General features: G+C 40.5%; 1 protein-coding gene across 1 annotated transcript; it reads right to left on the reverse strand.

Moving 5' to 3' along the window:
* Positions 1 to 4,256: 4,256 nt before the first annotated feature.
* Positions 4,257 to 52,386, reverse strand: LOC128739772 (transcription factor mef2A). Its single transcript, XM_053835276.1, has 4 exons — positions 52,267 to 52,386; positions 47,160 to 47,398; positions 25,205 to 25,388; positions 4,257 to 5,795 (listed from the first exon to the last, which is right to left on the reverse strand). The coding sequence occupies exons 1-4, from the start codon at positions 52,384 to 52,386 to the stop codon at positions 4,257 to 4,259; spliced, it is 2,082 nt and encodes a 693-aa protein (XP_053691251.1).
* Positions 52,387 to 72,089: the final 19,703 nt, after the last annotated feature.

Genomic DNA, 72,089 nt, shown 5'->3' on the forward strand with positions numbered 1-72,089 from the left:
AAACGAATGTAACACTGATAGGCTTTAATGTGTTATAACTATTTTCATAAAAATGTAAGTAATTTGCTTAATTTTATTCAATAAACATCAAAACCATTGTTTTTCCACTAGCACGTAACCAAGCTGAAAAAACCAGCAGCAATCGCTTACGCGTATCCGCTCTTGATGATGGTTTGGAAAACACACAATTATGATCACGTTTACTTATTCTAGAAACTAAACAGCTGTGAATATGCTATCACAGAACAATTCTACTTCTTTTTATCACGGAAGAACACAAAAATTTCCCTCTGATATGAAAATATAAATCAATTTTCATTCACTAGCCATTAGCAGCATTTTGTTTTTAATTGCAGTATATGGTGCGTTATTTACACTACTACCAATATATGTGCTGACATATCTGGTATTTGAGTGACAACTGGCGCTAGTTTATATGAACGATTCAGTGATACACTAGCACCAGCAGTAAGCTGTTGTCACTGCAAAACTAATTATTTTCAATGAGCCCGGAATGTAGGCAATAGCGAGAAGTTATCCATCGGTCTCTCTTTTCCTGTCTCTTTTGATCTGTTTTTGAAAAGCATTTAATCGCTGTGCAAGCTATTTCGGCCTGTCGGATTTAAAAAACACAGACACCACTATAGAAAATGGGCTCAATTTCGCCGCAGCGACTTCATCGTTTCTCGCGACTATAACTCAAATTCAGTAGCGTTTTATTAAGACCAAAATACACGCCGATATTCAGTAAATATTATTCTATCAACTGGTATAAAAATCTTGTCTCGAATAAATATAGTTTCAACATAGTTTCTGAATATTGTTCAGGCTACCGCTTAATGGGCTGGAAATACCCACCCGTACCCTAATTTGAATTAGAGCTCAGCTACTGATGCTCTCCGTCATTTTCAAAGCGGATAGTAAAACCAAAAGGATTTTTATTTTTTTTTTAAATAGTGAAAATAGTGGTCTTCTTATATTATCTTTTGTCGATTACGAAGGGAAAATGCATAAATAGTGATGCCAAATATCAGTTTAAATGTAATTCATTCGCCTCAAAATTGGTTATAATGCTAGTTTTTCATGCCTATGTCGGGAAAGTAGACGAAGACCCGCCGTAGACGAAGCCATCCAGCATATTTAGCCTTAAAGCTTTATAAAAACTTATGAACATAGATTTTACCAAATTTTTTACTTTATTCCTCGAGGAAATATAAGCAATACTTAACTTTACATTTTGCAACTATAAATATATACTGCGTATTTTTCCTCCTCTGCATTTTATTTTGAATTTAATTTAGAAATTATATAATGGTATTACTATACTCGTCTCGTTTATTGACATACGCGCAAACCCGAGTTACTTTTTGGACCCGGTGTGATGGTCTCTAATACGGAACGTATGCTTCAAATCTGTAACATTGCGGGACGTCTGGTATAACTTTAATAAAAACTATTATTACCCTATGAATACATGTAACTCAATACATTTTAGTATGGACCTACCGGCAGCGGGCTGGGGGGAAATTAATTTTGGATTTCACTGTGGCACAGTGGGCGCATGATGTATTCCGAATAAATGGGCAACCTCGTTCGGGTGCATCGCGGTTTCCGATCGCCGGTGCTGTCCCCGCAGTTTCGCAGCTACCCACTAATAATGGTGGCCGGACGACGGACGGTTTTCGGACGGAATGTAAATTCATATTGCACATCGATAGCGGCCGATTGCGTCAAGAGTGGACACGCTTTGAGTGGCGTCGCATCTACGGTTGGAGCGACAATCGGATTGTTTCGGATAAAATTGAAATGCAATTATTGTATTGATATTGTTTCTCTGTTCGATATTTTTATTCTTCCTGCTTTTTATTGTTTTCAAACTTTTCAATAATATTAATGTACATAAATTTAATTAAAAAATTCATTTTGCTGCCCGGGTGTTGCATTTTATACAATTAAAACGGTTTTTATCAAGCTTGGATTGGTGAAAATTACATGGATCGCCGATAGCTTAAAATGGATTGAATGGGGACGATAGCATTCACTTCCCGTTACAGAATTGATCGTAATAATTAATTGGAAAATTAAATGATTCTATGGTACTACGCGGGCAGCGAGGGGACGGTGTGCAACCTGTGCGGTTGGCAAATTAAGCAGCTCGCAAAAACTCAGCAGAATGTGAAATTGAAAACCGACTAGTTCATTGAGTGTGATTCTCATTTGCCATTTGTTATCCTACTATGATATTTATTTTTTTTTGTTCTTTATTTGACAGTATCAAGAGTTTTTTTTTATTTCTATTGATCCTACTCTGTGAATCGATTAGTTTGTTGTTATTGTACTGAAAGAGTTTTATGTACAGGAATTGTAGAATGCGCTATATGTACAACAGATAAGTTATCAATTTTAGTTTTGCTCTAAGAGTTCTCTAAAACTGTATATTCGATCATAATGATATGATGGATATTTGTCTTAAGTGTAGGCGTGTGAATAATCCCTCATAGAATGCTCTCCTGATTGCACTTCCGGCAAACTGCGAAGGTCTGAATCTTGTTTTTTTTTGTGAAGAATGACAGGTACGGGTGAAAAGATAGCGGAACTGCTGTCGCAAGTCGGAGCTACTGTACCGTGGATATGCGCACAGTCTGATGATAGAATAATGAAACTTGATTGTTACGAATTGACGGGATTACTATCATTCGACATAAATATATTTATGCATAGTTTTTACAGAGGACGATTTTATACACTTTACACATTTTACAGTAAGACCATGATTGTGATTTGGTTGAACTAATTTTTATTTGATTTTCTGTCGCTAGAAGGGAAATTATTGGCTGGGAGGGCAATAGGTGTGATGATTTGACAGTCTCACTCACGTACACACACAGGTTTATGTTTGCATCATACACATTGGCTGCTAAGTTTGCATGAAGCGATGAACAAGAAGATGAACAATGCAATGAACAAAAGAAATAAACCTCGCTTCCAATATGGGAAGGCCTGGTCGAGATAATTGCTCTGTTTAGTTTTTGTGTGTTTCGCACGTCGCTCCTCCTAGAGTCCGGACGGCTCCGCGCAAACCAAAGAGGCGTAATGAAATGGTAATGAAAAAAATAAAAAAATACATCCACAAACGTTATACGTTTCTACACGCACCTGTGGGGAAACACAACATGTTGTTGGCCGAAACGAAACGAACATGATGAACGTTAACTTTTTATTACAGCCAAGCAGATGAATGGCCACAGACAGTAAACGGCAAACGTGAGGAAGAAAACGAACATTACTATATAAATAAACATGGAGAGTCTCCCGAAAATGGCTCCCAGTTTATAGCGAAATATCATTCGTGCCGGAATGTCATGGCCTACTGTGCGTAGTTGGTAGCTCCAATTGTACACACACCTGGACTTGCGTGCAATGATAACTGTCAAAAAGTAGAACAGGTTTAACCTGAGAGGTTTAACGGCTCTATATGATAGTAGTGGAGTTGGAAAATGCTGACTATGTTTTGTCCCTTTACAGTTTGGATCTTTTCCAAGTGAGTTCGTTTATAGTTTAAATTACAACCGCTAGAGTACGTTCATTTTTGACTTTAAACAGGGTTTTGGTTTTTCTTCCTATAGGAAAAAAATTCTTCGAATTAGGATTCATATTTGTGCTCTTAGATAGGTATCATTCGATCTCATCTCGATTGCTTTGCGATAAAAAAGTTAGCTTTCTGTCTACTACTTATATAGTTACTGTATTATCGAAGAAGATTGGCGCGATTTGAATAAGGGTTTTAATGTTGCTACGTACAGGGGTAATCTTAACGTTATTTGATAGCTCGATCGGGTATCTGTTTATCTTTCCATTTCGCTGAAGAGTCGGTGAAGTTAAGAGTAAAACTTAGCTTAGCAAACAGTCTTTGTCTGGGGTTCGATTGGCAAATGGTAATGAGCCAAATGGTTGATATTACGCAACACATCGCAGCTTACAAAAGACGGAAACGGCTTGCTCTGAATATGACTGTACACAGTGATTTAAATAAGTCCGAATAGGGTTGTTGTTTTTTTCTGAAAGTTTCTTTAAAATTAAAATCACAATTGTTTCTGCTTATAACCTATCCGCTCATGTATCGCACACTCACACTTTAGGTGCACAGGGAGATTTTACTTGAGCCCCTGATCTCAATGATGACGCCCGCCTTAGATAAGAATCTTGCCATAAACGAGCTGCGAAACGAGTGTTGCCGCCGGAAGGGGAATTTTTTCTCAAGAATCCGCCACCGCCTGCGGTGGTTCGCTTCGGGACGGCGGCGGTGGCGCCTGATGTATCTGCTGCTGAGGTGTCAATCGATTCCTGCACCAGCCGGTGCTGCGATTCGAGGCCTGCGTATGCTGACTGTAGCCCGAATCGGACCCGAAGCTGCTGTCTCGCGAGTAGATGGCCTGTTGGCTGGCTGCTGACCCGTTGCCGCCATGCGTGCGAAAAGTGGTGAAATGTGGCAGAACGTACGGATAGGGAGGACCGGCACTTCCGCCACTGCTGCGGTCGCTGTACGATAGACAAGCGTCATAGATGAGGCCTTCGTGGAAAACCGGCTCGTGGTAGATGTACTGCGATGGGTCCTGCGTGGATATCACGGCCAAGTTACTACCGTTGTTGTTGTTGTTATTATTGTTGTTGCTGCTACTGCTGTTGTTGTTGATGTACCGTCGGCGATCCAGCGAACGAGGATTCGTCCGCGATCGATTACTTCCGCTCGATGTGTGATGATTGTGATGGTTATTGTTGTTACCGCCAGGATACGGCGGCCGCCCGTTGCGGAAAATAGTAGACACACTCGGGCCACCGTTGTGGATTGTCGCACTCGATGCGGACAACTGAGCGTTGATTCGATTTCGTCGTTCAACGGGATCGCATTCATCGTCGATTGTACTGTAATAATTACTACGGCTACCGTTATTATTCAGACTATTGCTATTCAGAAAGCTATTATTGTTGATGTTGTTTAAGTTGTTAGGGGATCCTGTGCCGGTAGCTGCTGCTGCCGTCTGGTAGGACGGTGGAAGCGTCATCATTGCCCTTTCTTCGTAGCCTGTCGGCATTAGGCGCATTTCGCTCGGCGACTCAGCCGACGATAGGGGATTGTTAAAATGCTTATTGCCTCTACCACTTCCGAGTGTCGACGGTTGTTTTCTAGAACGAAACAGACCAGTGCCCCCGGAACAATTGGTAGCGGCGTTACCACCACCACTGCTCGTTTGATTGTTGTTCGTTTTGTTGCTGGCAGTGGCGTTATTAATGCTATTGTTGGCATTGTTCCCGCTCGCACTACTTGCGCAGTCCGTGCTGGAGTTGGAATTTCTATTGTTATTACCACTGCTGCTACCACCGGCAGCACCGCCGCCCGCTCTCAGGTTATTGTCATTGTTGGATGATGACGACGACAGCAGCGAATTTCGCTCGGTTCGATTCCGTTCCATGTACTGGTCCGTGTTGTTGCCGCTGTTTGTTCCTGCGTTGCTGCTAGCGCTACGGTCATGATAAATTGTAGCCACCGTTGTGCCACCGTCGGAGGAGGATTTATGAAATGACCTATCGCCCGGCAGGCTCAGTTCATCTTCGGCAAAATCGTCATCCGATTGGACCGGTGGCTCTGAATCGGTGTCCCGGGGATGCTCCAGCTCTTCGTACACGTTGTCGTGCGATCGGTACGGGTCCGGGCCCGGCGAGGAGCAGATGAACAGTGGCGGCGACCGGGGCATCGGGTAACCGCTAGGATAATGAATCTGCTTCGGGTGGTGGAGCTGAAAGTGGTAAAAAAGCGGAGAAATAAAGAATAATCGTTATTAGAATAATGCGTTTCCGGAGGGTTAGAGTGCTGATTCTTATCCGGCACTTAAGTACGAGAGATTTTCACACCCCTGAACAAAGCACAACACTGACTGGGTGTGGAGAGCCTAGCACTTGTGGTGGTACTGAGCCTGGGGCAAAATGTATGGGAAAGGGAAGGATTTGCTCCTCGCAGCCAGCTGAATGCTGTGCTAGAGTACATAATAAAATGATGAGATATGAGGTTGTAAAGGTGTTTTTGTGTTGCTTATAATAATGAAATGAAAGCAAACCCTACACGCAAGAGCTGTTCAAGTTTTGATCTGATTGTGTACAAAAATGACATAAGCAGAAATAATATATGGCGAAAACAATGTATTTTTGAAAACTGCAGGAAATAATCGAAATATAAATATCTGTGATAGAATTACATTTCGAAATTCACATAATAAACATTTAACACGATTTTCGAATTTGTTATTAATTGACACAAACATCCGACCAGATTTTAAAAACGCGATTTTCGTGAAAACTAATCAGGCTTCGAATGTTTATACCGAAAGTATCAAAACTTAACTAGTTTTTGTAGGGAACGATTGTATCAAAACTTAACTAGTTTTTGTAGGGAACGTACGAAGTTACTAGGGGTAAGGACGAAAATGATGATATTTTTTGTCAAAAATGATGATGAAAACGGGACAATGAGAAGGATTATAATGACCCAACCGATGATAGTGATGATGGAAATGATGATGGTTATGATAAAAATAATCGTGAAAATGGCGAAAATAATGACTATAATTACGAAAAGGATTATAAAAATGACAAAAGTGATGATAATGACGAAACTGAAGATGATGATGAAGACAAAAAATTGATGAAAATAATGTTTTATCAAGATAATTTACCAGAAGAGTAGGAAAGGGGATGAATGTAGGGAACGTACGAAGTTAGAAGAATTAACGTAAAAATAAATCTAATGAAACTAAATCATTTGTTTCAGTGTAACTGAAATTGCTTTGCATGTGTTGCGAGAATGTGTCATACGAACGGTAAGAGACAAGCAGAGCAATCTTGAATCGCTCAATATGAGACTCACGTATACTGACACATGGCATGATAAAGCTTGCTCTAAAAACAAAGAGTCAGTTTTTGGACGAACGTAGACGTTTACGGACGTTGTTCCGTGTTCCGGAGGGCTCGGTCGGAGGCAACCGAGACAGACACTACAGTTTTCATAAAAACTATGCATTTATTTAGTGAATTAACGAAATAAAGGGTGGAACGGTTAAACAAATTGGTTCAATATTCCATGTTTTGGTCGGCTATTGTTTGTAATCGAACTGAACTTTTCTATTCAGTTGTTAAATGTTATAATAAATTTTCTTACGTGTGTCTCAATTTCACCTTCACCGATTCAACGATTTTCCGGTCGAAATTATTAGGAAAGTTGATTTACAAATTTAAGCTTTCGTTGGATTAGATGCAAATAAACATGTTCTATGGGTTTTGTAGCATTGATAGAAACTTACTATGCTCAATAAGTGAATAAAATTGGGTTTTTATAACACAAATTGCCGATAAATTCGTTAGTTCAATCAGTGGAACACCGAACGACACTCCTTCCAATTTTATTGCATACGTTCTAACCCCTTTTTTCTGCAACGCGTATTTGATAGTTCACTTCACTGCGGTGTTGCTTTTTGTTTATCCGTATCGCGATTTTTGCCATTTTCACCATTTGTTGCCAGGTTCGTAATGGTTGTTAAGGTAATCCTGAAGTATATGTAAGTGATTTTGTCCACACATAAAACAACTTGGCAATTGTAGTAATGAGGAAAAGTCAAAATAAAAGCTGAAGGTTATTTCAGTGTGCAATAAAACGTATTTGATTCGGCGGTTTACGTTAGGAATTCCACACAGATGGTTATGGGAACTAATTTTATATTAGTCTATAAGCATAGTAAGCGGTTTTGCCAAAAAATTGATATTATTTGTTCAAAATCGTCAAATTACTTTAGACGAGTGCTTAGCTGTGCAACAATCGGCTTACTGTTTATTCTCCACCTCCAATTTCAAAAATACTCGGTGTCACTTCGAATAATTTCAAAAACCAGAAAACATTTCAATCACCTTCCACCACATGTGACGGCCGGCCCTATGTAACCAATATACTCTCACACATAATTTGACAGTGCCCCGATATGATGGGCGGTTCGATGCTAGGCCCCAAACAACAATGGCCGTTCTACAGAATTTCAATGAAGTGATTTCCCATCCAGTGCTTTTGACGTTTAGATTTCAGTCACAAAAAAATGGCAACAAGCCGGGGGGCCTCACTTTCTGTGGCAACCCAGAGTATCTGGCAACCAAGGAGGAGGAAATGTCAACAAAATGTTAAAAATGGAAACATGAAGCAGGAGAATACAACAAGCCAGCAACATAAACAGTGCAAAAGTTGTACGACCACACCGCATGGTTAAAATAGTGCTACATTATTAAATTATTAATGTTCGTATAGCAAGGTCATAGCAAAACATTCTATTAAAAAGACTGGGATCTGACAAATGACAAATGATTTTTCGCATCAGACATTCCTCCCTTTCCAAAAAAGAGTTTACGTTTATGATCGCGTACAGTGTCATATACAAGTAAATAAAATATAAAGTAAATAATGTTTTTTTACATTGTCTTTTTATCGATAACGATGAGACAATCCCTTAATATCAATATTGCGATTATTATCTAAAATTTTTCTTTCGTAGGTTTAGTTGTGCGCCTAACAGTTGCGCGCAGCTCTGTTCTGGTTGCTCGCAGTCAAATTATCTCTTTTACACTCACACGAAATCTCGTAAGAAACTGTCAACGCAAGAGTGATGAGAAAGGCAACAATATTTCTCTCTCGCTCATCAGCTGAATGCTAGGGTAGCTTGCTTCGTGTTTGCCCGTACAAACATGGACAAATTTTCACAAACGCAATCTGCATTTAAATTTTATCATTTTCGGTTAACGTAAGACATTGTAACTGTGTTGTTTGTAAGTCTGTACGTAATAGAACAAAACAAAAGTTATCTAAGCAAAGAATAAGAGCATAAACATAGAAAACTTACACGTGCTTACACTGTCAATAATACATGATTTACCTTTGCGCACAACTATACAAAGCTGAAAAACGAAATATTATCTCGGGAAGCACAATACCAGGTAATATGTATTGTTTGCTTTCACCACAGACTAACAGACGGGACACTCGCGTTAATTCCATCGTCCAATCAAAAACCACTCATTTTTTAAAAAAGCATGATTCGCAACATGACCACACCGCGGCGCGCGAGTGTTGTTTCGAGTTTTCAGTATAAAACCATACAAATGTAAAAAACTCTATAGCGTAAAACCCTGCAAATGCAAGCTACTCCGCAACATGCATTACAGAGGGTGCTAGTGTGCAAGCAAAATGTGTAGGACGATGGTTTTTAAAGGATTTTCTTCTATGTGTCATGTCAGTTCGTCAGTGCTTTCAAGAAACTCAAATTATACAGGTAATATGTAGTTTGAATGTAATTCGCATCAAAGATGGTTCTAATGCTGTTTGTTTCTATGTCGGGAAAGTAGACGAACTCATCCAGCCCCCTGTACGAAGGAAGTTATGTAGGGTATGTTGCTGCTTCGTCGTAATTGCCTATTCCCGTCCTATCCAACACAAATCATTAAAAATATCAGCATTTTAATGACACACAATGCAAAACTAGTTATTCTCTAATATTTTAGTTTGTTGTCTTTCATACTTATCACTAATCCACCTCCGATTTGTCAGATGTTTCAGCATGAATAGGGCATTAATGAAATTAGTTAAAGATAAGCTGTCATCTTGGATCACTGGACCACATATTTTGGCTTCACTCAAATTGTATACAGATGACAGTCTTGCCTGTACGTTGGAGAAATCAAGTATCAATATAATTGATACGTTTTCAAAACGTTTGTTTTCGCCAAATTAAAACAAGAAATTCATCGGGTGCACAACTTGAGAATATGCAAAATTGAATTGAATTATCAAAAATTAAAATTGAAAGTAAACTCGCATAATCTGAACTAGGTGTCATTCATATTACCGAGGGTGCATAGTGTTCTAATTTGGGAATCACCGCCAGCAGTCGAATAAAAAAGATTTCAAAAAAGAGAGGCTGAATTTAATTTGTTTCCTTTTCTTTACTTAGGAAAACGTGTTTCAAACAAATTTTCATTCCAAACTTCTGAAAAATTTCAAAATATGTTTATTTTGTTTGTCTGTTCGTAGTCTTTATGTGATAAAAATTATACGATTGCGTTTCCTTTGTTCCCCTTTGAAGCTTGATTTTCTTGAACATTTACTTGCTTCGAAAATTCATTCTCAGAAACCAAGCCCAGTCGGAGAGTAAATTGTTTTATGAAAATGTTAGAAAGAAATTTTCCATGAGGTGGACTTTCATTTTTTCAAGTTGCCGAAAATTTTACCAAAAAACTTTTACCAGATATTTTTTTCTGAATTGCTAACATCGTTTGTTTACATTTTCATGAAACATTTGGTTCTACGTTGCTTGGTTTAAGAGATGATAATTTTGGAAAAATTTTGTTGATATCCGAGAAAAACGGAAAATTTCGGTTGAAGCTTTATGGGAAAATGAGAGAGTTCAATCTTTTAAAATAAGCACTACTTTCGTTTAGGAGTCCATTAACGATGCTCGTATACAAAACTTCAAGAAATTCTGGAAACCATCGGTTTACATCTTTCTATAAAGTCCAATTGTTTGCAGTCCTTTAACTTGTCAAATGGATGAAGGGTACAAGTCGTAACAGAAATACCCGTATCTGTGGAGGTCGCATAAAATATAATACATAGAATTAAAAGAAATGTTTTTAAGTTTTGATTTATCCAATTGATTAGCATTCAAAAAATTTATAAATTCATATGTGAAAATACATGCTCCGCGTTAAATATTAGTCTTAAAAAAAAGATTTCCTTCACTGAAGACATGTTGAAAGTTTAATTTTAGCCAGAGACGACCAAGTTGAATCGTTTACTCAATTTCACGAGAAATTGCTCACCTGACAGCATGAAATAATAATTAAAGAATCACAAGTTCTAGTAAACTGATAAAATATGTAGTCTAATGACGACCTCTCTCATGTCCCATGTGGATGTACACCTTGAAGTTTTTAAATGATTTAAAATCACCTCTGGTACAACCCGGTGACGCACTGCAAAGGTCACATTTGTGGAAAATAAACAGATACTTATTTTAGGTTTCAATGAAAATTTCCACCCTTCTGGCAGAGAGAAACATCCCAATAATGTTAGCGAAACAACAGACAACCACTGGAGCTTATGTCTGTGTACCGTAATAGAATATGTATAGTTAATATGCAAAAGCACTATATGTACAGTGTTAGATCGGTTCTGGCCGGGTAGCAGTCGTAGTCGGTTCGCGGGAGGAGCACAAATCAACATGAAGCATAGACAATGAGTTCACTATCTTCATTCTATAGAGCGAGCGTTCGCATTTCCCGGTACGGAAGGCCAAGGAGGATACATGTAGGTTAACAATGAAGAAACAAGCACTTGATGGCCGCCACAGTGTGTGGGGGTACACCATCAGGGTTTGAACAATGGAAAAGAAAGCACAGTCAGTTGTTGGAGTGGGTACACACACACTTCAGTTTTCAGCTACAACCAGGCTTGAAAAATGGGAATAGCTCCAGACGAAACTGGCAGCCGGGCGGGTTTCGTGTAAATAGAAGAGTATACAAAAGGTAGAGCTTTAGAAAGATCATGATGATCAAACATCACTTGAGCCAACAACAACAGCCCGTTTGAATAACCAAAGTATCAAAATAACAAAATAAATACACGTAAAGAGATACACCGTACTATAAGCGCAAACAGCCGCGTCCAGGGAGGACAGACAGGTCAGTCACAACTAAGCGCGCAGGTGGCGGGGTATCAACTCTATGGGACCGAAGCGCACCCAGACGACGGCAGAAATACCACCCAAATAGTGGCCCGGACTGGACTCGACTTCCCGCGCCTTCTTTCTGGTATGTTTCTTCCCGGGTTAATACGCGAGGATGGATGTGATTCCGCGTCATGGTCTCGGTGCCGAATGGGATTTCATTTCGCTCGGCGAGGCCCCCTTCTGAACTCCGCCATCGCCACCGCGCCGCCGGTCGGTCGCTCTGGCGGCGGTCCGTGGTGCGGTGCGGCGCAAGTATGTTCACAAATGTTTCGAGTATTTACACCCCTCAACGGGGCCATTATGCGGATGGACAAAGTCAAATATTATCGCTAGCTTGACTCAGAAAGCACTAGCCATCGAGTGGTTGTAGTCTGTCGAAAGTTTAGAGTTTTTCGTGTTGCTTGGTAAATATGATTAATTCAGCTTGGTGATGAGCCGTATCCGAAGTCATCGGTGTGAATGGAAAAGGGTGTTGGAATGTAGCGAACCGACTCGTAACAACTCGACGTCAAAATGGTTATAAAACATGTTTTATTTAATACACGATTGTAGCAACTATCAGCCAGTGTAGCTGTTCAGATGTATAATAGTTTGAAGGACCCTTCTAGCTGCTTGCACGGGTGCACTCACAGCCCGACCTGGGCCGGTCATGTACAACAGGCATTGGCGGGGGTATTATGTTTAGTTAACATTAGAGCGAGAGGTTTTCCATATTGTTTGAAGCGATAATTGCTGTTCAAGCATTCCTTTCAACTGTTTTATTGTATTGCAAATAAGCCATAGTATTCCTGTTGTAGATATAACCTACTTAGGACATTAGCAATAAGACGATCGCAAAAATTTAGATCACAAGCACTACGAATTGGCTTGCAATTTACAAACACCACTCGTCGCTTCCCGACAGGGATTACATAAAGCCTGTTCGATTTATACCTGACAATGTCACTTTCGTTGAATTCATCGTATTCATGTCATGCCCAACACAACACCTGATTGTTCGTTCCGACATCTGTACGGCACTCGGTGTCTACGATTGTGTATGCATCCCTGATGCTGAGACCTGAACAAATCCCTCCATCACAGATCTGAATGAAATCGAGAGCAATTGAATGAGATTAATTTCCTGTCGCGTACCGACCGCTCACGCAGATAGTAGGTACAGTAGTCTGTTACGTAGATCGGTGTGTAAACAGGTAGAGGGGCTCATTTCCGGAATCATTCTATCCCTATGCTGGAGCATTGCTTAGTTCTACTCTTAGTATTGGAAGTAACATGGCCCAACAGAAGACAGTTATTAAAACAATTATTGCTCACATGTGCTTCAATCGAAACTTGTAACATGAACGATGGACTACGAACGATGACCATCTGTAAGATAGGCCGACAATATCGTCACTTACTCCCGGTTCGTACAAAAGGTAATCCAATTTCAACAGAAAATCTTGCACAGGATGTTGAACTGAGGTGACAACAAAAGCCGACGACACACATTCGACAGGCGGATGGCGGCTTTTTCTTCTCCGGTGTGTTTGCGTGCTCGCAACCACTCTCGGTACAGTACCACCGTAGCATAATACCGTCCGCCTGCCTCAACGTAAGCACTGTCAAAATGTTTAGACAAACGATGTCAAAACATATCATGCACCAGTGGAAGGACAATTTGATCCGCGGATGTTTTGCGGGCTGAAACCACATACGGTATTGTCTGTGCCGAGCGATATTTCCTTTTCTACATATAGATATTCATCTGGTAGGCTGGGATGCTGTGCCTACATAATAGTGTCTGGAAGACGGTATAATTTTCTTTACCCTTAAAGTTGTCCATCTGAAGTGGTATTATTTTCAGTCAGTTCAGTATCCAGAGTTCCGGAGCGAAATAATCGAAATGACTGCTGCCGAAGAAATATGCACTTTAGGGTACTTTGCTTTTAAATTCAACAATCGGCTCACATTTCGTGATAAAAATTGCAAAAACAAAAACATAGGATTTTGACCGATGTAGTGCCGAATGCAGCCTTGTAAGGAACTATACACATGTATTTTTTGGAAGTAATTTTTAATGAAACTTTTTCTTAGAGGAGCAATCCAACCAAATTATATTCTGTGTCGTGTGGTAACTTAAGACGGCGAGGCAACTTGCCAAACTTTCACGCATTTGCGTATGGCAAAGATAATTTACTGAAACACAGAAGAAGATATCAAGTGGTAAATCAACTTTTCAAAGTGCTGCTTAGTGTCCAAAGTGACCACCAATTTCAACTTCAATTTTAAATCCCATTGAGGTCCAATTTCTCGTCTCCAAAGTCTCTCGGCTAGGCGGTGTTGCTAGATGGTGTAAGTAGGATTGTTGCACTAGTCCCGTAACTATCCTGTACTTACTCTAATAGCCGGCTGTGAAGTCTGTCGATAACGAATGCTAGGTAGAGCCACTTTAAGTCCAATTCGGCGCATAATTCAACGCCAATTTCACCTTTGATTTCAAATTCAATTTAATCCAATTTCAACTCCGATTTGAAGTCCAATACCAACACTACTTTGAAGTGCAATTTCAAGCCCAATTTTAAGTTCAGTTTGAAGATCAATTACAATTGGTACAATTTCAAGCCCAATTTAATGTCCCATTTTTAAACAAAGTCGAGTTTAATTCCAGTTTCAACTCCGATTTGAAATCTAATTTCAAGTCCAATTTTATTAACGACGTCCAGTCGTCAATTTCAAGTCAAATTCAATGCAGATTTCAAGTCTGTTATCAAGTCAAAATTCAAGCCCAATTTGAGCTCAACATCTAGCAAAGCAAAGCAAATTCTAGGTGCTACATTCCGTTATCGAAACTTGACCGTCTGTTTTATACGACAAACTTCGCAACCAGCTGTTAGAGTACAGGACAGTTGTAGGGCCAGTTGCTACAATCCGCTTGACTCTAACAGCCTTTTCCAGTCGAGATTCGAACGTACGACGACTGGCTTATTAGGCCAGCATCATACCTCGAAGCCAACTGGGAGGGAAGCTTAACATGTAGTCTAATTTAAATCCAATTTATGTTCGACTCAAAATCCAGTTGCAACTTCCAATTCAGGTCCACTTTGAAGTCCTATTTTTAGTTCAATTTTGATCCAATTGCTAACAAAACTTAAAGTTCGAATTCAAATCCTAATGCAAATATAATGTCTAAACTAAAGTTCAATTTTAAGTTTGCTTTCAAATCCATTTTAAATTTCACGGGCGGGCTCGGACTGGAACACAAATCTCGTGTTCTCTGTAAAATTTACTGTAAAAAAAGTACTAGTAGTGGAACTCCGAACTTTGGAGTTATTGACCTAACCGTCTAGAATTTTTACAATAAATAAATTAATTACTTCAAAAGTTCCGATATCCTACGATAACTTGACAAATTTTTGGCCAAAACTTACTTTTGAAAGGCCGGTGCCCCATCTTCTGTTTGGTCTGGGAACGCCAGTGCGCAGTAAAATTTTGCTCGAGGATCGTGAAAATCTCAAAATCCCTTTCAAACGGAACCCTAACCTCGAGACGTCACTTAATGTCGCTTCTAATTTGTCCCATTTTAAGTCGGAATTCAAGTCTAATGTCTTACTTAAAGTCCAATTTCGTGTCTTATTTAATTTTAATTTCAAGCCCGATTCGAAATCCAATTTCAAGTCTATTTTCAAGCCCAATTTCAAATTTAATTTCCAGTGCATTGTCAGTGCAATATGATGACCGATTGAGATTTAACTTGAGGTCCAATTTAATATCTCATTTTGAAGCCAATTTGAACTCAAATTTAAGACCAAATTAATCCTCAGCTTAATACCCGACTTGAAGTTTAATTTAATTCCAATTTTATCTCCGATCACAACCACAAGTCAAATTTTTGTCCCATATAATGTCTAACTTCAAGTCCAATTCCGTGTATTATTAAATTTCAAATTCAATTCCTATTTGAAATTCAAGTTCAAGTCTATTTTCAAGTCAAATTTGATGTTCAATTTCAACTGCAATTAGAAGTTCGATTGATATTCAATTTCAAGCCGAATTTATTGTCTTATTTCAAATCCAATTTCAAGTCTATTTTAATTCCAGTTTCATCTCCGATTTTAAATTCAATTTCAAATCTGCTTTCAATTTAAAATTAAATTTAAGATCTAATTCAAGCTCAGCTTAATGTCCAAATTGAAGACTAATTCAATTCCAATTTTGTTTCTGATCTCAAGCCAAATTTGAGTCCAGTATATTGTCTTACTTCAAGACCAATTTCGTGTCCAATTTAATTCCAATTTCAACTTTGATTTGAAATTCAATTTCAAGTTTCAATCCCAATTTCAACTTCAAGTTTCAAGTTTGAAAGCCCAATTTCAACTGCAATCTGGAGTCTGATTGAGATTCAATTTCAAGTTCAATTTAATGTCCCATTTTAAGTCTATTTTAATTCCAATCTTTAATCTATAATCCAATTTAAGTTTAATTTCTAGTTCAATATAATGTCCCAATTTTGTGTCTTATTTGATTCCAATTTCAACTTGAATTTGCAGTTCAATTTCAAGTCTAATTTCAAGTCCCATTTCACGTGCAATCGGACTTCAACAATTGAGATTTAATTTCAAGTTCAATTTAATGTCCCATTTGGATGTCAATTTCAAGTCCAAGTTCAAATTGGGATATCATTGTAATATTCAATCTTAAGTTTAATTTAATTCAAATTTTATTTCTTATCTAAAGTTTAATTTTAAAGTCCGAGATCCAATTGCAAGTCTAATTTAATGTACCATTTCAAAGCCAATTTAAGGTTCAATTTTAAGTCCAAAATCAAACCGAATTTAATATCCACATTCAAGTTTTTTTTTCCTGCGACCAGTATAGTCGATTCCACCTTAACTTGATTTACCTTACCCACCTATTCCTCACTGCCAGTACTATCCCATATTATAGCCGTCCCTGGCGAGGACTCATCCGTTCCTCTGACCAGTACACTTAACTATAGGAGGGACTTTTGCACTGTCAAGAGGCTTCAGTGGGAAAATTTAGAATTTAGCGTGAAGGAAGGGTAAACATTCAAGTTGAACAAGTCCTATTTGAAATCCAGTTTCAATTTCAATTCTAAATTGAAATCCAATTTCATATATGAGTAATTCTCGTTGAAAAGGGGCCACTACTCACACGAAGTCTTCAAACATTGGAACTTTTGTACTTGATTGGTTGAAAAATTTTTAAAAATGAGAAATACACTTTTAATACCTCGAAACAGCGGATCCCTCGTTCGCCAAGGGGCCCGACAGTTTAAAAAAAATGTCGAATTTTTAGTAAACCTTGAGATCTTTATCATGTGATATTTTCTAAATTTGCAATGAAACAACTAACAAATGCCGCGGTTGTTAGTTGTAAAGAAGAACTGGGGTTTCAAATGGAATAAAAATTTCTTGGCGGTCAACTTGAATTTGGTAGCCTTATTGGATTTAATCAAAAAATCATCATTTTTACCATTAGCCCCTCAACTGATTTTCATTTTAAGACCATTATTGAAAAGCTGAGAGAAAATACTACAAGAAACATGCATAAAATTAGATGTGCATCGGCATTAACTAAATGAAACAACCAGTTATATCTGTAGCAAGGTTCACAGTTTCATATAATTTTGTGAGTTTTTGTTTGCAAAAATTTGCTATGAAATCTATACCTATAAAGAAGGATTTCTGTCTGTCTGTCCTGTGTTCCTTATAGAATCAAAAACTACTGAACCAATCGGCGTGAAAATTTGCATGTAGAGGTTTTTGGGGCCAGGAAAGGTTTTAGTGATGGTTAGAGACCCCTCCCCCCACTAAGAGGGGGGGCTCCCATACAAATGAAACACAAATTTCTGCATAACTCGAGAACTAATCAAGCAAATAGAACCAAATTTGGCATGTGGGTGTTTTCGGTGACAAGAATTTATTCTATGGTAAATTGAGACCCCTCCCTCTTTATAAGGGGAATTGTAACTCGACCCCCCTTTAAGAGGGGGGGCTTCCATACAAATTTCCTCATAACTCGAGAACTAATCAAGCAAATGCAACCAAATTTGGCATGTGAAGGTTTTCGAGAGCAAGAAAATTTTCTATGGTGAATTAGGACCCCTCCCCACTCTAAGAGGGGGGGCTCCTGTACAAATGAAATACAAATTTCCTCATAACTCGAGAACTAATCAAGCAAATAGAACAACATTTGGCATGTGGGTGTTTTTTTTGGTGACAAGAATTTATTCTATGGTGAATTGAGACCCCTCCCCTCTTTATAAGAGGAATTATAACTCCTCTCCCCTTTAAGAGGGGGGGCTTCCATACAAATTTACTCATAACTCGAGAACTAATCAAGCAAATGCAACCAAATTTGGCATGTGAAGGTTTTCGAGAGCAAGAAAATTTTCTATGGTGAATTAGGACCCCTCCCCACTTTAAGAGGAGGGGCTCCTGTACAAATGAAATACAAATTTCCTCATAACTCGAGAACTAATCAAGCGAATTGAACCAAATTTGGCATATGTATGTTTTTGGAGACAATTTTTTTTTCAATGATGAAATGGGACCCCTCCCCACTTTAGGAGGGGGGTCCTATACAAACGAAATACAAATTTCCTCATAACTCGAGAACTAATCCAGCAAATGGAACCAAATTTGGCGTGTAGGTGTTTTTGGAGGCAAGAATTTTTTCTGTGATGAATTAGGACCTCTTCCCACATTAGGAGGGGGGGCTCCAATACAAATGAAATACAAATTTCCCCATAACTCGAGAACTAATCAAGCAAATAGAACCAAATTCGGCATGTGGAGGTTTTTGGAGGCAAAAATATTTTCTACGGTGAATTAGGATCCTTCCACACTTCAAGAGGGGGGGCTTCTACACAAATGAAATACAAATTTCCTCATAATTCGAGAACTAATCAAGCAAATGGAACCATATTTGGCATGTGGGTGTTTTTGGAGGCAACCATTTTTCCCATTATGAATTAGGACTTCTTACCTTTTTAGTAGGGGGGAGGGGCTCCCATTCAAACGAAATACAAATTTGCTCATAACTTTAGAACTAATCAAGCAAATGGAACCAAATTTGGCATGTGAGAGTTTTAGATGGCAGAATTTTTTTTCCGTGGTGTATTACGACCCGTTTCCCTTTTAAGAGGGTGGGCTCCCATACAAATGAAATACAAATTTCCTTATAATTCGAGTACTAATCAAGCAAATGGAACCAAATTTAGCATGTAGGAGATTTTTAAGTCTTGAATTTATTTTATGATAGTTAGAGACCTCTCACCCCTGTGGTAGGGGGATATGGACTCTCATACAAATAAAACAGAAATTTTTGCGAAACTCAAAAACTAATCCAACTCGAGAAATTCGAGACTCTTCCATAAAACATTAATCAATAAGAAGACCACAAAAACTATCTATAGTAACACTAGATCATTCAGGACGAGCCGGTCGCGAGTGTTGCCGGTGACCCGCCGTCGGAAGCGCAGCCCACTGGGGGGCTTGCAAAACTCGAGATAGTGACAAAGATCATCCGAGATTCATGATTTATGTACAACACAGGTTAATTTGTGGCAATACGAGTTTGTCGGGTCAGCTAGTAAACTATAAACGACACGATTTTGTAAAGAGGATGGGGGAATCATGGCGAAAACGGCGATTTTTTATAGAACTCAACATGGCCTCCAACATGACCGCCGATTTTTTTTTTCACTTCATTTGAAAGCCCTACCCTTCCTCAAGTGTAATTTTAGATCAAATTCCGAATCCAATTTGAAGTGGAATTTCATGTCCGATTTATGTCGGATACAAATCCAATTTCAATTCAAATTCAATTTTGATATCAGCTCCGATTCCAGATTTAATTTCAAACCGAATTTCAAAGCCCAACTCAAGTTCACAATCCCAATCTCAACTTAAATTGAAATAAAGTCTTACAAATACAATTTGAAGTCCACGGGTGGGATCAGATTGGGGCACATTTCTCGTCTTCTGGATAAAATTTAATGTAAACAAAAGTCTTTGTGGTGCAACTTAAACGGGCAGTATTTTTTCGGATAAGTAAATGAATGGTGTAAGAAAGATCTGTCATTCTACGATTACTTGATAATTTCTGTGAAAGCTATGGAACCCTTTCGCCGTAAAGAGAACGGTTGATATTCCATGGATCGTTGCTTTATTATACCACAGACAAACAGACATAACACTCGTTTTCCATTCTTCGTACCGATTAAATCGTCATTTCAAATTTAGGCTTAGTTGGGAATGTCTCCGTTTTGGTCAAAGTGGCGCTTTTTGACGAAAGAAGGGGAATTCCCCATAAAAAATACTTGCTGCTTTTCGAAGGATACCCATGTTGCTATTTGATATTTGGGAATGTCGATCATAGATGGTGCTAGTGTTCAGGCTAAATGTGAGGTACGATAATTTTTGTAGATTTTTCTTCCAAGAGTTACGTCTGTTTGTCTGTGATTATACGTAAACATCAGCAGGTGGTCCGCCACCTAACATAAAGCACTAACTCTTCAATGAAGTTAGCAACACTCTCTCAGAATCAAATGATGCTTTGTGAGAATTTGTTTAATTAAGCAAATTGAATTTATTTTTCCAAAAGGAATGTTAAATAATTGTTAAAAGGAACCGAATTTTTCCTTTTTTTAGAAAAAAATCATTTTAAAAATAACAATACTTTTGAATACCCATAGAGTGACCTATAGAAAATAATCTGAAGTTTCATAACCAAATTATATAAGTACTATGTTTGAGCACCCTTAGTTAACTTAATCATGATCAAAAGTTTCAACACTACCTATTCAATCTCCCTTATCTAATATATAATTATGCTATCAACATCTTTTCTTTTGATAGCAAAGGCCCTTTTCTTTCAGTTTTATATGTTTTGTTGGATATGTTTTGTCTTGCTTGCTAACTATCCATACAAGTCATATACGAATGAAAATATCTAGGGGTCAGTTCCGGCGTAGTAGTTAAATGCTCATGTGAATGCTCACGCCTCTCACGCCGAGGACCCGGGTTCAAATCCCAACCCCACAGAAGTCACGAATGACCCAAGCTACTTAAAGTGACTATAATCTAACAAAAAAAAATTAAAATATCTGATAATCAAAATAAATTCTCAACCAGTGATATTTCCAAATCCGTGGTGCCCCATCTGCCCTGGCAGAAATAAAAATCTTTTTCGTCTGCACTTTTGTTTTAAAAATGCTGTATCAATATCTGTACCGTCATAAATATTAGTTGTATAGAAAAAATTGATTTGCTTGCATTAAAAATATGCACTAGTCTCAAATTACTCATTTGTTTGAGGCTGTTTGCATATATTTTTACTAAACATAGACCCAAATACGACTTCTTTTGTTTTTATTCGTGTCAAGAGTTGTTTCTCTATTGATTTCATGTAGGGTAAGACGTGGTAAGAAGGCCCGGCGGGGTAAGACGGACCACATCGATTTCGAATAGAAATCCTTAATTTTTTTTGCAATTACGCTACCGTACCTTCTTTGTTAACGTATTTGAATACTTTCGAAACACTCTGTGGTGATCGGCCACACGAAACGTTAAAATTAGAATCACAACAAACTATTCGACCGTCGTTATTTTGTGTGATCTAATTTTAGCAACAACAAAGTTAAGGGAATTTGCAAAACAACAGAGTATTTCGACGTTTCTTCGTATCGCTGACGTTTGTAAAACGATTCCTGTTTTGTGTGTGATGAAATAGGTATGTAAAATTTATGTAAATTTCACGGCTTAAGTGAAAAATGCAAAATGGTGAAGTTTGGAAACTAGGGGTAAGACGGGCCATTTTTCACGGGGTAAAATGGACATGCGTTGTAGCGCTAATAATGTTTAAAGGTTGTCCTGTGTGATGTTCGTTTTTGTTTGCGTAGATGCCTCGAAAGTATATTAGAAACACATCACGGATGCAGAAGACGGCGGATCAGATGAATCAGGCCAAATTAGCCATTGATAAAGGTATGTCCACCAGGATAGCATGTACCACATTCGGGATTCTCAAGACAACTCTTCGTCGGCAGATTAAAGTACGTAACGATACGCCAACAATTTGGCTCGGATCTTGAACTTGTTCAGCATTTGCTAGAACTGGAGGAGCGGTTCTATGGGCTCAGTATGATCAAAGAACTGACATTTGAGTTGGCTGAGCAGTACAACTTAATTTTATGTTAGTTACAAGCTAATTTTATGCTATTTTATGAAAAATCTTTACAAAATTCGTTTCTGTTGAGTAAATACTATTGAAGTTAGTTTTGCAACTCTCAAAACGCTTAAAAACTGCCCCGATTCGTCTAACTCCGTCATGGTCCGTCTTACCCCTTTGGTGGTCCTTCTTACCCCGCCTGAAAATTGACGCGTGATATTTGGGCGGTTCAAAACTTGGCGAAAAATCGTGAAATAGTAGGAAAATAAATGCTTATTCATGTGTGATACAAGAAAAAGCGAACTTTCGAATGCATTTTATGCTAGTAATTTAATTGCTAAGGGGGCCGTCTTACCCCGTCTTTCCCTAACAGCACTTAGACGAAAAAAATGAGTTTTTGACCCTCAGAAAAGTCTTTACGATAAAATTCTGTATCAACATAGTCGGAAAAATGTATGTCGCCAGATAAATCTGTACATATGGCAACACTTTTTCGAATATTATCGTTTATATAACAATGGAGAACGACTTGTGATGTAAGAGAAAAGCAGCTGTAACTCTACATAGATCTATGAAAACAAATTCTAGTGTAACTTTCGTTAATTTGAAAAGGTGCGTATTTCGTTTACACATATTTGCACACATTTCATAGATTTGCAGACATGTCATTGAAGCCATAAATATTCACAAAGTATTAAAAAACAATATTTGGAATTGATGGAATCAAAGATTAATAAAACCGCTACCAATTGGGCTCCAAAGTCAAATTAGAATGCTCAGTTTTTGCAGTCGTAAAATCTTTATAAATGTTTTATCCAATGTAATGATAAAATTTTTACATTTATCCGGTGTATATTCGACAGACAGTGCAAACAGTGTGAATTCGAATGTGAAAACCTCCAAAAAATTTAATTTACCTAACTTGTTAGGTATTTCCAGCTATCAGAAGTTAATCACGGGAATAACTATTTTTTATCGACTACATATGATGCAGGTCGGGTTAATTTGCTTCTCGGAATGTGGCGATGAGGATAAAAATAAAAAAAAAAATGTGACATTGCAAACTGCAAAGAATATTGATTTCATACAGGTGCAAGTTGTGAACATTAAAATAACAGTAAACAACATAACATAACCAGTTAAAAGTTTGTTATGTTTCCCAGGAATTGAAAAAATACGAATGTTGCTCTTTTGTCCCAACTCCATCGACAAGCGGTTTCTAGTATGTACATCACGCGGAACAATTCCCCGTCCCGTTTTCCTCTGGCTGTCTCGATTCAACATGGAATGCGATACCCGACGACTCGGGGCATTTCTCAGACAAGGAAATAATCCAACTTTTCATGGTAAACTTCCAGCTGCAAAAGATGACACAAACGCAGGCATTCGGTTACATCGCTCTTTGCGGATACACTACATCACACGCGGCGCGTCAAGACAGTTTGGGACGTTTCGGGTTTTAGGGGGAACCAAGCTTGACCACCGACAATGCCGGCCGAGTGAGGGTGAATGGGCAGGCACGGACAGTGCGCGGAGGGAATTATGATTGGCGTGTGACGATCAAATTTCGTGTAGCTGTGTAATAATGCTGTCAAACATGTTTATGGCTTGTACGGCGCGCGGATTGGTATGCCAACAGTCACGCGTGAATTCATCGCCGAAGCCGCCTGATTGGTAGCAAGACGAACGAAGGTTCAAGGTGTGTCCTGCTGCTTCCTGAGCGCGAGCGGTTCGGTTCGCTCGCCAAGCGTGCCAAAACTAATCAATGAAATGTGGATACCGCCTCGGATGCGGCCTGCGAAGACGCTTTGCGTCGATCTCCCAGACACTGCAGATGTTATATAGCGCGCTGAAATTAATACCATTCTGATTCATCAAATTAGAGGAGGGTAGGAAAAATTAACGAATGACTGGTGAGCATGCAATTCCTATCGGATTGCCTTTATGCCCGTTGGTTCGTTTCCGTACAGAGGATAATTAATGAGGCTCAAAGCATTCCGCGGGCTTGCAGCAAATTACAACAATGTATGCAGTTCTGGAAACGGCGTTGTTATTAATTCTATTTGAGCGCTTCAGTGTAATAATTTTGAGCTGTGCTAGTTAGTTAAAGTATAGTCATTCCCGACATCAAAAACTATAAAAATAGAAGATAGATGGTCAGTTGAGACCTCTAGCGCCATAACCGATCTCAGAGACATAGCAATGAATTGAAAAATTTATTGGAATAGGTGGAAGAATACATCAGCAATTGCTAGTTATGGACGGGTCGGATCTAACTGCTGAATAGCTATAGGCAAGGGCAAACAGAAACAGAACCCAAGACTATCCAACCTGCTACAATTTGTTTTGCGCTCAAACTCATATAAGAGATTTATCGCGGCCCAAGGGTTGTTATCCTTCCACTTCTGTCTGCACTAGTGTCCTTACTTTGGCTGCTGGTGGTGACATTATGATTATGTTTATTGTTATTATGATTATATCTAGAATCTTGATTTAGAGTCACTTCTTTCCTGGTTGTCGCTGCTGCTGGGTGCTGGTGCTGCTATTTACTTTTTTGTTTCTCTTCTTCAGTCCTACACAGTTTCGGTCGTCTGCATGAAATTTCAAGCGTGTTTTGTATGCATAATTTGAAACGGTTTAGATTGTTGCTGTTAAGAGTTTGTTCGCTGTTGGTTCCTGAGATTTCTCCGTTCGAGGCCGGGCCAGGCGACACGGGAAATCACGACGAATAAGAAGAACGGCATTTTTATAACTTCATACTATGTGTGGCACGCTCTGTCAGAATGTTGACGTCCGCAATCATGACGGCGTGGTTGGATTTGTTTTCTTTTTGATGGGAATACCACTCACTGCCGCGCACAAACAACCTGTGACAGCATCCCTTCCCAAAAAGTGAGCGAGGAGCAAAATATGTCATTTCGAATTATTCATTTTAATTTGATTTCATTTAATCTGACAAAGCAAATTAGTTTAAAAGAGGTTCGTGTCTTGCATCAGATCTTCAGGTGTGCGCGCGCTTGTGCGTGTGTGCTGTCAGGAAGGTAGGTACATGCGTTTGGATCGATACAAATATTGTCAATAGTGTTGGAAAAAGATAATCCAGTTAAGGCGAATTAAATTGGATAACAATTGAACAAGTATTAAGAGGCTTTCATTTGTTTCAGTTCGGAACATCTCTCGTATGGTATTTAGATAGAGCAGATAATTCTACATACCTCCATATTGTGATGGTGATGGTGGTGATGATGTCGCAACACCAGAGGATGGTGCCCTAGGTGCACGTCGGGGTCCTCGTACGTCACCGAGTGCGCCGTTGAGACACCTGTTGCGTCCAGATGATGTGGTGGTCCGCGGGTTGGCGTTTTGCAGGGTAGGAAGTTTTGAACTTTCCGTTTATGTCTGTTGAAGAAAATGGAGAAGAAAAAAAAGAAATAATATTAATTGCCTCATTGAAATATAATACACACGAGGAACGCGCGAGAAATTGAGTCGGTACTCGACTTGGCAACTAATTAATGTCGCCGTCGCCGTCGTCGTCATCGTCGTCGTTGTCACCGTCGTCGTAGGATAGACGGTTTTGCCTGGCTGGGACACGTGGTTCCCTCTTGCGCCAAAGACACTTCAAAGCAAGATTCTAATTTATCAGCAGCGCTGTCTTATGCCTGCGCTGCTGAGGAGATTTCACTGCAGGCTCGCTTTTACCGCATCCGTACAGTTCTCCGTGTTGTCTGGGTCGGCTTTCGATAGAATGTATGGTTGTCTCATGCGAGATAGATGAAATTAGAGGAGTAAATGAGTTTCATATATAGTCACTCTAAATTTAGTGCCTGTTTTGAAAAGGTTAGCGGAGGTCCCACGGGGATTACTAATCACATTTGGTTGACAGAAATCAATTACGCGGGCTTGGGTATTTGAGCTTGTCAGTCGGTTGCCGGGGATTGTGAAAATGTAAATAAATTGATAAATGTTGTAAGTTGAAGAAGTTCAATGCACGGATGGATTCAGTGTGGTTTAGGTGATGTTCGAATTGTAATTTCGGTACGATTAGTTTGTATAGGCTTCATACGTATAAGCTCAGAAGCCATCAATCACTCGGTTAAATGAAATAAGATATCTAATGATTCGCGTTTCTTCATTAAATTTTCAATCGAATAATTAGTCTATCATTACAGCGGCATTTCATGATCAACGACTAATTTAAATAATTTGATTTACTTTTATGTCACCGGAAGTTTTCTTTTATCGGAAGTTAACTTCTTTTTCCATATAAAAATCCAAAACTAAAATAAATAAAAGTTATAATGCTACATTTTATCAAGATTATAATAATCACAAGACATTTAGTACAAAGGGCTTTTCAAAATTAACGTATTTTTAACAATTATTAACGTACAACATTTGAAGGTTTGTTAGGATTAAGTGTTGTTAGTTTTGCTGAAAAGCGTAAATTAATTTGGATGCGTACTGCTTTCTTATAACTAGAGGTTGTTTTTACAGGGATGAATCTCGCTTCATTCCACCTAGAAGTGGAATCATTCTTTATCGTATTTGTTTTATAGCTATTGTTCTTGATTATATTTGAAGAAAATTAATACTGTTTTGAATCAAATCTGGTTTTGATACATTTGAGGTTTTTGCATCAATTGATCGTCAAAATTTGGGATACGGAAAGACTACCGGAGGAGTGGAAAAACGGAGTTATTAAGAAAGGTGATAAACTGGATTGTCAGAACTACCGAGCGATCATTATCCTGAACGGCATTCAGGCATGCAAAGTACTTTCCCAAGTCATCTTCCATCGACTGTCGCCAATAACCAATGGATTTGTGGAAAGTTATCAGTCCGGCTTCATGGAGGGTCGGTCTACAACGGACCAACTCTTCACCCCGCGGCAGATTCTCCAGAAGTGCCGAGAATTCCGAGTCCCCACGCAACACGTGTTCATGGATTTCAAAACCGCATATGATACCAATACCAGCCGTGACTCCACAAACACCTGCGGTCCAACAATGTGAGCCCCCGTGCAAAGTGCACGTTGTACAAAACGCTAATTAGACCGGTTGTCCTCTACGGTTACAAAACGAGGACACTGCTAGAAGAGGACCTATGAGCACTCGGAGTTTTCGAACGGCGAGTGCTAAGAACTTTGCCGGCGTACAAGGGAACGGTGAATGGAGGTGAAGAATGAACCACGAACTCGCGTGTTTTTGCGGCGAACTCATTATTTAGGAAGTCGTTAAAGATGGACGGATACGTTGGGCAGGACATATTGCTAGAATGCCGGACAACTATCCTGCAAAACTGGTTTTCGCATCGAATCCGGTAGGAGCAAGACAAAGGGGAACACAGCGAACGAGGTGGCAAGACCGGGTGAAGCGAGATTTGACGAGCCCTGGGTGCCCGTGAAACTGGATACCAATTGCCATGAACCGATTGAGATGGAAAAATTACGCTACGCAGGCCTTGTCATAAGGTGTAAGGTCAACTAAGTACATTTGAGATTTATTAAGGCCGCTTACTCTTAACTTTCGTTTTTGATCTTTCATCATTTGTCTATTTTTCCGTATTTCATCTTTCCTTTTTCGTCGTTTGATTTTATTTGTCTTTGTTTTCAATTTTGCTTCATTTTTTTATACATGTACTCAGTTACTTTTCGCTATCGTCTTCTTGTCATTTTTTGTTGATATTCAACGTTTAATAGATTCTCGTTCTTTTTAATATTTGACTTTTTAGTATCTTTACATCGTCTTTTTGTTTTTATTTCAGCGATTGGTGTTTTTTTATCATTCTTTGTGACTTTTTTGTTGTTATGTCGTCTTTTTGTCGCCATTTCTATTCTTTTTTAGCATTTCTTGCTGCTGTTTTGACATCTTTTTATCGTCCCATCGTCGCCTTTTCTGTAACTATTTGCTATCTATGACTTGAACAGTTTTTGTCGCTCCTCTGGCATTTTTACGGCGTCTTTTCTTCATATATTTGTCGCCTTTCATATTTTTTTCGTCATTTCGCGTACTCGTCATCTTTACATTGTTATTGTTGAATTTTCGATACTGTCTCGCTATCTTTTGTAATCTTTTTGTTCTTTTTTGATTAAAGCAGAGGAGTGTTTGGTGCGAATAATGTTAGCCTGAATACTGGGCAAGTTTCGATCTGCGGCTAAAAATATATTGGGTTTAGTTCGTGGCACTGGGACTGCAACCCAGAATTTCTCGATTAGTACTCGAGTGCTTTACGCATTTAAACTATACCACACCCATGTATGCGTAAAGCACTCGAGTACTAATCGAGAAATTCTGGGTTGGAGTCCCAGTGCCACGAACTAAACCCAATATATTTTTAGCCGCAGATCGAAACTTGCCCAGTATTCAGTCTAACATTTTTCGCACCAAACGCTCCTCTGCTTTAATCAAAAAAGAGTTTACGTTTGACCGCGAAAAAGTCAGTACCAGTAAAAACAAAAAAAAATTTTTTGTTGTTTTTTTTTCAGATTCATCATCCATCTGTTATTTCTCTGTCGTATTTTTGTTCTTTTTCCATCGTATTTTTGTCGTTCTCGTCGTTTCCTTTGTTTTATTAACATTTTGCTGCTTTTTTCAGGTTGTTGCGATGTTTATAATCTCTTTTGCTGGCGTCTTTTAGTCGTCATTTTGCCGTCATTACAAAAAGTTTTGTCATTTTTTCATCGTCTTTCTCGACAACAAAAATGTTGATGTTTTACTGCCTTTTCATCGTTTACGACGGAATTAACATGAAAATACGCAAAAATAGCGACTAAAATGACGACAAGAAACGAGAAAAAGTCACACAGTCTTTTTGTTGATTTTTGTAGTGATTTTTTGTCGCTGTGCTGGTGTTTTTTCGTCGTATTTGTATCGTCTGTCGTATTTTTGTAGAGTTTCGTTTTCTTTTTCTCAACTTTTCGGCATATTGTTGCCATCTTATCATCACTTTCCTATCATTTTTTTTATATCATTTTTTCTCAGCTTTCCAATGGTGGTCTTACAACGAAAATCGATTGGGGGGCTCATGGCGAAACGGCGATTTATTGATAAAATAAAATATGGGGACCAAATCCAAGATGGCCGTCAAAAATGTTTTACTCCATTTGAAAGCCCTGTTTTTCTTCTTTACAGAACCGGGCAATTTGTTAGTTGTTTCATTGCAAATTTATGAAATATCACCTGATATGGATCTCAAGGTTTGCTGAAAATTAACCTTTTTTTGAAACTGTTAGGCTCCGGCGAACGAAGGGTCCACTATTTCGAGGTATTAAAAATGTAATTCTCATTTTTTAACCATTTTTAACCAATTAAGTGCAAAAGTTCCAATATTTGTAGACTTCGTGTCAGTAGTGGCTCCGTTTCAACGAGAATTACTCATTTATAAATCATAAAGAAATCATACGGTGAACAAAGCGCCTCCATCGTTTTCGAGTCGAATGGAGACCCACGGTTATTTTTCAAATGATTAGATTTAGTGCTTTCGAGTTAGTTATTATCCTATTTTTATTGCCTCATAAAGATGTTGTCTTTTTGAAAAAGGAAATATAAAAGCATAAAAAAAAACTCACAACCATAACATAATCAGTAAATGTCTAATTAATGCTCATTTCATCGAGCTAAAGTTAAGCTAATATTGTGCGCCACAAAACACAACCACCCAATAGAGAAACCATTGTCAATCAAGTGGCTCTGCTAGTGTGGGTTATACCCTCCCCCCTCTTCCTCCTCTTTTCCCCTCCGCCCGTCAACCACCATTGTGATTTATGCTTCGCCGGATAGGCAAGCGGTTGACAGACTGCTTAACTATAACGAGCTAACTTTCATCTTATTTGCCGCTTGACAGAACTTTCCGATATATCCGCTTCCTGGCAGATCGTACCGAGCGGGGGTTGCGCCGTTTATGTATGTGCCGAGTATCGTTTATGAGGAGAACGGGAAATTGCTCAAAGAAGCGCATAAAATCAAAATCATATCAAAGCAATATCGGAAACGACGTAGATGGAACCGGTGTGCGGATGTGTCGGCGAGTGTGGCTAAAATGGCGCAGAAAAAAGGTTTAAGAGAAAGAAAGAAAAGTGATTTGATAAAAAAAAAGTAATTCGTGGAGGACGTACGGTTCAGCCTGGCTTGGAAGCCGAATGATGGACGAGGGGGGTGGGGGTGGAATCGGTTATATATATCCTGAAGCTGATTGTCAACTCATTGCAATTGGGTTCAATTCCGTCGCGAAATCCGAAAACCAGAAATGAAGGCAAAAACATTTTTTCCTCTACGTTTCGTTCCGTCGTTTATCCGGAAACGAAAGTCGCTTTGATTGGCCCTTGGCTGGAATGTACAGAATCTCACCAGTCAGTTGGACAGGAATTAGTTTCTATGATATTGGTTGAAAAAAAAAAAAAATCTGGATCCAGACCGGTGTCATTGGAAGTTGAGTGCTGTCTACGATATTTCGCTCATTTTCCAACGAGTGTCGATAAAAAGAGAATGTTTCTGACCGGTGATTGGCATCAATTTTGATGACACACGGATGGATGAGGTTGGGTTTTAGCAGGAGTAATTAATCGTTAGAGGAAACTTGTTTTTCAGCATGGGACTGACCGACTCTGGAATTGAGTTTCTAATCGTAGTGATTTTGTGGCCAATTGACCTAGTTGTACACACTAGCAGCACGATTCTTACATAAAAAACACATGTAGGGAGCAAAAACCTTACAAGTGTTGGGTGAATCTGACATTTGTTATTAATTCGCAGCACCCATCCAGTTTTTAAAAGTTAATTTGTGAAATTGGCTCAACTAATTTTTTTCTGTTAACCTAAATTGACACTAAGCACTTTAATCTCGAACATCTCGGCTAGTGTGTTGGTCAGGATAGAAGAAAGGATTCAATTAAGTAGATGAAGGCTCCTATCGCGACACACCACCGACGCCGTTAGGGTACACCAGAGAGTGTGCTTAGAGTAGTTCAGAACGACTTTCAAATAAAAATGAAATGAATTTTGAAATTTGATATTCACCTAAACACATTATTGAAAAATATAGTCCAAACACTAATTGCTAACTTCGATATGGTGCCTATAATTTATGCAAAATATCAGCAGGAGAAGTTATTATCATCATATACGATCCAAATGACGAACAAGTAGCTTTGAACCATCCTAGTCTGTGTGTATAGTGGCTGTGTACAATGTGCTGGTACATGTGTTAGCGACCGGTTTATGGGAAAAGCTGTGGAGCCACAGAGTGGTTTGTCAAGCGTATAATCCTTTTGATAAATCTAACCTCTTGGCGAAAAGTTTACCAATTTGACGGTTCGAGGGGTACCCTTTCCTTGCTGGGTGAAACGTGGGGCGGGGTTTCTTTTCTAATATTATAGGATACGAAAATAGGTCTTCTTTTTCAATTGTGAAGAGGTAGAAGAAGTTGGTTGTCCTAATTGCACGAACGAAAGAAGTTTTATATATTTAATTTGAGGTTTCTTTGCATTCTTTTTCCATTGTGAGCTGGTTATTTTTAAAAGAATGCTTTCTATTGTATGACGGTCAGGGATTTGTTTTTTTAACTTCGCCAAAGCACTTTTTATGTTAATTTTTGTACAATTCCCTATCCTGAAAAAATATGTTACAACTTAGAAAAACTTTTCGGAAAGGTCGAAAATCGATTAAATTTACATGTTTCTTGTGCTTAATTTAACCTAGCTACATTTTGTAGCAAAAAAGAAAAATAAATCCAAAGTAATACTTTATCCTCAACCAGAAGGACACAATCTTTTTGAATATTGAAGTTTTTCGTCCTTTCAGCTTTTTGCTAGGCATATAAAAGCCGGTAAAAGTTGTGAGGTTGTCAGCAAAGGTGAACCGATCCTGTTGAATGGTGTTACGTGAAAGGCAGGCATTAAACTTCCGTTAATAATCGGTACGGGGTGCTCGACGGTTCATCACCCTGTTGTAACTAAACCAGAGTAGGGGTGCTTTTCCCATTTGCTTTAATCCGTTTAGTATGGGAAAGATGAAATGGCACATTGTACGCCACCTCTGGTTTCGTATAAGTTTGCTGCTGCCAATGGCAGGAAGCGAGAGTGGTTTATCCCTTTTCGGCACCTTTGAAAGTGGGACCGAGCGAGCGTGAAAGCGGTCGCTCACAACCAACTTTAATTTTTTATGAGCTCCTAAAACCGAGAAAGGATCCTCAGCTTTTCAAATTGCTCTTCGCGCTGAAACTCCTGATGCCGGACAGGATTTAACGGCGGAAAATATGTTTATTCTGGCAGTGTCCTTTTCGCTGGGAGACAAATGAAACTTTTACGACCAGCCATCCTTGGGAGGCTAATGTTTTTGGCAGTTTTAAAGCCTTCCGGTAATGATTAATAAATGATTCCGTGTGCAAAGTCCTCCAGCGAGGGACATCCGCACTTTAGTGAACGACTGGTTAATGGCTTTCTGACTGCCGTTGACGTCGGTTTATTTTCCTTTCGTAATGGCAAAGCAAAAACACGTCCGTCACCTCAGATATAAACGGCGGATCAATCCGTATTCCGCCTGTCGGTTGCTGTTGGTCTGTTGCGCGACACAAAGAAGATTAAAGGCTTCCTGCAAGCATTCTCAATAAACATTCGTCACCGCTTTGCTCGTCCAGTTGCACCGCATCGTAGGGGGGCTGGCTGCTGCTGCACAGTCTGGCTGGCACTTGTCGTCACAAGTTTCACAGCGGGATTTTTCGAGGTAAAATTTCGAGCTAAAGCACGTGATTATGCTGTAAGACTGGAGATTATTTGGTCGCTTCAATATATACCTAATGCTATTGCAGGGCCCTGAATTATTGAACCCAGCTAGCACCAAGTCGTACATCAATGACGAAAATTATCGTAAATAACTCTTAACAAATCCTGAATCGTAACTAAAGCTGGAAAAAGTGCGCCCAAGTGGATTTTCAATCGTATGTAATGATAATAACTGACATATATACGATTTTTAGCACAGAATTGCTTAGCAGTATGGAGCGAGTTGTGCTTAATCGGATATTATCGTATATAATTACTTTATCACGTATATCGCCACCAAAATAGAGCGGGTATGCCAGTTTTGCGCATCAAATACGGTTTATTGGCATGCATATCTGTACAAAATGCTGATTTTTAACTTTGATATACATAAAAGTGCTAGCTCGGAAAGTATGTAACATGCATTTTGTCTTTCAACTATTTATATTTGAGAAACAATCTGTTCAATCAATGAGAAAATATAGTTGCGTAGTGTCGCGTAGGTAATGAACCAGAAGATATTACATTGGCGATCCATTGCCAAATTGAAATTTCTGGGTTCATTTAGAAATAGAAAATGACTTAAAGAAACGAAATACAGTTTTTAGCGTTATGTGTTAGCCATTCAGGTGGAATTTCGAATGCAAGTGCGGATTGCTTCAGCTGGCGTTTGTTTTGCGCAGCTCGTACTATTAGTTGTTAGGCAGGGCTTGTTTAAACAACGGACATCGCGCTAAGACAAGCAAGCGAGTAAGTTGCTCAAATTTAGAGGCAGCATTGTTCCGGGGCGAAATAGTGTGGAAAGGGAAAGGTAACCGTATTCGCAACAAGAAACGAAGTTGGACGAGGGGTGTGAATAAAGTAATACAAGGTAATGGAAATTACCATTAGTTAGATTCGCATGCCTATTAAGGTTGAGTCGGCAAGGAGCCATGTTAAGGTTGAGCTGGGAAACATCCATAGCCAAAGCGTATTGAAAATGAGTTAAGAAATGCCATGGCAAGCATTTGTTAGCGATGAGTCGGGAAAGGCCCAAGGCCAACACCTATGAAAACTAAGGCCAATTTTTTGACAACGTTGATCGGTACATGATGACATCATGACCTTCGAACTCAAGAAGGTAAGGTTTCTACACATACAGTATTAATGCGAAGATATGGTAGATACTGGGAAGAATATGCGTGTAAAGCTTTTAGGATAAGCAGTATTTTCTATTTTAGGTCGTCACATACCAAAACGGAGAGTGATTTCACTACAGGTTGTGTATGGAAGTTGACGAATTTCAATATAACAATCAAGAATAATTTGATGACTATACCAACAACGAATATAACCTGTAATTGACCTAAAATCATTTCATATGTTGTTCATTTTACGCAGGGGGAGGATGTGGCATCCTGGAATTTAAACCATATTAGAAGAGTTGCCTGGAATATGTAGTGTGTGTTGTTTACCAATTATTTGGGTAGTTTATAACTGGTACAGAGAGAAAGTGTTGGAGTTGGTTGACAGCCTCCCGCGTAAATGGGATCATGAGTGTATCCCGTAGATGATGAATCAGAGGATATCACAATAGGATATCACAAATGTTAAGTGAATGTGAAATTTAGTCGAAACTAAATTTATCTCATTCCAAATCGGTATTCTGCTCACCTTAAGCTTCAAACACGCATAACAGGTTTTTGGAATTTCATAGGATTTTGTGCTCTGATAGACCAGGCGTCAAGAATGAATTAAGAGTAGTTTCACGAACAGAATGTTTATTTTGAGTATAAAAGCTGCTTATGAAATTCCAAAAATCAATGATGCGTACTTGAACCTTAAAGCAGGCAGCACTCTTATCGGCCTGACTTTCGTGCATTTGAAAACCATTCGAATCAATTACCGGTTTATTCTTCCTAGCATAATTTGCAATCGTCGCCATGCATTGCCAAAGCCAAGCTAACTACCGCACGCACACTTCTTAGAGAAACTATTTACATTTTACTGCCGACTGGGATGCAACGTAGTTAGTAATATGAAAACCCCGGAGTTCTCCACCGTAGTTGAGACATTGCTGCTTGCGTTCAATAGAGTTCCCAGTATTGGCTGCTGAAGTGATGGAGAAGTTCAATTGGCTATAAATGGTAAGTTAAATTCCGACTTCGTCAGGTGTTAATCTTCTGCCATCGGGATATAAACTTAAAAGCATTTTGGAAGCCCCTGATAGTCTTGGCGCAGTCGAGTTATTCCCGCCAGTGTGCTACGACCGATCGTGGAAACACGTTTTCCAATCCGTATTCGCAAGCAAGTACTCGTAGCGTAGGAATTTCTCCAGTATACTACCTCTCCTGTGTAATCCAGGCGGCAGTCGCCCGACGCTGAGGCACAGGTAGTATACGGTTATTTGTTCTCGATTTATTATCAGAACGTGAGAGGTTTTTGCATAGAATTACTTAACTGCTGTTGTTAATGAGTAGTTGCGGCCACGACATTCTCATCTTAACGAAAATACGGCTCCTCTAATACATCTAAAGCAGTGAAATCTCTTTCAACTCTCAATTTTTTGCTGTGATGCTTGGAATCTACTGTATTGGTACCATCGGTTGCACTACGTTGCGGCCGTGTGCATTCTACCAAACTAGGCTTCCGAAATATACTCCGCGCATGTAAAAGTTACGTAGTACGATTCAAATCGATTTTCGGATGCGATGTCATATAACTAAGAAACTTATAGGGTAGACGCACCATTAGTGGTGGTAGTACCAGCAGCGGTGGAAATTCGAATTATTACATTATTGTTGCAGATTTTGGTACAAGTTTGATACTTATCAAATAATACTGTTACTGGTAGTTCGATACTTATCAAACTTGTACCAAAATCTGCAAAAATAATGGAATAATTCAAGTTTCCACCACTACTGGTACTACCACTATTACTGGTGCGTCTACCCTAGTCTTCTAGTATTATAGTCGTATGGTCTTAAAAAAACAACTGAAATCATTGTAGAAAGCGCGGAAATGTCTGATGCGAAAAATTATTAATTGGATAAACTGGAAATTTTCAATATAGACAAAAATGTACCGGAGCGATGGCAGGCGGGGTTCGCACCCCGCCGTTCGGTTGGTATCCGAATGTTTTACTAACTTAACTACTGCCATACGTTATATTCGGGAGTCTAATACCTAATTTTGTTTTGTTCTTCCAATTATATCACTCACCGTATACGTGTCATACAGTTCCCTATGTAACGATATTATTTTTGTATGACTGCTTTTTTTTCTACCACCGAGAAGATAGACTGTTATCTACTCGGTCAGTGTGATAGAAGCAAGTCAGTAGGTTGCCGACGTTTGCACAGCAAGTCTCGGATTAAAACCATCACCGGGTTAGTTTTTTCTTTTTTATTTACTGGTGCCGGTGCCTACGCGCGGTTATGGCGTTAACTATTTTGAAAAGTGAGGAAATGTCTGGCGCAAAGAATGATTAATTGGATGAACTGGAAAATTTCGATGCAGACCAAAATTATACGTACTGCGTTTCTACGTCTTTGTGTCAACGTTTTTGTTCAGAGTAACTGAAGCAAAACGACAGATGAGCTCAGTGATATCGACTTTGCAAAACCTTTCGATACTGTGCCATTAATTTTAGTTCTCGCTAAGTTGAAGCACATGGGCATTCCAGATTGAATTACAGAAATTACAGACGGAGACTCTTGAACTTTTCTTATTCCATCCGGTGTACTCAAAGGAAGCGTACTAGAACCATTGATATTCAGCAGACTTAGATGATACTTAGGTGATACTGTCACCTGTACTATCAATTGACAGTTTGAATTGTTGATTGAGGACTGCAGAAGCACTGCAACTGCACGGTATGACTCTGGATAGTATAGAATTTACAGAAGGTTTGACCTATAATATTTTGAACAAAAATATGTTTTTATATGCTGATTATATCTTCCAAATCACCTACAATATCTGTTAGACAACTTAAATTAATATCCTGTAACTGTATGTAGAAATAGGCATTCAATTAAAATAATAAAAGAAGTTATTTTTGAGCGCCTTACTAGAGTCTTGAATATGAGTAAGCAATGGTAATTTGATTAAAATCTTGCAAAAAGTTTTGTGCATATTCAAATCGGGCCCTACGTTTCGGTTTAGTTGCAAAACTCTACCCCAAGAAATGGCTGTGAAACTTTTGAAACAGATGTAATCTAGCAATTGGAATTGAATGAATAATCCGCTATTTGCACCCGTCGTCGTGTAGCAAATTTTATAACGCTTAACCCGATTTATTCCGTTTCCCATGGTGTAAGCACCGGCACCGGCACCAAAAAACTTACTTCCTCTGCTATTTGATTTGCACAAATTCCTTTTCATTCTGTTGCGGTTTGACTCCATCTGGCCTGGCCTGTCGTCGACTTAATCGAAGCCGATTGCCGTCCATTGTCTCACCGTGCGTTCGCCGTTGTTCCGTACGGGACGGAACTCTGGTATGGTATGGTGGCGTGATTTGGCGCGCACACCATTGCTTCAGCTTCAACAATTTGCACTTTTATCCGTAAGATAAACATCACATCTGCATGCGAAATCCTTTCACTTGCGCTTGAGTCATAAATGTTAAAATTTTAAGAAACACTCGCACAAGAAGTTTCTCAAATAGCTTGCGGCCATAAGACATGCAGCGAGTGGAACTCGGTGAATAACGTAGAATTTCAAAACAAATATTATTTTAAAATCAATTTCAACGGAATTTCGCCATCAATCATCAGCAGTGTTTCTCGTTTGCCGCGCAACCGTTGTTGCTGCCACCGCTCGAACCGATTGATGCACACTGTAGAACTCGCGCAGTACAGTAAATGATCTTTCGCTACCCGGTAGCTAAAAGTTGTTTCTTCTGTCTTCGAGCGTATCAAGCGTCGTCGTATGATTAGGGAAATTCTCGACGGATGTGCGGGTGGTCGGAGGAGTCCGGAGTTTGGGTGTGAACCGCACCCCACGAATAAACAAACAGTCAGCATAAAATCACATGTCGACAGTCTGCCTGTGTACGGGCCGGGGACGCAACGCAAGCATCCGCGGGCGGACCGGCGGGCGGCGGGATAAACTTTGACGATCTTGTTCCGCGGAGAAATTTTGCCAGCGTGCTGTTTTTTTGTTTTGCTTTATTTACGTTGGTTGCAGTGTGCGACGACCGTATGTACCTAGTTCTCACATGTGGTTGTGTATGTGCGGCGAAGGGGTACCATACCATACTTGGTTGTGCCCGGGAAACGCTAACTGCCGCTGCTGGTGGGTGATTGCAGAATAACCTCCAGCCAGCCGAAAGATAAACATCGATTTTGCTACTTCTGATTGGAAGTTTGCTTATCAGAATTGATGGGAAAGTTTCCGGAGCGCTTCTAATACGTTGCCAGGAAGATTTTCGATGGTAAATATTATAGAGGTAAATTTGAATATTTGCTGACGAGAGGATCATTAGCGAGCTGTACTTTATGAGGGTCGATACGTTCGTAAATTTAAGCTTTCCAGAGAGCCACATGGAAAACATAGACATTCAATTTGAATAAATAAAATTCCACGGATTACGATGAAGTGCCTCTTAGATGAAATAATTTGTACGGACGAACGATTATTATCACAATGTGCAGTATGTCCAGCGTTGAAAAAATCAATATACGTCTCCGAATATACGACAATGGGTGTCCGTCATATTTCACAAGAGAAGTGTTGCACCTCATCGCTTGAACAGAAAATCCCCAAATTAGTCGCTAAGCTGCCACAGCTGTCTATCAAAACGTACGGATAATTACCTGTAAAGCAGGCTCGGAACATCATTTTTCATCCTAAACTAACCCATTAGGCCACAGCACAAAGGAGAATAGGCCATCTTGCCGTCCCGGTCTCTTCCCTGGACATGGTCGGCCATCAATGGGCTCTCCAAAACATCAATAGCTCAATAAATTAATCACAACAAGATAATCGCTTAGTCGGAGTATAAATTACATCGACACGCACACAGGCCGGGCAAAATTTAGGAGATGTGGGCGCGCTCCACAGTCCCCCGTTTGTGTATATAAAGTATCTAATCGGAGACCCTCGAAAATGGACGGACAAGCTGGACGCCAATCACCGGTGCTTGACATGTTGGACCCGAAGTTGCTCCATACCTGCGTGAAAATGATGCAGATAAGCGAAAGAGGGCCACAGCTAGAGAGCCGGAAAAGGTAGATCAATAACAAGCGATTACGAAGGCAAAACAGCAGCCGCAGTTTTAGAAATTATGTAAATTCAGGCCGATGTTGGACCTAGGAAGCAGCTTTTGCACGTTGGCAGTTGGCACCGTGCCCCGTGCGTGTAGTACCTACGTTTGATTTCGAGGTGGAAGGATTCGGTCGAAGGGATGTGAAACGACAGTTAAACTGTGGTGAGTGTGGCAGCTGTCTTTTCACCGTGGCTGGCCCTGGCACTAACTAACTGATTATGTAGCATGGTGTTACGATGCTACACGGGTGCAGAGAATTCATAGCTCAACCGCAGGGAAGTTGCTTTTATCAAGGTATTTTAAATAGTGTCTTTAACCACGCCATACTATATTTTGCACAATGAGTTTCTTCTAGAAATTTTGAACCTTTACAAACGCATCATCATGTTGTAGACAGGGTTGCCACATGCACAGATTATTCTGTGTTTAACAGATATTTGAAAGAAATCGCCTGTGCAGAATCTGTATGCACAGAATACAGATTTTCGCCAATTACACAGATTAAACAGATTTTTGAGCTTTTACATAAGAGTGAAAGAGACGGAAATAGTCTGCAAAATGACTCTCCGTCTCTTTCACTCTCATTGTTTTACATTGGACAGATTTTTGCACAGATATTTTTCCTCGCTGTGCAGATGGCCAGATTTTTCCAACAAAATACACAGAATTATATGTGGCATCCCTGGTTGTAGATCAATTGATCTTGTAGATTAAGTGAAATCGTAGAAAATCCCACTATTCAATTTTTTCTTTACTTTTAGGGGAGAGTATAGAGTTTCACGAAATTTCTATATGCTCCTAGGGTTCGCGGACGACATCGATATCATCGGTATTAACCGTAGAGCAGTGGAAGAAGCAAACTCGCATCTTAAGCAGGTAGCCGTGAGGACAGCCTTATCATAAATTCTTCCAAAACAAAGTATATGCTGGCTGGTAGAGAGCGTGGTAGCCCTTCGAGTGTTGGAACTGCGGTGATGATAGCTACCTTGGTACGTTAGTGACATGTGACAACGATGTGAGCCCTGAAGTAAAAAGGCGGATAGCGGCTGCCAACAGGGCATTCTACGGATTACGTAGCCAGCTGTGGTCCCGGAGCTTTCAGCTCCGTACAAAAGTCGCGCTCTATAAGACGCTAATTCTCCGGGTGGTACTCTACGGCCACGAAGCGTGGACGTTGTAACGATAGCTAGACGAGCTTTTGGCGTGTTTGAACGTAAGATCCGTAAGACGGCGTATTAGACGAAGGAGTATGGCGCATGCGCATGAATCATGAAATATACCAAGTATACAAAGATGCGGATATTGTGAAGCGACTAAAACACGATAGGCTACAACGGGCTGGCCTCGTAGCAAAGATGCCGGACGAGAGACCAGCGATAACAATATTTAGAAGAGAACCCGACAGAGGCCGATGACTTCGAGGTAGACCCCGTACCCGTTAGATGCGCGCTGTTAACGATGCTAGAGCAGCGGGTGTCAAGGGCGACTGGAGAGCGAGACAGACTCTGACCTCTATCTCGTCGAGTGGAAGATTCGCGAATGGTTGACGAACGCGAGGAATGTTCGGACTGAGAGGACGCTACGTTTCAACATCCAGCGGTTGACGGCAGATAGCGTGGCAGCAGAATACTCCAAAAAATTTGATCAACGAATCGCAGAACAGGAGAAAAAAAGAGAGATATAAGTGGGCTGTGGAGGAACCTTCGTGATGCTATTGAAACATCTGCGAGAGAGAAACAGGGATAAGAATTGTGAGCGATTACCAGGCTGTGGAGCCACCAACACAGAGAGAGGTTAAGGGGGTAATCAGTGAGCTGAAAAACAGTAAGGCTGCTGGTAAGGACGGCTTCTCGGCTAAACTTCTAAAAGCGGAAGCGAGCGGCTGTCCGAAGCAAAGTAGCGGATCATTGTCAGGAAGAAGAATAAGTCTCGTGAGTTGGATTCTCATAATCTGTTTGTGGACTTTAAAGCGGCGTACGATTCAGTCAAACGAAATATATGTGGGAAATAATGCTAGAATATGTCAAAATCGTCAGAACTCGAACATGCGACGACTGGCTTGCTAGGCCAGCATCGTACCTGGAGGCTAACTGGGAAACGATTGTTACTACACCGAAGGTAAAATAATTCTTTACGCTAGAACTCACCTAAAAGAAGTTATGTTGACGTACAAAGTCGGTATTTTTTAAACGAATGTAGTTAAAATCAAGTCCCTGCCACATAAAACCACTTTGTCACGAACTTTAGCTAATAATAACATTTACAAAATAGAAACCAACCACGGTCAGTTCCGTGTTTCTTTACCATACCTCCAAACTGTTCCGGAAAACTGGCAAAAGTAAATATTTAAGAGTTCGTTATTTCAGGGAAATTTCACTGTTAAATCAGGAAACGCTCCCCCACTCCCCGTTTGACTGGTTGTAAACTTGAAATTCTTCCATTTCGTTCCTTCGGGTAGAGTGAACTTAAAACTTAAATATTACATTTTGAAAACCACCCAGTCCAGCCGATTCCCCGCGAAAACGCGCCCACCGGCCCACCGAGCTAAAGCAGAACATTTTAATTTCCCGCTGAATTTTACCGCAGTTCGCAGAGGTTCGCAAGCCAACATCGGCAGTACCAGTACCATCATAAATTTGTCACGCTGTGGTAACTTTCGCGCCAGCAGCAGCAGGGAGAGAAAAAAATGCACAACTTTGCCAATTTAATATTTCCTTTAGCTGGCGGAGGGATGTGCGGTGATGGCCTCTCGCGTGAACTTAACCGAAACAAAAGGCGTGAAAGAGGAAGGCAATTTTTGGCAACATTTGGCAACGCTTCGTACTGACAGACTGGCTGTTCTGGTCGTGTGCGCCTGAGGCGCAAAGCAGCAAGACGGTTTATTGCACAGGCGCTTGATTTGTTATGTTAAATGAAACTGCAAAATTAGAATGTGTACCAATTTGGATTATGAGAAAAATAAGCTGCGTCACCGATCTATGAGAACCTTGTGGCAGCGATATTCTGAGGCGCTATCCGTTCATTCTAACGGTAGATAGGCGTAGTTCCGGTTGTCTATTTCTATTACTACCCACAAAATAAGGAATGAGAATAATTTCAATTTCCGATAGACTTCTTGTGGGCAGTTTGATGAAACATTTTTCGTGGAATATCACCGTCGTCCCTGTGAATGTAAAACAAACGAACGGTGAAGTTAATTTTTGATAGATACCTACTCGAAAATAAACCTAACCAGAAAGCATCAATCGAACTGCTGTGTTCGTCTCTGCCACAAGCCAACATTCCCGAATATTGCCGGTGCAAAACCAACAACGGCCGTTTGTTTGATGCTCACGTAGGCTGCTGTTTCGCAGAAGACTCAAAATGTGCCAAAATAATGTCATTTACCGCAGAAGGAAACAAGCCAGGAAAACTTTTCCGCTGCAAAGGATATCCTTCCTTCGGTAGGCCTATGTATCCCCGAAAAGGGAATGCGAAAAATAACAACGGGACGAAAGTTAATAATCCGCAAGCGTTCCGGCAGTATTGGCAGGAAAATTAAATGTCAAATTCTTCTGCCGCATTCTTCCGCAGATGCCGTTTATTGTCTGCCGATGTCCTAAATATTGTATCCGTTGGAAAAATAGTCCTGTAGTTGTCGTTGTTTTCATCGGGCATAAAGTGGAGGTCAGACCAGCTCGGAAGCGCGCGTGTGTTGAAATCGTAATTTTTGGTGGTTCGTGTCTTATCTGGATCACACTTTTGCAACCTAGTTGGGGAGGTTTTGGGACGCTAAAAGAAAGTCACCAGGATTTAGCAACGGTGGCCCAGTTTTCATACCCGAATGAGCATTGATGCGGTTGGCGGAAACGTGACTGCACTGTTCAAACAAGCCCGCGACTGAAATTATCAATAAACAACCTCGAAAATGTGCGAAGGGTGCGAAGAGTTTCCGCTCCATTTTTTTCTCTCTCGAAATGTATGGACAGGATAATGTCACGTCAATAGAAGTGAATTAATTTTCGGCAACTTGTTGGTGACGACGTTTTCCTTAGCTAAGTAAATTTCATCCATCTGCGTGTTCGAAATTTTTTCAATAAGGTTCCAGGAAGATTGCTGACGATGTTGAGAGGTTTGTCCGAAGCACGCTGTACTGAACGAGAACAGAGTATGGAATGTAGTCCTTCCAATTCCTGCAACCGCAATAGCATTAATGGTGATGATGACAATTTAAAAACCACAACCGCATTTCTGTGAGGGATTTTTCCCTTTCCCTTTCGTTTTTGGTTTTCTTACAAATCAAAACCATATGAGGCAACCATTCAGAGCACAGTGAGTACAGGCACTTGCACTGTCACTCGCGCAGCAAAGCATTTTTTTTCTTTCCTCCTGCAATCGTTCCAGACACCGGAAAGTGCGGGTGGAGAACCAATCTGACGAAAAAATGTACCACGCTTGAGTGGAAAAAAAAGTCGTTTACTGGGTTTGGGACTGGGCACGAAAAAAAACCCTGCTCCTCGGTGACATATGTTCGGCGCAGAGTTTTATTTGGAAATATTGAGTAAAATGTGTGGCTGGCAAGAGTCAAACGTGGCGAAAGAATGAGCCTTCTGGATGAAGATCTATTTTGTCAACAACCAACCCCTCCCATTCGAAGTCTGTCATCGAGATGGTAATGGGTCTTAAACACCGTTCAGGACATGCAAGCGTTAATGAATCACTGAAAAAAATACTTGAAAAAGGACACAAATGACTTATATCCGGACACATAAAAAATCTATTTATTTTATGAGTAAAAATTTTAAGTCGTACTTACACTAACTTATTGCAAACTGTTACGTGGTAGCGAAAGGCAAAAATATTTTGGTTTGATGTATAATTATTGCTTCACCATGTTTTCACTTTTCAGATTTTACATCCTTGCATTCCCGTAAAAGCGATAACAAACAGATTTTACTTGAATTTTACGTTTATTATGAATGTTGCAGCCATCGCGAAAACAGTCAAACAACTACGCTTGATATTTTGTTCGTACAGCCAGCTCCACTCCGGAGCGTGAGTTGAACATCGTGAGGCACTTCGTGTTCCCTGGATATAGTCGATTTAGCATTTACGGCATCCTCTTCTTTCTAGAGAAAGGGGAGAGCGTCGAACGGAGGCCTGGTTACGGCCGCGCGACCATAAAGAGCAGCAGAAACTGAGAGTAAGCTGGCCTCATCGTCCTGCGTGTTGAACCGGGAGGTCAGATCCACCAGCCAAACGGTGAAGAAATATTTGACCAAAATGAACAGTTTTATGCGGAAGCCTGCTGTATCAGTCGAAGCGGGCCGTATATGAGCAGCATGCAAACACCCACAAGGAGCGGTGGAAGGTGATGGTGAAAACATGTTTCCTTCGAAGAGCGACGTTGTGGTCATAATGGATGACGAGCCCCCTACTTAATCCTGGATGATAACGACTGGTAGAGGATCAAGTTCTTTCAGAGGTCGGAAAACTCGCAAAATGAATATATACGCCGAGCATCGGCAAACGGTTTTTATCATGATAAAACAGCTACGCGAGTGGTTCAATTCGCCTATAACAATGAGCATCATACACTCACGCTTCATAGCATCGCTGAATATACGAATATCGTGAGCAACGCAAAAGTGCAAATTACTGCTTTCTGGTGCTTGTAAAGCCACTAACACTACTTTAAACTATTCCCTTTTCGTGGTAATATTATTTTGAATACTTTCTGGCGTCCCCGGACATTCTATATCCGATAAATCGAACACACTCAATGTTCAATATTCAATTTTTGAACGAATTCTGATGTTCACATTGAGGTTCTGTTCGTGATAAAATTCAAAGCTGATGCGTGCATTATCGCCGAGGCAGGCGAATAGTGTGTGTTCATGAGGGATGTTCATCGATTCAAACGATCACTTTTTCGCGAATTCTCCAACCACTGAGTTCTTTACGTCCTCCAGCCAAGGAGGTAAGCGATGCCGTCAAATATATCTCCCACAAGAAGCTCCGGGATGGAGCTGGTAGTACGAACAAAGCATCGAGCGTAGTTGCTTGGCTGTTTTTGCCATGACTGTCGCAAATCAACTGATAACGTTGCTAATTTTTTGATACAGACTTAATAAACGAAGGATTCAAAGAAAATTTGATCCATTAATTTATCTGTTGTAGGTTTTTTTTTATCGCCAACCGAAATTAGTCAATTTTTTAATACTGTTAACGGAACTGTTAACGATTTCGGTACTATTGACACACTTGTGGTCACAGACGTAATGACTCATACACACTTAAAAAAAAGTGCCGAAGTCAGCAAAATTTTGCCGAGATTTGGACAGCCGAGCGTTCGGTAAAATTTTTTATGATGCCAAACGTTAGTAAAGATACGTAAACGTCGATTTGCAAAACTGAAATTTTTTCCGAACGCTCGGCTGTCCAAATCTCGGCAAATTTTGCTGAGTTTTTTAAGTGTGTACTTCATAGAGCTGACAAAGCAGAATCTTTTAATTAATTACTTCTCAATCGTTTGTTTGCCTAAAAGATACATGGATTTACTTCCAATGTTCTGATTCAACATCTCTCAATCACAGAGATGTAGCAACAGTTATCTTTAGTAGTGCATAGCGTTGCACTTTCTTGCAACACGTTGCGAACTTCCTTAATTACCTTCATCAGTAAATTCCCAGCTTCTTAAGCCTACTACAGCAGCGATAAGCAGCTTCGGTCCGTGGATCCGTACGTACGAACCGACGATGGAAACCGTGCAGCGAAGAGTTGGAAAACTATAAGTAATTCAAGCGACAAGTTGGAAACCTCATTTGGCGGAGGCAAACCAAAACTATTTCGGAACAAGTGCGCCACAGAATACTGCACTGTCAAGGCTTCTGCAATCACTACTGGAGAAACATAACGAAAGATGAGAGCTGTCTCATTAAAGGATTTTAATTACCTCTCCACATCAGCGCATCAGCGCGGGTGCGCCAGTTGGCGGTTGCATAAATTAGTGGGGGAATGGCTGTTAGATGGAAATGGCGAAAGCAACTGAATGAGTCAGCAGGAAAAAAACAAAGGAAAACGTACCCGAACAAAAGGATTGCTCGCATGTTGGTTTAGGGAGCGAACACGTGCACTGGGAAAAGTGTGTAGAGGGAGAGCCTGATGTGCATTCGTGTGTACCGCCTAATGAGCATCGCGGTGCACCGGCTGTGAGCAAGAAAAGGAATAATTAAATTTGGTAAATTTAGGATGAATTAAAAGTCCCTTAATGAGCATAAGAACGTTATCTACGGTACAGCCGAGACTAAGTCGTACTGTTACCCGAAAAAGGATTGTTATTTGCGTTGCTTAAAGAGTTTGCTCTACTTAGTTACGTAGTCGGATCAAAAAAACCGGTCTTCAAATCAACGCAACGAGGAAATCCTTGCGAAAGAGTGCAACACATTTTAACGCTTATGCTGACGGCGTCACTGACAGCAGCTGTCTGTTCTGCTGTGTTCCTTGACATGATATTTACATGGCGCTTGTAAATCAGCCTTTCAAAATGAACGACGCAATCGTTCTATCAGATTTTTCGCTCACTTTTTCACAGTTTTAATCGGATATTGCCAGTTGTTGAATTATTAGGGAACTCGTAGATTAACTTTATTAATATTATAAAAACCAAGACACGATCTTCTAGTCCTAGGCAAACAAATAATTTCCAAGTTATCGTGTGCATTTGTGACGATGAAAAGTTTTCACGCAGCCACAATTACTCTTTCAGTCGAAATATCGGCCACCAAAATTGCACGGAGTCAGCGCCAGCCGCACGGAATGGAATGTTCAAGCTTGCAAAATCCCAAATAAACAGACTTAACTCTCGTTCGAAGACATAGGCATCGGCAAACAGACCGCGGGCTCGGCGTGAAACTCCATACCCCGGCAAACAACATATCTGTGCGCCTTTTCGCATTACCAACAGGATCAACAGAATGTTTTTCGCTCGGTAAACAATTCACTCCCGCATTTTGTTTTTGCTTTTTTTTCGTGTTTTAACCGTAGCGCACTCCCGCGGAAAGAGGAACACGGTCCAACACTTCTATGCTGGTTTGTTTATATTGTTCATCCGGTGCTCGGTGCTCCGGCAGAGAAACGCCAGGAACAGTCTCAGTCTGGTACCACCGCTGAAGAAGGTTACCGTTTTCCGCTGCTGGTTACGGCAATTGTTATTGTCGGCAGTTTTTTATCTTGTTTATTGAGATTTGCTGCGTTAAACCCGAGCCAGCCAGCCAACGGCACTGTGGCCGCGCTTTTTGTTTCGGGTGACGGAAGTACGAAAAATGACATTTGTCGTTCTGCGTTGTACGGATTTAATGAAACCAGGAATAGAGCGTAAGAATGTGACGATTCGAGCAGCAACGAAGTGATAAAGCTTGCCTGTGGAAAAAGATTAACAAGTTACAACCGTCCCGGGTTTATTACAGTTTTATAGTTTGTGTTTTAGTAAAGGACCTCAGCATTGTGTCTATGATAGGCACATTTCAACGAATGAGTAAAGTAAGCTTTACAATAAAAATCCGTAGAATAAAGTCAAGTAAGCGTTTACTTGAGTGTGTTTCTCTCATACCCAGTTATTATTTTTTATTGTCAGTTCGCTTGATATGACCGTTCATGGTTGGAGATTAGTTGATTTTTACTGTTGTTTAACGTTTAATAAAAAAGTTTTGAATTTGTGTTTTGAAAACTTACTAACTCATTATTAAGTATCTTTCGATTACTTTTCATTTAACATTTTATCAGGTAATTAGACATTTTACTAAGGATAAAAAATATTTGAATAGAAAATCAGAATGTAGTTCAAGGTTATTATGAACAATGAAGAGCATATTCATACTGTCACCACACCTTTCATATACCTATTTAGTTTACATGGTCGTCGTATTCACTTAAAAATTAACACCACTAACCTTTTTCTTCTGAATACAACACACTCCATTCACGCACGTACCGTGAATGACACTCACCGACGTGTCTAGAATTCAACAGAATGCGGGGCACCAAACTTTGACGAGACACAGCAGACTTTAATTAAAAATTATTCATTTATTCTGACGCTGAAGTGGCCATTTGGCTCCAATATGTCCCAATTGAACTTCCATCAGCGTCATTTTATCAAAGCGATATGATTTGATGTGCTGCATGATGAATTATACCAAAATCCACAAATGCCCTCCGAACCAGGTATCGGATGTTTTGGAACCGATGGTAAAGTGGCAATGATCCTATTTTACTCCCATCAGTCTTATTTTATCAAACCAATGTGATTTCATGTATCGCAAGATGAATTATCTAAAATTCAGAATTGTCCCCACCGGGTACCGGATGTTCCGGAACCGATGGTGAAGTGGCCTTGGGGTCCAAAATGTCTCCATTGTACTTCCATTAGTCTTATTTTATCATTGCAATGTGATTTGATGTGCCGCATGATGAACTATCTCAAAGTATAAAAATGCCCCCCGGAACCTAGTAGTGGATGTTCCAAAACTGATGCTGAAGTGGCCATTAGTCAACAAATATTCCCTGACATACCTTGAGTGCCAGTTTTCGGTCATACCTTTCAAACGATGTAAAGGAAACGAAATTCGGATTGAAAATGGGTGAATGAGAGCAAGTTCAAATCTTGGGTCTTTGTCGACCCCAATGCATAATGTGTAACTTTTTTTACTGTGCCTCTACTAGATGTCGCTGGAAGCTGAAACTCTCCCACAATGCTAGATTTCCAAAGTTAGGAAAAGTCAGAAAATTTCAAGTCTCTAGCTTGTTCTGCTGTCGAGTGTCGAGCTCTGCTAGTATGCCGATGGGCCGAAAACGACCCCAATGCACTTGGAAGGTTAAGTGTGTGAAAATATCTGATTTTATGCTGCGGAGATGCTGCTCTAAGTAAAACATCTGTTTGAAGGAAGGTTTATATCCCTTAAAATACCGAATATAAGCCAAAAGGACCCGAGGCAATTACTACGAGAGCTTCAGCACTAGGAGTTACCTTCCAAGCCATTTCCAAACAAAACCAAACAAACAAAACACGCGAAACCTAGTCACAAACGAGCGCTGAGGTGGTCGACCGGTGGAAGTACTTCTGGGATGGGCATGTCAATCGCTATATAACAGCAGGAAACGAAATGGAAGTAAACCTATAGGAGTGCCTACAAACGATAACAGCGTGCCGGCTCTTGATTTCGAAGAAATTCGGCGAGAAATCGGTCAGCCGAAGAATAACAGAGCCTCCGGAAAGGACCGACTTTTGGCAGAACTCCACAAAAGTGGCCAAGAACCACCAGCAAATGGCACTTCACTGAATAATTTCAAAGATTTGAGAGGAGGAGAAATTAGTGGAAGAGTGGATGGAAGGTGTGGTTTGTGCCATCTAAAAACTCTAAAAAGGGCAAACGACTCGATTACTGTAATTATTGCAGCATTACGAAGATCAACGCGCCTACAAGGTAGATTTTCTAAATTTTGTTACGTCGTCTATATAGCAAGAGAATTCGTAGGACATTATCGGCGGGCTTTATGGGGGCCCGCACTACTACGGATCATCATTTTAAATGTTTTTTTTAATGTTCACACTCTGATAAGTCCCTCAGAAATGTCGGGAGTACAACGGGCCCACGAATCATATTTTCATAAATTTCGGGGTTGCATATGATACAGTCGAGCGCGAACAACTAAGGTAGATAATACACGATAACAGTTTTCTGGACAAACTGACGCGAATGGGGCTGGAGCAAGTCATGTGCTACGTGCATGTTTCGGGGATACTGTCGTGTCGAGTTTCTCCGAATTGCGCTGAGGCTTGCGGCAGGGACATGAACTGTCCTGTATATTATTCTACATTGCTATTAAGGGCGTGATCCAGCGAGGCATCGAAATGAAAGGAACGATCTCCGGCAAAAGTAGCCTCCTAGCCTTCGCAGACGACCCCGACATTACTACTAGAAGCCTTGGGACCACGGAATCAATCTACGCCAGACTAAAAACGGAGCCTAGGAGAACTGAGTTACAAATCGAAACTCAACTCGTCGAAAACCAAATATATGGTAGGAAGAGGCTCCAGAGAAAACAACGTTCGCCTCATACGGATAGTGACTATTGAAGGTGATGAACTGGAAGTGGTAGCTGAGTTCATATATTTTGGACCTCTGGTTACCGTCGATAACAATACGGGTAAAGAGATTAAACGACGCATTCAAGCTGGAAGTTGAGTCTACTTTTCCCTGCGTGGACGCTTGCCCATCGCCGCCGCACTAAGCAAACGATTTACAAAACGCTAGTCAGACCAGTAGAGTTCTACGGTCTTGAGACTGCAACTTTGTTTACGGAAGTCATTCGTACCCTTGCCGTATTTGAATGCAAAGATGGATTATTTTTGACGGAGTACATACAAACGGAAAGCGGAGAGTGGCGCAGGCATATGAACCACGATCTGCAGGTACTACATAAGATTACCATTGGCAGACTACGGTGGGCCGATCAAGTCCCTAGGTTGCCGGACGCCTGTGCAGTGAAATCTGTTCTTTTCAAGAACCGCGTCGGCACCAGGAATACAACGTGAAAGATGGCTTGACCAGGTTAAAGTCGATTTGCGTTTGTCGAGACGCTCAACGAATTGGAGAAGAGCAGCCCAGGACCAGGACCGCGTATAATGCAGAGGAGTTCTTGATATTGTAAGAGCCATCCCGACTCTATGCTTCTGTAAGGAAGAAGAAAGGAGTCAAATATTGCGTTAAAATAATCATAATACAAAACTGATTTCACAGCATGACAACACTCGGCTTCCCCTTGTCAAAACCATTAATATGTATTTGTAAATACTCAAATGAGGAGTTCTACGGCATCTGCCATATTCCGCTGATTCTGTGCTGTCCGTTTGTTACTTGTGTCGTTCAATGGCGCAAAGTCTGGCTGATCAGCAATTCCGCTCATTTGAAGATAACACAAAATGGCTTGATTCGTGGATAACCTCAAAAGATCAACAGAAGAAGCTCTGCTTGAAAGATGAGAAAAGGTTGTAGCTAGCGATGGACAATGGATTGAATTTGTGGTCAATTTTTGATAATGAAGTTATATTTTAGTAAAAGAGGAGCGAGAATATAGTTGCGCTTTTCAGTTAGATTAGAAGGTAAACCTGGAGTAAATGACCTTTCAGCGGAAATTTTCCATCGCTGATCCGTATTATTCGGAGTTGGGTTTCTTGTCAAAATTCATTTTGTCTGTACCTTGAGAATTCACCTGACTCACTGCGAATATGCGTGTTATTGAAATAAAACGTCACCATGCGTTTTATTCGTTTATAACGCATATGCAGCTAATATCGATAACAAACGATTATTTATAAGTTGTGCTTTTGTTATTGCATTTAACTTGTAAAAAGTTGCATAAATAACAATTCAGTTTCACAATACAATTATTGCGTACTACTAGCACTTATAACGTTTAAGTACGTTATTTTTAGTGATCAAAATTAACGATATTTTCGATACAAGGGCGATATTTTTCGAAACCTTTCGAACCAACACGATCCCGCGAATACAACGCATATTCGCAGTGAGTCAGGTAACACAGTAGAGCACGTGGTTCCGTGTGTTTCATACCCTGGGTACGCCCGTGGTGACATCTACCGTAGAAAAGCAGCCATTGATGTTACAAAAAGCAAAGCGAGCAAACCACATAAATGAAACAAAAGACAAAAGCAAAATTTTTTGGTTCATTCTCTTCCATGCGAAGGGGGCTAAACCTAACGTGCCATCATCATCGTGTGGGCTTGCATCTGGAAAAGCTGCGAAACTTTCGTGTATGTTCACTCGCATGCAAATACACACCGTGATGCAAGTGTCAAAATGATAAACGTAGAGGGAAATTGTTTTCGCTCGGTGGTTTCCTTTCAACGGCAACTGACAGCCCGTGAAGTGATGCGCCACTGCTGCTGTTGCTATTGCTGTTGCTGCTGTGAGTGATGTTCCGACAGTGAAAGAAACAGAAGGCAGTCACTCATCACGTTTGCTTTACTTTGATGGCAACGCTTGCTATTGTGCTAGCGAGGGTGTAAATTCCGAGTGATACGGTTTAGTGACAGTTGTTTGCAGTACACGTCCGTGTGTGTGTTTCAAAAGGTGCGCTATTCAGTAAGGTGTCGCGTTGGGAAAACTATCTCTTTTTGTTTCTGGTCGCGAAGTGAGTGTACTTGTGCGGATGAGTTGAAGTGGCAGTTGAAAGAAACAAAACAGCTGCCTAGGGAGCGGATTTACAATGAACGGAGCTTCATCGACGATGGCAACATCGGGTGAGGTTCGTTCTGTTTGACACTTTGCATCGACGGCCTGTTTGGCGCAGTGGCAGTGGAGAAGGGCAATGTCATGAATATTCATTTCTGGACTCGGTCGTCGCAAAACGGATTACATGAACCAGCCGTCGGACTTCTTCGCATGAAGCGAACGAATATGTGATAAATGCTGCAATCACCATCATCAGCAAAAACAATCACTACGAAGCAGAAACAACAGCAAGACGGAATTGTCTAATTGAAGTATCTCAAATATCTTAATTCGTTTAATAAACATGTAAAAAGATTTAATTAAATCCTACACGTAAACGCTCGGACTGTAGGAGGCCCGCCTGTGGTTGGTGCAGCTCTAGCTAAGGACCAAAGAAAACCAGTCGGAGCAGATTGAAGGTTTGAAGAATTGCATTATTTGCAGCGGTCAGGAGTGCGTGGCCGGCCAAAGCGCAAGAGAAGCGACAGGAAAAGATTTATGAAATCGTAAAGTATTGGTTCATTTAAATAATTGAATATGTAAATTATTCATGTTGTTCCAAGCCAAGGGAAACTGGGAAAAAAATGACATTTCAAATAAATTAACCTTATGTCATTGGGATCCGGATAAACCTAGCCGACCAGTAGAGAGTTGTGCTAGTGACCGATGCATGGCAGAGCCGTGCTCCAAACTGTTCGAAGGTGCACGTCTAGCACAGACTAGCCCCCCATCCATCATGAGCGGCCGTAGCATACCGGCAGGAATTCAGCAAGACAGCCCAGTTGCTTCCGATCGAACCGTTCAGTTTCGTGGTGCTATTAATCAATTTTAGACATACACTGGGAATGTTGTCGCTGTTGTCGCCCGTCGCTAGTGACTGAAATTCAAACACTGTTGTTTGAAATGATTTTACTGTAGGTACTTTATTGGTACGAATTCAAAGCGAAAGTCGTTGCAGAGCCGGGAAGAGGCCAGGAAAATGTTTCGCTTCAGCTTTCATTTGCCTGCGAACCCCGGGAGTTTATGACTTATGGTTTTACACGGAAAAAAATTGCACTCTGAAATTTTGCTAAAATATAATTTATGTATTTCATTGGTGACCAAGTCGGGGTTTTCGTTCGAAATAGTAACAATTCAGTAATGTTTTAGTAATTTAGTAAACATTGGAAAACAGCCAAACTGGTTGTTTTTGTTCCATTACAACAACGCGTTTTGTTCCAGTTTGGTGCTTTGTGTTCATTGTGTTCGGTTTCGATTTATTAGTTGTGAAAAGGTAAAATGCCACTTTTAGTGTCCTACGAATCACCACAGTATATTTTCCGTGCAAAAGGAAGACAGTATGCGCGCAAAAGTCGTAGATATTAAATTTATATTCCGCTTTTATCTTCTCTATTTTAACGTTGTTTTTCGAGATTCGTTGACTCTCGCCTGCTGGTAGAGCGTTCTTCTGTAATGCTGTGTCGATCTGCAATACGAAGGCTAGCTTGTACAGGGAAAAGGGGTCGGCATATTACCCAGTTATGTCGGAGTAAAAACTTTCCTGGTGGCCTTCGCCGTCTGCGGTATGATGGAAATGGGATTGCCCAGACTTAGCGCGAAAGCAACCAGTGAGCATGAAATATGAATAACAAATTAAAGATTGTGAAGAAGATGCTGCACCTTCAGTTATTATTTGGTTTTGAAATATTATTCGATAACGACTCCCAAACGAAAGAGGATATTCTTATGCAAACTCAATTGTGTTGAAAATTAACACTCTGATCGGCACTGTTTGAATACCTCTAAACAATCGCAAAATCTTTTCAATGTGACAAGGATGTAACAAACAAGATTTGTCGGTAATATTTGATACCACTATGTGTGAAAAGATACGGGAAAACATATTCAATTCCTGTTTCGAGAACCCCAATTTTCACACATATGCTGCCGTTGCAGTCGGGTCGGGACACATGTTTGAAAACAGAATCATAAGAATGGAAACGGATTATTTTCTCTTCGCCGAGCTGGCACTCAGGAAAAACCAACCTCACACTTCTGCGCAAAATAATAAAAAAAATCATCGTAAATTCACCCTTTTTGCTGCGACGCGGCGCTTCGTTTATTCAATTGTACGTTTTTGGGGTTTCCGTCGGGTTGTTGTGTTGTGTTGACTTCAAATCTATCTTTTATGCTTATTTTTTCCTGGCTGCTAAAGCCACCCTGTCATTCACCCGAGTCTACCTATTTGCCTACGTTAAAATTTGGGCGTAACGTTTCCATCTTAATTCGATAACAAACTCCTGAGTTGCCAACCCTCCGTTTTCAACACCGTTGCTTCTATATCGTAAGCAGTCCATTATTTTTTTGTCATCTATTGTTTCGGTTTGCGCGAAAAAAAAAGAGCCAACCATCACATTCGTGATGACATGAGCCGGCGAACGTACGTCAACGTTGAGAGTATAATTTTGATTCAATATCAACATGGCAAGGGGTTTGTTCAGTGCCGTGTCTAGGATGGGTTCGAAACATTAACTTTGAAAGTTGTTAAGTCAAAGTGTAATTTGTTGGAAGGAGGAGAAATTACCGCGGCTTATTGGTGGAAGTTTGTCTAATTTTGTGCTAAAAAGAATTGTTAATTATTATGTCTATAATTATTGATTACTAATATCAATCTGACACTTGGAAGCTGCATAATTCCTATAGAATCGAAAATGAAAAAACGAGTGTATCGCTGGGTAGCGTTCTTGGTCTGCTTCTTTTTATTTGAGTGACGAAGCTAATATCTGAAAAATGATGGAAGCTAAATTTCGCCGGACCTTTATCGATGAACCAACATGTGTGCATCCTTAAGAAGAGTAAACAGAAGATTGGTAGATTGGATCTGGTCCAGAGCTGCCTATCACAAGCTGTGATTGAGAGGTTTTGTGATAGTCTCTTGGCGTGAAGTGAGAACTAATCCTGAACTATTTGGAGCAATACACAGCGCCTCTATTGTGGCAAATGTCGTTGCAAATTGACCTCAATGCAGCAAGCAGCATTGGTGCATGCTACATTCTGAGTGAATTGCGGAAGAGTACTCCAATTCATGGTATTCATGGTACCCGTACCTAGGGATGAATGCTGTACTGTACCGGAGCAGTAAACTGCTTCCTCTGTTTCAACCTGGTGAAGGACAGTTGATTTTCTTTCCAGCAGCTTAATAACGTCGCGTTGTTATAATTCCAATAGTCCGTACAATACATCAGAGTAGGTGTGGAGATGAAGTACGGAAGCAGAAAAGTAATGCGCTGTTCAACTGATAAGGATGCTCTGGCGGACTTGAGGACGCGGAATTTCAACCAGAATTTGCCCTCGATAGCATGCCATTGGATGGCGGACCTTCCTGACCGCCCGCGTTCTGAAGACTGCGTGCGCTTTTCTTATGGAACGCATTGCCGACCAGGAGATTGCAGACATCAGTTTTGGAGATACCAATTTGAAGATGGCTACTTGATTGGTCTGACTATGACTATTTCCGAAGCATTCGGCATCAACTCTCGTTCCGTGGGAAGAGATCTAATTACGTGCTTGCAATACGAAGAACTTGCTCGTGTAATCATAGGGTAGTTTTAGAACAGCGTTAGTGTCAACCGGGCGTACTCATCATTTCTACAGACGTTAACTGATACATTTGAACGATACACTAGAGCAAAATAGCACGCGATTCAAGAATTGACACCAACGCATTACTTCTTTTACGACAATACTAGACGCCCTTGCGGCGACAATCATGAAAACTTATTTGGAAATGCTAAAACGAAAAGTTCTGTCCGACCCGCCATATTCACCAGATCAGTCCATCTGACTACCGTTGGCATTTAGTTAGTGCATCCGATTTATAACTTGCAACCGTCAAAGATGAGCTGACAAATTGATTGTTGTTGTTTAAAAACTTTTATACTAGCTTTGAAGGAACTAAAACTTTTTTTTGTCATTTTTAAATAATAGGTAAGTATTGCAGTTTTGCCGGTTTAGGATAGTTATTGCTTGAATTTTTTTTGCGTAAAAGTTTAACAGTGAAAAATTTTAGTTGGTTGATTTTTCCCCACCTTTCGTTTGAGGGCTGCATCCGCCAATGAGTGACACTGACTATTGCAAACCATCTACCGGCTCACGAACTGAAGGCATATTTAGAATTCGCTCTCCTACATCGCGACGTGAAGTAGGAAAATAGCAAACACAAGACAGAATATCCTTGTGTGACGCTGGCTTTCGCTCTGCAGGATACTTCAGTATTGCCTCGGCAACTGCCTGTCAACGAAAGTTGGATATTTTGTGGTGCCATTCTGCAGCGGATTTATTAAACAATATTTTGCTCGACAACACCACCGCCCATGTTGTGTACATGTGTCGGAATTCTATGCTGAACAGGTGGAAAATAATCTACTCGTATGGAAGAAAGCTTTCTATTTCCTAGCAGAGAAGTTTTAACCGAGCCAAGCCTCTGAATAAGATAATTTCTCAAAAATCCGTGAATAAGTAAAAACTTTTATTCAAATTTCACGAATGTTCTGTAGCGGAGCAAAATGAAAAGAGTAAGTTAATCTTTATAAGATCTGCAAAGATATCTTATTATTTTTATATTTCTAGTTCTTTGAAAAGCTTCGCTTTTGTCATCCGTTTACCAGCCTCCGCTTGACTGCTGAACGCTAATTAAATGGTTTCACTGGAAATTTCAAATCCCTTCGGCTTACCACTGAATCCGGTCGTTTTTCGTTCATCGGCGGCGACTGGTGCATGTTGTTGTTGTACACCGTTCCGGTTTATAGCCGGCGGAAAAAGGGGTTGCCTTTTCCCCCATCATTTCCCCTAACACCCGCCGCCCAAGCTAGCCGTTGAGCTGAGCAGGAGTGAGAGAGGATAATAATCCAGTTTCATTGCGTCCTAATAAGTAGCCTCACGTGACATACGCTCGACTCGAGAGGACCGACAAGATCTTAATCGGATCCACTTGATGTGACGTTCGGTCGTCGCTCGCGCCTGTCGATGACAGCCAAATACCATGTAGCAGCGGCGGGCAGCACGCAAAAAAATGGGTAGAGACGATGATCCTGAATACTGAAGATAGTCATCGAACCTCACTGACTGAATGGCAGGATAAATTAAACTGATAGCTAATATCCTGGTACCGTTCCGTACCCTCCACCGATGATGTTGTCGTCGCTTGCTAGCAAGGATGATGGAAAATTGGAAAGTACTTATCAGAAGCGCCCGGATGAATCAGCGCAATTTCGGACAGGATTCTAATCCCTTGGGAAATCCTTTCCGGTAGCAGCAGCAGCAGATTACAGTCGATTCTAAATCACTGCGCTTTCAAAAACATCGGTAAATCTCCCCTTTTTAAGTCTCTGGGCTGAGCTCCTCTCGGTGCGGCTCGGAGCTCGAGAGATAAATCGCTACAGCGAAGCGAACATGAGCGCAAACACAGGCAGTCGTGCTCAGCCAGAAGAAGGACCTGGCATCAATTCATGTCATTCGCATTTTTTACTTCGGCCTGCCTAAACCGATTCAGTAAAAAACCCAAGACATTCTTGCCTTGCCATTATTTCCAGTGGCGGCACGGGAGGGGAAGTTCCCCCGGAGGGGACGGAAGGAAGACATTAGCGATTTTCGGCTGGCGTGAATACGAACCAGGGAAGGATACTTAAAAATTCGTAAAATATATGGGTAAATTTGTAACGTCAGCAATTTCCCTCCGGCCGACGGAATGATACCACTTTCCACAAAAAACGCACACCGTGCGTGCCAGTGTCGGATTCAGTCTGAAAGGCCGCATAGAACGGGCTAGGCTAGGATGGCCGAGATGTGCCTGGAATCTGGAGCCTGGCTGTTGACTGCTTTATGGAGAGGAAAAGTTGTTGTTTTTTGCCGGAGCTGTTGCTTTCCCTCCAGATTGTGGCCCACGGAAAAGTTATTAGGACCCCCAGTTTCGAGTGCAGATGGATTCGTTCGTGCGCTGAAAGCAGCAAGACGGAAACATCGTATAAATTTTATTGTCTAATTTACTTCCTTCACGCAATGATTTTAATGGGAATCCATCAAGTTTTTAGCATCGGCAGCGATGTTTCGCTTACGCGGCAAGTTGTCCTTTATATATATCGGCAGGAACATTGAAGCGAATATACGACGAAACTCTTTAGTGGCATCACATCTTTTCTTGCCTTTCTTTGGAATGTCGTTGCTCTGGAAGTCGGTCGGTTTTCACGTAATGGCACTCTTGAAAAGTGGAACTGGATGAGGTTCATAACAATAACCGTTCTACCAGAAAATGGGAAACACTTGGATTTATCCTGCCACTCTGTGGCGCGTTCCGATTGCGGGCTGGGGCGATTCTGTGTGCAGTGTCACGTAGTGGGCTTTAGGGGGCACACCGTTTGAAGGCTTTGAAATTTTAGTGCGAGTATTAAATTGCTACACAGAGCGGTTTCGTGTGGATAAGCTTGCGTGAGGATTTATCATAATCACATGGCATATTTTGTTTTTGCATTATAAGATTTGTACTATCTTGTGAATGTTTTGCGGCGCTTCTGTAGTATTGCCAAGCTGTACTTTCAGTTGTTATTCTCTTATAAATAATTGAGCACAACATTAATGAATTCTTTGAAAATGCCATCAGTTTTCGCTTTCCGAGGCTCTTTTTGCCTAGTAGATTAACAGCTATAACGTTTCTGATTGAGCTTTTTATTTGGGGACAAATATGGTATTATTGCCTAAAGCTTAAACGATTTTAGAATGAAAACCGTCCTGCCCATTTTATTTACATAGTTGAGCTGGATAATCATTTCACTATCATGATTGAATCGGTTTCAGTTAGATAAAACAATAATTCTTCAGCAGTCAAACAATGATTAATTCATTATTAGGGTAACTTTATCTCAAGAAGTTAAATCTCTTCTACCGCGGCATTCGTCGTTTAGGCGCAACTCATTCATTACGTCGAAACCGAGCTTCTGTTGACGTTCCACTCTCCTTTCGTTGTTGTAACCCTTTCAAGAAGCGGACTAGCTGCATAAAGTCATTAAGGAAAAAGGTGTGGAAAACCGCTGTCGGCTTGGGTTTCCCTCCGGTTCATAGGCAGGTATGCATCAGCATGCTTACAAAGCAAACAGCAGCCACTTGATTTTTAATCTAATCTAGATTGACTGGGATGCATTTATAAAACGCGCGGGAACTCGGAACCCTGTGCTTGCTTTCAGAACGGAATAGAAAGCCCATCGTCACCTTCGGTAAACATCCCGGTACCAAGAGGTTGCGAAGGGAGGACAACAGCTTTGCATAGTGCTCACACTATCACCATCATCATCATCAGTAGCAGCAGCAGCATCATCGTCATTGTCATTTTTCTCATTAGCCCTGGTCGGTGTCGTCCCTTGACTGTAAGGGCGGTTAAAGCGATTCATGTGTCTGCCTTTTTATCGCCATAAATCTTACGCCGTAGCCAGTCTATGACGGAACGGACGAAAGAAGCAATGAATGGTTCCAATTTACCCGTGTTGGCACATTATCGTACACATGACCTCGTTATACATTGTATTTGGTCTTGGTTAGAGCGACCAGGATTTTAAAAGGGGATTCAACAAAAACTGCCATCTAATAAGCACATTTAAAACTTTAATCTCACCTGACTGAATATGGTTTTCAGCAAAGATTGCAGGCATTTTTGTCGTGGTAATCCCTGCATTACACCGAGCTGCAGCTAGCATGTACATGAAATGGGTGGGTCTACCGTCGATGCTGCTAGATCAACTTTGATCCCGAACGGAAGGCAATTTTGTCTGATACGAACGATGGGCTCTACCATATGCTGGAGACTTCAAGCACCCGTTCTATATACCTAATATCATGAGCGCACAAGAGCGACAAGCAGAGCAAGTGTCAATGAAAGGCCTCTATGTCATGGATTCCGAGTAGAGTTCATGTAAGTAGAGAGAGCACAGTGGGGCTTCCGCGTGGCATCATTGCCGGATATAATGTCGGTACTCAGTGCCGACAGGTTCCCGCTTGCGTAAATATGAAAATCGTATTATGCTATAGAAAATGAATGAATGAGTGGTAAAAAATGAGGGAATAATATTATTAATCCTTGTTCCGTCTTAGCTCGGCTGACAGAGCGTTCGGTTGAATACCGAACCTGGCTGTCTTCAGCATCATCGCCGACCGATGACGCAGGGGGGATGGGGTGTGATCTTTGGGATCCCTCAAGCCGAAAGCGGGAGCAGAGAGCTTTTCCCGGGTAAATGAGTGATATTTATGATGACGTTAATGACTGCAGAACAATATGACTCGCTGCCGATGACAACGGCTGATAAGCAAGCAGACTGTCTATTTTCCTCTACCCGAAAGTGTGTATGTATGTAGCATGGTTCGCCGTGCTGCTCGGTACTAGAGATATCCCCTACCGTTTTTGGTCCTTTTCGATCTGGTCTGCTGAGATGATGATGGTTATGGTGATTATAATGATAAAATTAAAGTAAATAAAAGCGATGCTTCTATTCTTAGAATTTTCCCGTGCTGTGCCGAAACGGAAACGACAAGCGTTGCATCGACTGTACAATAGTGCGGTCCTGGTTGACGGATATTCGGTTTGCCGGTTTCCGTTCGGTGGAAGTTTTTCCGGAATTTAGATGAAAAATTCTAAATGCTGTCTGTTTTGTGCGGTCGTGTACGTATACTCACAAATTGTAATTGACAATGTTGACTTACCTGAAAAGAGAAAGAGAGAAAAAACAAGTGAGTTAATTTCATAACTGAGAACTGAGAGCGAATCGGAAGTATCAAACCTAACTTTCTATCATTTTGGAGAAAAAATTACGAAGATTCACTATAACAGAGATAAACGGGATAACTGATCAAAACGCCTACATGTATTTCTAACGGTAAGTTACTTCATAAGTTGCAACTATTGTTGTAAATTTTCAAATAGACCTAAGTGACAATGAGAGATTCTCTTCGCGTCTCCTCTTTTCCGCTTTTTACGGCGATCCTAATGCATTTTAACACATCAGCTTTGCATAAAACGGTTGCCGGAGTCACTAGTTAGCTAAATGTTTTGAAAATTTCCTTTTCTATGCATTTATGTAGCCGTGAAAGACGGAAGAGAGGAGACGCGAAGAGAATCTCTCATTGTCACTTAGGTCTATTTGAAAATTTACCCGAGATTTGTCTTGATTGCAATCTAGATACAGTAACGTTGGTATGATTTTGTTTGAGTTCACCTTACATAACTTTTATACTCACAGATAAATTTTCCACTGTGGCACTGCCTGTGGGTTTGCCCAGAGTATTGACATTTCTTTTTCGTTACCTTATGTTTACTAGTAACACTTATTTTGGACCTCTTCTCTTTCGGGCCCGCAACAAATAATGCCTCGGATAGGATGAGTGAGTGTTCGTGAGGTGCTCGAATCAACTGTAGTTTAGGTGCACTTGTAATGATTTCAGCGTTGTTTAAATCGTGAGAGAGTGAGCCGCGATTATAGACCCGACTAGGTTCTTATACAGTAGAATGTACATCGCAAACGACGCAACTTTTTGAGAGTACGAATGAATTCACTCTTTGATGCAAACTAGGCTTGTTCTTTTTACTTCGATTTTGCTCATTTGATTGCACCGCCTTAGCCAAGCAGAATTAGAAAAATTGATGCATGAAGCAGTTGTAGAGTTAGTTGTTATCTAAAGTATTGCTAAACAGAGCATAGTTTTATCGTTTGTATTTATGGCGATATAAGGCTGCTACTCCATTGGTAAAAAAGAGCGCTTTTTGGCTACCCACGGTATTGCAGCCTCATAGCTCCAAAGATATAAAAGATATTTCATACATCACATTTTCAAATTCTAGCTAGCTGAAGCTGAAGATCGAAGCAAAAAGAGCTTGCCAAGCCTGCTCAGAACTGCAGCATATTGCATTACGAGAGTGTTGCTTTGATCGAAATAGATTATAGGATGGTGCCAAGTTTGGTAAATATGGCGGGTGTAGAAAAACTTCTCAGCTACAGCTACTGATTTGCAAACAATTTTAACCGTTCATTACCACGATGGAATATTGAAGACCTAACAATTTAATTTCAAATTCACATCGTTTTCTGTCAAAGCTTACTTCAAACGTACCAATTGTTTTCAATACTGCTGTTCCGTAATAGATTGACCTTATTTCTTTAGTCCATAATGTATTGGTCACTTTTGCTCTCTCCGAATTCAAGGTCTCTTACTAAGTTAAAGCTTGATTAATTTAGTAATGAAACCACCGTTTTTGCATGTTAAAACTCCTCCCAGACTTTGTAACCTTTCATACAATTTTCATGTTACATGTTTTAGACAAATAAACAGAATTTTACCCTAATTGTATCAATGTTAAATTGAATATCTTTGGAAGCACTGGGATGGATTTAATTATTTTTTACCAAAAAAAGAAAAATATTTTTAAATGCATTTCAACAGTTTAGTCACAAACAGTCGTCAGTGGTTTGGTGTTGGTTCACAGAACCTGCATGTTTCTTATAGTTTTAGCCACATGAAGATCCGTTTACTCAAATTTTTGCGGTGTTAACTGAGAAAATTGGGAATTCCTCTCACGAATTTCATATAATAACGTATTTTGCCGCAATCATATAGCCTGTCATCGGAATCCACATGAAGATATCTTTCTTGTGGTGAAAGAAGATCGGTTTTATCCCAACGGGTTCCATAGTTACTAATCAATACATCTCTGTGCGCCGAGAAACGAAGGGTAAAATGCTTTTAATTTAGCCAAAATTTCTAGAAACAGAGCGTGCTGTAAGTAAGACCCCCACCATCAAAATCCCTATAAAAATAAGTATCTGTTAGCATCAAATGATTGCAAAAAATCAGCATTGTGCGGTCTCTCAAATAGGACACTGTTGCCAGGACAGAGTACGGGACAATTGTCGGGTTAGCCCTGCGATCCTATTAACCCTAACGGTCACTCAAAAATTTCAAAACAAATTTGCTGGCAAAACGTTCCACTAGGAGCGCGGCAGTAAAATAAACAGTGCGCCGAGATATTCAATAACTCGAGCTTGTTTCCCAGTCAGCATTTTCTTATGTGTATAAAAGATAAAAATCAGCACTACGTACAGATATACATGCTAATAAATCGTATTTGATGCGCAAAATTGGCATCCGTACTATTTTGGAGGCGATATACGTGATTAGGAATTATTATAAGCGTTACGACTATATAAGTATTGATATACGATAATATCCGAATAACCGCGACTTGCTTCGTAATGCTATTCTATTCTGTGCTGAAAATCGTAAGTATGTCAGTTATTATCATTATATACGATAGAAAATCGACTTGGGCAAACTTTATCAAGCTTTAGTTACGATTTCGAATTTGTTAAGAGATATTTACGATAAGTTTCGTACATTGATATACGAGTTGGTGCTAGCTGGGTTGGGCTAACAGGAAGCAGGAAACTGAAGGCGTTACTGCATGGCCACATTCGAATAAATTCTTCTACAAAATTTTTTTGCCTAGTTCGACCGCAAAGTGCCCCAAAATAAAAAAGAGGTAAAATAAAAAAAGTGGTTTCCGAAATTTGGTCCCTCGTTTAGTAAGCACTGCAGTTGTGGACTGAACAAAGAATGCAATGAACCGTGAACCGTAAAATTTATCAAAATGCCTTTTCTGGGGAGTATGAAGTTGAACCAAACAGCAGCGGTACAACGACAATGGCGTTTTTAAGGTTCTTTCGAAGCTGTCGGCTCTACACCGAACGAAAAAATGAATCTCAAATTCGACGTAAACCTAAATGCATATAAATTAATGAATACGTAAAAAAAATCACATGTATTTTCCATCAAATAAAACGTAAATAGCCTAAACCGTTATTAATGGTATATTTTTACATGAAGTCAAATGATAATAAATAAGCCTAGATGTATGCAACCCATGCAATGATTTTTTATATTGTGAAATAACACGTAATTTTACACTTATCACTTATGTGCATGTCAAAAGAAGTAAATTTAAAGAATATTTTCGGAGTGTGTAGAACTAAGGCCGACTGAGGGCAAATTGAACTGAGAAACTGCTGCCAAACAAGTGGGAAAACAGCTTCGGCAAACGACGACTGGCCGTGTTTGAAGAAAAGTTGGAATACAAGACGCCATGGTAAGAAGTAAGGCTAAAGCAATGAATGAGTATAAATTTAAGTGATGTGCACTCGATACATTGAACAATAAAAAGTAAAACGCATAAACGCAGTATCTAAAATAAGATTTTTGTGTTAGAATTTTCTTTTGTTCAAACTTCAGTATAGGGTGAAGTCGTTAGAGTCGGGCCACCGTGATTTTATAGGTCAAAACAGGCCGCTCAGAGACTAAAACTTACAAAAAATATTTAATATATAATATACATAATTTATAAATTGGAAAAAGTTTTATCTTTTTTTAATTTTGGGTTTCGTATTCTACTAAGACGCTCCAAAAACTTCCGTCAAAAAATATTTTCCAGACGCAGTAAAATTTTCAACAAGAAATCTAGATAAATATTGAAAATGTATTAAGTGTGTTGCACATTTATTGTAAAGGCCGGGCCACGTGTGTAGTCAAGGTTGGGTCTTAATAATTTGAGCACAATATTCACTAGAAAACGTTCGTCATGTGAAATACGACGAAATAAACCAATGAAACCAAGGTTGTTGCTGTCATTTCATTGTAGAAAATAGCAAAATGTTCCTTTCTCTTTGTGTCTCCAAATCGGCTACCCACAGTAAAAGTTGGCGGATGGAGGAAACGTACATCGAACTGAAAGCTGAAGCCAAACGGATTGGACTTGTCATTAATGTATCGAAAACAAAATACATGAAAGGAAGAGGTTCTAAAGAAGTGAATGCTGACCTCCCTCCCCGGATTCATTTAGACGGTGATGAAATCCAGGTGGTAGAAGAGTTCGTGTATCTGGGCTCACTGGTTACCGCAGACAACGACACCAGCAGAGAAATACAAAGACGCATTATGGCAGGAAATCGCGCCTACTTTGGACTCCGTAGGACGCTGCGATCGAACAAAATTCACAACCGCACGAAGTTAACAATCTACAAGACGCTGATTAGACCGGTAGTCCTTTACGGCCATGAGACATGGACTATGCTCGTGGAGGACCAACGCCCCTTAGTGTTTTCGAACGGAAGGTGTTGCGCACCATCTACGGCGGAGTGCAGATGGAAGACGGAACGTGGAGGAGGCGAATGAACCATCAATTGCATCAGCTGCTTAGGGAACCACCCATCGCTCAAACCGCAAAAATCGGTCGCCTGCGATGGGCTGGGCATGTCGTGAGGATGTCGGGCGACTGCCCGGTTGAAAAGTTCTCAATAACGATCCGACTGGAACGAGACGGCGGGACGCGCAGCGAGCAAGATGGATCGATCAAGTGGAAGGCGACCTGCGGACCCTACGTAGACTACGTGGCTGGCGAATTGCGGCCATGGACCGAGTGGAATGGAGACGACTTCTTCGTATAGCAGAGGAAACCACGGCCTGGAGCTGATTAAGTAAGTAAGTTAGTAAGTAAGTAAGCAGTAAAAGTTCGTCACTCGGCGTCGTGTCGGTCCGACGCAAGCAATATGTTCGTTTGTGTCGGACGGCGTCCGATTGACTTCTTCCATACACTTGTAGTAGTTGTTTTTTGTAGTATTGAATTATACGATAGCGCGTTTGTTTTTCATTAGTGTGGTTTCATTCAATTGACTGTTTTGCAGTCATTCGCTGCAGAAAACGGTAGAGGAAACTTGGTCGAAACGAAAATGTAAAATAGATCAGAACGCATTCATTCTGCTGTACAATCGAAGGTATGACTGAGCGACCGGCTGGTTGTGTTATGCATAGCGTTCGTATTCCACCACTAAACGAACGGTGTGAATCTAAATGCGCAGTATTGTGGCTGCGGTAGAAAAAATGGGTCGTTTAAAAGTTTCGTAAAAACCGTGGAAATTCCAAAACTAGCATGAAAAACCGCGTAAAATCAGATACTCGCGTAAAAAGCGATTTTAGTGTATCTTCCATCCGTGGAGTGCAGTCTTTGTTTTTTTTTGCAGTTCTACGGAAATAGTCCTTTTTGACACAACGACCAACTCCTTAGGATCGTTCCATTTGGAATAAAGAGTTCGTCGTAATTAATAAAACTTGCGCAGAAGTGTAATAAATTTATCGCTACTACTGGACGTTTTTCCCTTGTAGTTAAATGAGTGAAATGCGCGATTCGCTGTCGTTGTTTATTTCAGCAACGTTAAGTTTCATTAAGACTCAAGAATAAGCATTTTGCTTTCAATTCTGCAAATACAATATTGCTAGTAGGATCACCGCTACATGGTTTTGTACGATTGGGGGAGCACTGTAAAGCTAGAACTTGTTGTAAAAGTCGGATCAATTTTGTTATCAAAATCGATTGAAACGATTTTCTTTTTTGAAAATGTCGAATTGATTCGATATCAAATGTTAACGATAATCCTTTAAAAAGATGAGTATTGAATATAATTCACAACTTTGATTGTGACCTAAATCAATTAAATAGTAAAGAAACAAAACATAAAAAAATATTGATGCAAACATTTTCACCGTCAAGTTCACCATTACGAACACCGCCACCGTTTTGCCGTGCCGTGCAGCTACACGCAATGGACTTTTTGTGGCGACAAGGACCAACAGCGGCGGCAGATAAAGTGTAATTAAATGAGGAAGGATGAAGCGCCGTGTTCATCGCACGTCGGTAGACAGCAGAACTGCTGCTGTGTTTTTCCTGTAATGGACCTCCGCTATACAGTTGTAGTCGCGCAAGGAAGTCTAATACACAACACCGTACGCATTATGACGAAATGGGAAATGACAGCCTTCATAAGCTCTTGCCAAATAAAGCACGAAACAGCAGATAGTTCGCGGTAGGTACTAGAGCTTTACTAACCGTACCAACCTCGTACCGAAGAGAAGGGTATCGTGCATGGTCGCCATTTACTTATTCATTGCCGCATATGCTGGAGTAATGAAGCACTATCAGCATTGATGGTACAGTATCGCGTACGAGCGACGATATTCATTACAGTGGGTTACCCCAAAATTTGTCACGGAAGGATTTGCCTCCGAGCCGCGAGATAATTAAAAGCTTTTCCTTCATCTCGCGAGAAGGAACCAACACGCAACCGGTTCCAGTAGATGGGAGCAGCATATGGCGATGTGTTGTTGTAAATTTACGGTAGTATCATATGGAGCATCAGGAATGGAAATTCGCGGAAAACTGATATTGTAGAGTTTGAACCGTCCAAGCAACGTAGGTTTTAGAATAAAACAATATATTTTGATGTGTGTAATTTGGTTTCTAATTCTAATAAGAGTTCCGAGTAGACAGTTTCAACATTCATAACTTTTCTCTTCATCCCGTTTCCGCTACTACTGCTGGCTGGTATGAAATTTTTTTCGGCAATATTGCTAGGTTGAAGCCATAACTTTGAACGAATACAAATCAACAGTGATTAAATTCTTACTCGGACAGCTGTGCTCACTTTCGTTTGGCACGGTAAACCAGGATCGTCGGAGCCAGGAACCAATGTCGCTTGAAAGACAAGCTTCGCTTGATACATCGGTCAGCAATGTTTGCTGTGCTGTTTGCCTGTTACTACCGGTTCAATGCATCGGATGACAGTAGGATGGCACTATCCGACGGCAACCAACTTTGCAGTTAGTTGGAAATTTGAGAAACTGCTAGCGAGCGTATCAACTACTACTGTGAAATTTACCTCCGTACCCGCAGGGCGAATGTTTATATTTACTGAAGCAGATTGACATATTTATAAATCGGGCTACGCTGCTACAGCAGTAGCACGATCAAAGGTAAGTAAAGTAGGACGAGAGATAGTAAATATAGAATGTTGCTTCATTGGTTTGGCGGTTAGGTGGAGCTTCCGAAATGCATGCATTCAGCATAAACAAACATTGATATAATGAAAATCATAGAGCGCCTTGCAGAGCCAAGCGTGAAGCTCGGAAAAGCTAGCTGCATAAATATCGGGTGAATAGTGGTAATTCAATGTTTAGCTGACTTTAATTAGCGAGAGGTTTGGATTTGAACTAATTTTCACTCGATTTAATTTTCACTATGTTGAACAGAAGTTGAAACAGAAAACAGAAAACAGAAAACAGAAAACAGAAAACAGAAAACAGAAAACAGAAAACAGAAAACAGAAAACAGAAAACAGAAAACAGAAAACAGAAAACAGAAAACAGAAAACAGAAAACAGAAAACAGAAAACAGAAAACAGAAAACAGAAAACAGAAAACAGAAAACAGAAAACAGAAAACAGAAAACAGAAAACAGAAAACAGAAAACAGAAAACAGAAAACAGAAAACAGAAAACAGAAAACAGAAAACAGAAAACAGAAAACAGAAAACAGAAAACAGAAAACAGAAAACAGAAAACAGAAAACAGAAAACAGAAAACAGAAAACAGAAAACAGTTAATAGACGCTTTTAACCTATTTTAAAGTGGCTTGGTCGGGGCTCAAAGCAATGAATTCCAAAAATTACAATATAAATCTTCTAAAAAGTTTGAAAAAGAAACATAAATTGTATTTGAAAGTTTTCCTATTGCATTAAACAGTTCGTAAGTTCGCAGAATACCGCCATTAAAATTTCTTTTCAAGCCCAACCTTGACGGGTTTCCGAGACGGTCATCATTCTCGAGATCAGGCTGAGAGCCCATCATCAGCCCGCCGAGGTCATGTTTACGATGTGCTAAACCCAGGCCAGGCCAGACAGGGTGGCAAATTGGATCATTTCTTACTGATGCGGCGGAGGCGGCGGCGGCATTCAGAGGCTGCGATACGGATTCCGCGATGAACGCGTTGATCCTCCACACAGTGAGTGGCGCTGCCGGCAGACACCGAACGTAGAACGGAACGATACGATTGACGTAATTTGATTGATGTAAATTAGAAAGTAAACAGCCCTCGCCTGTTGGTTGGCGCTTTGCGAGTTTCCGTGCTTTATGTGATTTTTCCGCTTTTCGTGTAACACTGCACAACCGTCGATCGGGGACGGAAAGAGAAGAGGGAAAAGCTTAATTCTTCCGCACTGATTGCCATCTTTTCTTCGCTTGGTCGGCTGGTACTGCAGTACTTGACTTCGCGGTGAAGCCACGGCTGGCAACTACTCTCGGCGCACTCTGTTGACTGAGGGCCGTCGTTTGTCATCAGAACCGTTTCATTAGCAGCCTGAAAGGATCTGTTTAAATAAAAAGTAAATTGGGGCGCTTCCGAGGGGTTGGAACGGTGAACCACCCGGCCCGTACCTAGCATTTACATTGTAGCGAAGAAATCAATGGCTGGGTTTGTGCGGGAGAAAAAAAAGCAAGTGAATTGAATTTAATTTGATGGAGCATTTTATCGGTAGATTTTTTCTTGTCTGTAGTTTGGCACCAGTTTCCTTCAAAACTGTTCAGACGTTTGCTGAATTGTGTTATGTGTATGTAGAATTGATGAGGTCGCACCAATCTCTGAACGAAACGAAACGAGACTCTTTCCTGCTAAGGTGCAACCCAAAACAGGATTTTTTGCAGAGTGGCGTTTTTGCTAAAATGTGAGATTTTCCCATTTGACATGTCAAACCGAGCTAACGGATCCGGAAGAAAACGTAGACCAAAGATGGCATTTTTAATTTAGTTAGTGCCGTTCCCTTGGTTTTCGAAGCTAAAGTCGGAAGCTAGCAGTGTGTGTACTGGAAAATCGAATGAAAACTACTGAAGAAAGTCACATGTGGCTGGCACGGATGACAAAATGCTGCTGCAAGCGCTTGGTATGCACTTTCCGGTCATTTTACGTTCGCCGGTTCGATTGGGGTGAGTGGGGTAGGAAAAGCTTCCTGATATAGTAGACTCCTGTGTGGAAATTGTTCCCTAAAGAGTGGATAAAAAAATGCAGATCGAAATGTTCATCGGGTGGTACCTTTTTTGTTTATCAACCATTCGTCGAACTCAGAAAAAGTCTTTTTGCCTTGTTTGATGTGGACTTAGTCCTTGAAGTTCTGCAGGCTTATAAATGTACGATGTGACAGAGTATGGTAAAAATGTGGTTTAAGGTTTTGGGTTGGTCCACGTTGAACTATTTTGTTTAACAAGCTGTCTAGTGGCAGTAGTACGAGAAATTAGTCATCTGTTTTTAATAGCATCACAATCTTGAGAATAGTAAAACTTTAAAAAGCTGATAACAATCTATCACCACGCTTGACCTGAATCAAGGAGTAAAATAACATTAAATGGTTCTTTTGCAAGTGAAACACTGCCAAAGAAAATATCCTGCCGTGAAAGCGAACACTACCGAGTTTGGTATGGAAGGCGTGCACCGACAGCAGAAGCAGACATTGTAGAAAAAATCTAATGGGCTCTAAAACCATTACCCATTATAAATCATTTAGCTCGCTTTCGGTGCGCTCTGGGGCGGTGGTGAAGGTGGAGGTGGAGGTGGTGGGGGTGGTGTGGTGTGAGCGAGCATCTTTTGACCTGGTTTCATGAAGCTTTTTGCTGCACTTACCATCAGCACTTCGGTTTAAGTCACGTCAAGACAGGTCGGGTCAGGTTGAAATTCAGTGGTTTATTTTTTGCTGACAGCAGTCTAATGGCAGCGAGTAGTGTGACACCTTTTGTAGGTGAGAAAAATCCCAATGGATCCTTGGGATGGGTACTCGTACTTGGTTTCGCTGTCGTACAAAGCGTCGTATAGCTCTGAAACAACCATAAGTGCTCTGGTTTTAAATTTTATATGATCTTTACTGTCCCAATTATTTCACTATTGTCACTTGTCTACTGTGCAAAAGACTCGTGGTTAGACACTCACTTCTATTTGGTGAGAACTCTCAGGTCATAACAGGTCGCAGATATTCACGACCTTGATTGAAGTGGAAACAAAACAATTAAATGAAATCCATTTGTGCAATATTCAAAGCTGGTGAATAGTCAGTGCAAAGGTGACAGCCGCGTGACAGAATTAGAAATTTCGCTGTCCAATATGACACTCAAGGCGCAAGGAGCCATCGGAACGACAAAAAGGAACGGAGCACTCTGTCCTCGAGTCAGTCAAAGTTCGCGACACCTTGAAACACTCTGCTGAGGCTGCAGATTACTCTCGCTGTAACTACTGCGAGATACGGGAAACCCCGAGGGATTGTGAACTTGACTGTACGGGAAATGTAAATAATTTATTTTGACAGTTGTGTAACCTGAAAAGTCAGGAAATTCATAACTTTTTCTGTCTTTTGTTGTAGTTGAATTGTAGCGATGGAAAGTTCGTCGCCTGCCTCTTCGGCATTCTCGTTTTTTTTTGGAATTGTTTCGCTACTACTAGGCGGGTAAAGCATAATCATCCAACAGTTTGGAGTCGTTTTTATGCCACCCGGCGTGGATTCCCCTGCAGTTAGCTACGGCGATTCCTTTTGCTCAACATGCCGCGGCGAGGAGTGCACAGACATTCACTACAAGCACGTGCATGGCGAGAATAAACTGTCATAAAACTCGCGGCAGGCAAAAACGGAACGTGAACAGTGACAGTGAAAAAAACAACAAACGTAAGATGAATCTACTCAGCAGCAAGTTGGAAGCTTTCATCAACTTGCCATCCAACCGCTCCAGGGTTCATAACTTGATGAGCAGTAAACTAACCTTGCTCCTCTGTCCGCTCTGGCGGTCATTCGGGATCGCACACGACGGAGCACAGCACCATTGACTAACAACAAGCCGGTAAGTAAGGTGACATACTGCGGGATGATGTGGGCATGGATCCCTCGGTTCGCT

Source organism: Sabethes cyaneus, chromosome 3 (genome assembly GCF_943734655.1).
Source record: "Sabethes cyaneus chromosome 3, idSabCyanKW18_F2, whole genome shotgun sequence".
NCBI classification, from domain to species: domain Eukaryota; kingdom Metazoa; phylum Arthropoda; class Insecta; order Diptera; family Culicidae; genus Sabethes; species Sabethes cyaneus.

What these genes read in the sequence shown, in the direction of transcription:
- LOC128739772 (XM_053835276.1), bottom strand. Translation starts at nt 52,386, where the DNA reads ATGAATATTCATGACATTGCCCTTCTCCACTGCCACTGCGCCAAACAG. An exon ending in TCGATGAAGCTCCGTTCATT is followed by an intron (nt 47,399 to 52,266) that starts GTAAATCCGCTC and finishes CTTTTTCCACAG; the next exon opens with GCAAGCTTTATCACTTCGTT. An exon ending in GTAACCAGCAGCGGAAAACG is followed by an intron (nt 25,389 to 47,159) that starts GTAACCTTCTTC and finishes TTTCTTCAACAG; the next exon opens with ACATAAACGGAAAGTTCAAA.